The following is a 72,089-nucleotide window of genomic DNA, read 5'->3' as shown; positions in this document are numbered from 1 at the left end:
GTGATATTCTTTGACCTTCGGTAAGTACTAGGGATTAGATAAATTGTTTTTATCTTCAAACTATACAAGGAGAAGCTGGTGCATTCTCTGTTATATTATATGACATTTGATCCTTTCCATTCAATAAATGTTAAGAAATTATTTGGTTCGATCGTTCGGTTGCCGAATCAGGCAAGGTTCAGTATTTTCGAACAGAAATCCTTTGCTTTGGGAATAATTCTCTTTTTCGACGGTCTGAAACTGCTTTTGACATCTTGAGATAAGGTAAATTTCCTTACTAGTCTCTTTCTTTTTCTTTCTTCTGCTGTGAAAGTGAAGCTAAGTATGTACTTTGCAGGATCTCAGGTTCAGTAAGGACACATTCGACCACCTGAAACTTCCCTTGGCATCTTCAAATAGGGTGATTTTTCTTATTGGACTCTTACTTTTACATTTTTCTGCTGTGAAAGCTAATCAAAGAAATTATTTTTCTCGAGGCAAATTAACTATGTAGCATGTATTTTGTAGGTTCACTATATATTACAAATTTAAAGCAGGTTTTTCGTGTTCACGATATAGACTGTAAATAATATCAAAAAGGTTTTACAATTAGTATTTTACTTGGTTCGTTAAGAAATAGAGTGGGAATGAGAAGGGAAATGAGTGATTCTCATTCTTGGTGTTTAGTTCAGCAAAATTATTCCGAAATTATGATGAAATTACCCCAATGAAAAGTTCATTCTTATAGGAATTAAATCAAATCAATTATAAATGGTCAAATAAATAAAAAATAATTTTATCATTCATTTATTCATTATTTTTATATATTTATTACATATAATAATTATAAATTAAATATTGTTACTTTTTTTAACTATAATTAAGTATTATTATCAGTATCAACCATAAATGAATTTGATTTTTCATTCCTTACTCAATCAAATAATATATAAACCATAATCATTTCTATTCCTATTCCTCTCCATTCTCATTCCCATTGTTATTCCAACTTTGAATCAAACGCATCCTTAGTTCCTAAATAAGGGTTTAATTGTTGTTGACTAGAATTCTTGCCTTTCAGGAGGATAATTTCTTGGTTTGGTTTTCGTGTGCTTGTACTTTACCAATACGATATGGGACTTGGGTGAGGCAATTTATAAGCACCTCGATTTTTAATTAAAGAATTTAAATAACGAAATCCTTAAAATTTGTTAATTTTACTAATTATGAATTTAAAATTTACAAATTTTGATTAAATTCATAGAACTTAGAATTCTTTAGTCGAAATGAAGCACTAAATTTAAACATTCTTTTTATATCAAAACTAATTGTCCAAAAGGATGAGGAACGCATGGACTCGGATTTATATTGTTACTCTATCTTTAAATTTTTCGAAAGATAAATTATACAATTTGTTGTAAAATAAAGAATAAGAACAAGGAGTATTGTAGAATAAAAAACAAGAACAAAGAAAATCAAGAATAATAAGAAGAATAAAGAGAAAAGAGAGAGTGATTTTTCTGTATATTTTTTTTATGTATGTATATGTCATTCCATTGATTGTAATACCTATTTATAGGTGTAAAGAGTTACAGAGATAGAATTCTATTAAGATAAGAAAATCTATCTGTAGATATAATGATAGACATCCAGTATAATCCAAACACTTTAATATTATCATAACACTCTCATTGGATGTCTATTATAATGAATATGCCTCGTTAAAACCTTACTAAGAAAAACCATGTAGAAAAAAAATCTTAATAAAGGAAAAAGAGTACATTATTCATGTAGAAGTTTGCACCATAACACTGCCTCATTAAAAACCTTGCTAGGAAAACCCAATAGGACAAAACCTAAGCTAAGGGAAAAAAGAGTACAGTGCATCAAAATCTCTCCCTTGTTGAAACATGAATTCTAACAAAGATCTCTTAGTCGGCGCATGGCAATTTTGTTCACCAACTTCTCAAATGTTGTTGTAGGGAGTGCTTTTGTAAATAAATATATGCCAAATTATCAATAGATTGAATTTGATTAACATCTAAAACACCTTATTTTTTAAGCTCGTGAGTGAAAAAGAACTTTGGCAAAATGTGTTTGGTTTTATCTCCTTTAATATATCCTCCTTTAAGTTGGGCAATACAAGCAGCATTATCTTCATATAGCACTGTTGGGCTTTTCTATCAAATGGGAGATCATATATTTGTATGATATGTTGGATCATAGATCTCAACCATATGCATTCTCTACTAACCTCGTACATTTCAATATGATTAGATGATATGGCAATTAGAGTTTGCTTAGTAGAACGCCATATGTAAACAAGTAACTAGTTTGTGATTGAGCTTTATATGGATCAGATAAATGTCCAACATCTGCATATCAAATTAATTATGACTTCGAGTTTTGTGGACAAAATAAGCTCATATCTGATGTACCACAAAAATAACGGAAAACTTATTTCACACCATTCTAATATTTTTGAGTCGGTGAGGAACTATATCTTGCTAGCAAATTCATAGAAAATATTATATCAAATCTTGTACAATTAGCAAGATATATTAATGCTCCAATAGCACTAAGATATGCTACCTCCGGAGTAAGTATTTCTTTACCATCTTTCCGAGAACGGAAAGAGTTCTTTTTCACATCCAGGTTTCTAATAATCATAGGAGAACTCATTGGATGAGATTTATCTATATTAAAATATTTTAATATCTTTTCAATATAAGTTGGCTGATGAATAAAAGTTCCTTCAAATAAATGTTCGATTTGTAGGTCGAGACAAAATTTTGTTCTCCCAAATCTTTCATTTTAAATTTATTTTTTAAATAATTTATTGTTTCTGTCAACTCTTCAAGAGTCTTTTAAATCATCAATATAAACTGCGATTATAGCAAAACCAGAATTTGTTTTCTTAATGAAAACACATGGACAAATTGAATCGTTAGTATATCCTTCCTTCAAAAGATATTCACTTAGACAGTTATACTACATTTGTCCAGATTGCTTTAATCCACACAAGAATTTTTGTAGCTTAATTGAATACATTTCTCGAGGTTTTGAGCTATATGCTTCATGCATTTTTAGTCTTTTAGGAACTTTCGTATAAATGTCATTATCAAGTAATTCATATAAATAAGTTGTAATAACATCCATAAGATACATATGAAATCTTTCTATACTTGCCGGACTAATTAAAAATCTAAATGTAATTGCATCCACAACTAGAAATAAGTTTCTTCATAATCAATGCTAGGTCTTTGTAAGAACTCATGTGCTATAAGTCGTGCTTTGTATCTCAAAACTTTATTTTTCTCATTGCATTTATGCAAAAAAATCCTTTTATAGTCTACTAGTTTAATTTCTTCAAGTAATAAAATAATAGGCCCAAAGACTTAGTGTTTTTCTAATGAGTTTAGGCCAATCATTTCTTTGTGGATATTCAATGACGAACTTAGATTTAATGTCCTCACTTTCTTTTGCAATATCAATTGTCACTGCATATGCAAATACATTGTTGACAATAGTTTCACTTTGGTTTCATCTCTTACATGAAGTGACATAATTGATTGATATCTCATTGCTTTCATCATCTTCATGTACTTGAACTTCTTCCAAGGTTACTTGTTCATCTTTGTCTTATGTTATAGGCTCTTCAAGAACATTAATTTTGGAATTGTCACTTGGTTTATTTTGTTCCCCTTTTTTTTGAATTTTTATTCTTTGAACCAGGTGGCCTACCACGCTTCTGGAATATCATCGCTTCATTTACTATAATATTAAATGTTGTCCTACCGGGATATGAATTCTAGCTGGTATATAAGATTTAGTAACTCGTTTTAGATCACGAAATGCATCTAGCAATTAGTTTGCTATATTTTGCAAATGGATGATCTTTTGAACTTCTGGTTCATATTGTTTGAATAAGAATAAATATGATTAAATTATGGCTTATTCCAAAAATTTATTTCTCTAATTGCTTGTTCTTTATCCCCCAAACTTAGAAAATAAAGCCTCATTAAAATAGCAATTATTAAATCTCGTAATAAAAATATCTCCCGTTAATGGCTCAAAATATTTAATTATGGATGAAGATTCATATCTAATATATATTCTCAATCTCCTCTGAAGTTTCATTTTTGTGCAATATGGGGGTTAATTGTGACATTAATAGCACATCCAATAATTCTCAATTGGGAAATATTTGGCTCTTGGGCAGAAACCAGTTGTAATGGTGAAAATTTATGATAATTAGTTGGCATGATACAAATAATAGTTTCCTTATGTAAAATTACATGTCCCCAAACAATTATTAGGAGATATTTTTTCATAAGCAATGGTCTAGCTATTAATTGGAGACGTTTAATAAAAGATTCTGCTAAACCATTTTGAGTATGAACATGAGCTAATGGATGTTCAACAGTTATTCCAGTTGACATACAATAATCATTAAAGGCCTTAGATATAAATTCACCGGTATTATCAAGACGAATTGTTTTAATAGCATATTCAAGAAACTGTGCTCTTAACTGAATTATTTGAACAAGTAATCTCGCAATTGCTAGATTTTGAAATGATAATAAATATACATGTGACCATCTTGTTAATGTATCTATTAACACTATAAAATATTTAAATGATTTATATGATGGATAAATTAGTCCATAAATATTACATTCTATACATTCCAGAAATCTAAGTGATTCATTTTAAATTTTATTCGGTAAAAGTCTAATAATCAGCTTTCTTTGAGAGCAAGCCGAACATGAGAATTTATTAGATTGAAGAATTTTATGGTTCTTCAATGAATGGCCATAAGAGCTTTCAATAATTTTTCACATCATTGTTGATCCAGGATGACCTAATCGATTATGTCAAATAAGAAAAATATTTGGATCAACAAACTTCTGGTTTATTACCATATTTGTTTCAATAGTACATATATATATGTAATATAAGCTAGAGGAAAAAGCAAGTAATTTCTCCAATACATATTTCTTTCCCATTGTGAGGATTGTAATATAAAGATATTCAATATTTTTCAAATTTGTAGTTTTAATATGATATCTAATCCGACGAATATCTTTAAAGCTCAAAAAATTTCTACAAAATTTTGGAGAAGATAATGAATTTTTAATAAAGAAATATATATCTCCAGAGAGTAATATATTTGCTCTTTCAGAGCTTTTAATTATTCTTTTACTACTAGATATTGTATTGACATGATTTTCTCCCATTTTTAATTGAGAAAAATATTTCTTATCTTGTAATATTGGTATGTGTAGTAGCACTGTTTGCAAGACATAAATCTACATCATTTGTTCTTAATCCTACTAATGATTGAGTAGGGTCCATAATATTTTACCTTTCTATATAAAATAAATAAATAACACGTCAATTATTATCAATCTTTTAGAGACTAATATATTTAGTTCTTCAGGAATATAAAATATTAATTTCTTAATAAATTGTGATACTAAATTTCAAGATACTTAATTCTTGAGAAACTTATGGTCAAAATTCTTCAGAAATTTATATTTTTAATTAATTATTTAATTAATTCTTCAAAAACTAAAACTAATTTTAGTTCTTTAGAAACTAAAATCTATAATACAAGTCCTTCATGAACTAAGATTTATATTTATAATACAAATTCTTCAGGAGCTAAAATCTACAATCCAAGTTCTTCGGGAACTAAAATTTATAAAACAAGTTCTTTAGGAACTAAAATTTATAATACAAGTTCTTCAAAAACTATATGTAACACTAGTTTTTCGAGAACTAAAATTTATAATACAAGTTCTTCAAAAACTATATATAACACTAGTTCTTCAAGAACTATAACTAATATCAGATAATATATCTACAATAATAAATAAAATAAAACTATAATTCTACAAAGTATGCAAATAAAATTATAATTGCAACATAAACTGGTATTTAGTTAAAATAAAGGAATTTAATAGAGATTTAAAAGCCATTGTTGATCTAAGAGACAATTGATCTCTATTTTGATCTTAACAACTAAATTAAATATTGCTAACGTCATATTTGAGTGACTATGTGGTAGTGCATTAAAAGATTTTAGATTGGCCAAAGTTTTCTTAAAGTTTCAAGAAAATCTTGTAAAAAGATCCAAAAAGTGTGAGGGCGCTCTTAGAGCGCAGAGGCGCTTTTCACATGGTCAAAATCATATAAGTCGTTAAAAATTCCATCTGACATCTTACCAATGACAAAGCGACATATGGTAGTCAATAAGTCAAAGTCTCAAGAAGTGAGATAGTGCTCTATCATGAAGCTTTAAGACTCAAAAAGGCAGTTGATACCGTGATGAAAAGCGCGAACAAGACAGGTATGAGGGCATTACACAAGCGCGAGGGCGATTTTTGCAATTAATGCGAAGTTAGTAACCATTGAGATGTCAGCCACCAAGTCAGAGCCATGTGTCTAGAGCCGTTGGAGCTCCAACGTCTCTTTTTAGAAAGCGTGAGGAGACTTGAAAGGCATAGGAGCGCTTTTCATGACTTCATGCAACTTTTTGCCAAGTCACCAAATTTTCATTAAATGAGTTTTGGACACCTTGTAACGTCTCTAAGAGGTAGATATGAGTATAAATACCCCTCATAAAGACTTAGAAAATATGTGTGTGATTATATCTTGTCCAAACTCTTGCAAATTTATTTCTCAACTTTTTACATTCAATTTTTTCCTTTGTATAGTGTATTGAGTTAATTCCATTGTTCAATTAAAACTCTAAAGGATTGTTATGTGAACTTAGATATTAAAAACACAGAGAATTAGTTGTTGATAACTATTAATATTCAAGGGTTAAGGAACTTAGTGAGAGATTGGTTCACTAAGGGAAGATGTTTAGTGTTAGTCTTAGGAAACACCCAAGTTGTTAGGTGGACTTGTAAAATCTAAAGGTTGTAATCTTAAAGATTATAGTGGAATACTCAAGTGTGATCTTGAGGAGTAGATGTAGGGAGGATTGTTCCGGAACCACTATAAACCTTTGTATCAACCTTTCTAACCCCAACTCTCTTCCAATTCCTTTTACTCTTTTCTGAATCTTTGTGTGAGACCTAAAACTATTAAATTCTGCAATTTGAAGTCACCAATTCAATCCTCGTTCTTGGTTCCAAGGAACAACCGCCACAAATAAAAATAAAAAATAGGTGCTATATACTCATTAAAACTATCAAAATAGGTCTATGTGAATTCAATAATAAATTCAATAAAAATAGAGTATAGCCTCGTGTTGATAACTTATTATAAAATAAAAAATAAGAATAAAAAGTATTGTAAAATAAAAAAATAAAAAAGTCAAGAATAATAAGAAAAATAAAGAGAAAAAAGAGTTTTTCTATATAAGTATATATGTCCGTATAAATCATTTTATTTGTTGTAACACCTATTTATAGATATAAAGAGTTACAGAAATAGAATTTTATTTATATAAAAAAATCTATCTATAAATATAAATATTTAATATAATCTAAACACTTTAATATTATCATAATACAACTATTCTTTTTTTTATTGAATTCTTAATATTAGCTTTTTAATTACTTAGCTAGATGAAGAGAAACTCTTAAATATAAAGAAATAATCTTTTATCTCCTTCACTTTTTTTATTCAACTGCTTATGTTGCAGATTTGGATTAATGATTACGTCCACAGCTTATATCATAGGCCAATAAAACTCAAAACATTTACAAGATAATAAAATAAATATTTTAAGTAATAGCAAGTAAACAATTATATGTCTAAATCTCTTGGAAAAAGAAATATGAATTAAAATTAATAAAAATAATTACGTAAATGCTAACACTTTTGCTTTATTTGCATGGTAAATTCGTATTAAAAGGAGAATTTAGGATAAACTTATATATACATGGCTTGAAAGATGAGGAAATTTAGTTATGCAAGAATTCTTTTTAGCTAGACATGTTGAATGCGGCTATTATTGTTATTTTAATTATAAATAATATGTATAATAAACTAATAATAAAATATAATAAGATTTTTAATATATGAAATTTATGTTTCCAACACCATTTAGATATAAAATCTTCAACATTCACAAGCTCATTCCTCAGAAAAATCGCCAAGTATTCTTTTGCTCCTGGTAACAATTCTAGAGAGAAGGAGAAGGTTCATAAAAGGAAACTTCAACACCTTGAACACCAACTTTATGAAACCATGTGATAATTGTACAATAAGAAACAAAAGAACATGCAGGAAAGTGTACCCCTTCCAAGAGTATCCCTTTCGAAAATCAACCGGTTCCAACCCAGATTGTTAGCCCAGACCTATTGTCTCGCAAAGCAAGGCTTTCCAAAAAGAAAGGATGAGAAATGCCCATAGAAAACTTCGAATTTTTTGCAATAACTAAACATTCCGAATTACTAGCTACAAAGTGTTGATTCCCCAGAGGTGGAGAGGAAGAAGTTGCTGCATCAAAGTTGATTTTAATCCACCCTAGAAGGCAGGTAAGAGGAAGTGACTTATGAGAGATAGACCTCATGTGGGCCTCCTGAATAGTAGAGGGAACGGTTGCTCGCTTGAAATCCTAGAGGTGCGGAAGAGCGTTTTGGATGACATCTTCCGTTGAAAGAGTTGTCGAAATGAAGATTAAATCAATTTGCCCCGTCCAAATCTACCACAAGATAAATGAGATTACTTCCATATGTTCCAGAATATGTAGCTGATCATGTAGTGTATTCACTAGATAATTCCGGCAATCAGAGAACCTGAGCGAGGAACTGAAACACAAAGTAAAGAGAAACCATTTTTGCTGGGCTGTTGGGCAAAGGAAGAGAAAAAATGCAGTCTTCGAAGGCTCCACACTGCGGGCAGGACGGATTCATGCGTAGCTGATAAAACAAAAGAGCGCCTATTGGAAGATTATTCGAGAGCACTTTCTAAAGAAAAGCCCAGAATTTATTTGGAAGTCACATTTTTCATAAATGTTTCCAACAAGGAGCAAAAGTGCCGGATACTTGGCAAAAAACATGCTGTTTTGAGGTCCCGGAGTAAAACTATAGGACTCCCAAGCATAGTATCAGAGCCCACTGTGTACTTCTCGAACCGGTGAAAATGCCAAATAATGGTGTCAGGATATTCGCTGATGCTAATTAAAATACGAAGAATGGTCTTGACTAAATACCTTGTGTTATTTTTCTCTTTTCTTCTTATTCATTAAGATTTTAATTTGTCACTATTTTCTCATCCCCCAATTCAACCTCATTTTCTTACTTCATAGGAGCAAACAATATATTATAATTCATAAATTCATAAATTAAAAATAAATTTATATATTAACAGATAAATTTACAATTCACAATGATAAATCTACACTTTATATTTGATGAACCTATAAATATTTAATAACCTATGTTTATAATTATATTTAATAATGAATTTTCAGTGAACCTATACTGTATAATCTACAATTTATGTTTACTGAATCTACAAGTTATCATATATAAACATGCGTAATAATAAAAATTCAAGGGTAAATAGTCTTAGTTTAATATTTTTACACTTGAAGAACATAGGTATTTTTTTGTATCAAATCAATAACATATGTTTTATTTTTAAGTATTTTTTAGGTACATTTAATATTTTTTATATTTTTTAAATTATAAATATTAATAGAAATATAATTTTTAATAATATAAATATTTTTAAGTAATTTAGCATCCGATTATATATTTTATAATCATAATAAATTGTTAAAATATAAATTTTTAATTTTAATCAGATTTAATAAATAATTTTTTATATAAAATTTTAATATATTTATGAATTCTATGATATAATATTATATACCATATTATTTATAAAATTATAATTTAGTAATTGATCATATTAAATATATATAAAGCTATATAAAAAATAATAAAAATATAAATTTGTACCTAAAAATGCAAAGAAAATAAATCATGTGGTACGTATTTGATACGAAAATATTTTCATCCCTTGGTAAGAAAACACCAAACTATATGATAATTTAATAAACTTTATCCAAAATTTAATATCATATAAAAGATAGTGTATAAAAATATAAGCTTATCTTACAAGCTATTTTAAAAAATTATCCATAAAAATATAAAATCTTTAATTAAGAATTACATTGAAAACTTTATTAAATAATTTAATTCTTTATTTCTTTTTAATATTCATGATACTAAAATTATAATTAGAAAAATTTAAAACATACAAAAATTGAACCATCAATGTAGTTTCTTTTCTTTAGGAAATAAATTGAATTTTAATTAGAAAAAAAAAACTGAATCATTAATGTGATTTTTTCTTAGAGAAATTAATATAATTATAATTATTTCTTAAACCCTAAATATGATTTATTGCAAATAATAGAGAAGGGCAAAAAGAAAATGGTCCATCCCTTTTGTATTTTTGTTAAGTTTGGTTCCACTTCAATCTTCTCAAACCAAGTGGCACATCTTTCTTTTCTTTTCTTTCTTTTGGGTAGATTTGGTCCCTACTTCAATGTCTTCAGACTCACCTACCACAATTTTTTTATTCTGAAGTTGTCTTTTTTACTAAACTCGGTTCCCACTCTACTCTTTTCAAACCCATGGGACTCAGTTTTTCTTTTTTCGAGTTCATGATACTAGACTCACGTAGCACTTCTTCATTTTTTTATTCTAAAATTGTCTGGTTTACTAAACTTTTTTTTTTATAATAATAATATTTTTATTAATATAAAACAGTAAAAATTTGCAATCGAGGAGAACTAATCTAAATTAATAGGCTTCCAGAATACAAATTTAAACAAAATTTTTATTTTCTAATTACAAGTACGAATTCCAAATAACATTTTAGTCATTATATATAATTATTATGATTTATTTTAAGAGTTATTTATGGGATAATATTTAGTGGAGATTAAGATACTTAAAGTCTTATTTATTAGATAGACTTATATTAAGTATATATCTCTAGGGAGATTTATTTAGAGGAGGACTTTATATATATTTCTGCAAAACCTAATTCTAAAGAGGAGGAAAATTTTCTCCTATCTGCTCTCTGCATCTGGCCACCATTATTTTCTCTATAGTTTCTCCATAAACACTTTAGTTTAGTTTTCATTATTTTTTTTAAGATCTAAGGAGCTTTTCAAGAAATAGAGAGTGAGGACCAATCATCTTCCTACTTGAAGAAATTCTAGATCTAGAGAGAGTTTTAATTTTCAGTCTTGTTTTATATCTTTTTATTTAATACCATGATCATTGGATTAAATATGTTAGACTAGTTTTGATAAGTGTTTAGTTTAGCCTTTTTACTTTTGCATGAACCTTGTTATTTATTTATTTAATAAATCATTTCTTTACCTTCATATCTTTATTAGTTTCAATTATTATTGTTAGTTAACTATCATATTAATTTAGCAATAGTAATTGTTATGAACATATTTAGGTTAAAAGTATTAGAAATATCATCTTTACTTTAATCTATATTGGTATAAGAAACCTAGGTTGTATCATTAGCTTGAGTAACTTAGGAAAAATGCACATCGACATCTCATTCATTAGATCTAAGCTTAAAGTAAAACAAGGAGATTACTAAGTAAATGGCTAGACTAAATACTGTTTTTAGCATATAGTTTTAAATTATAAACATTTGCATTTGAATTGCATATTTATCTATTGTTTAGTTACTTTACTTTATGAATATTATTCTCTCAAAATACTGATTTATAGTGTTTAGATTTAATTTTATTGTTTTGTGTTGATAATTAGTCTTTTTAATAAGTGGCCTCATAGTTTCTTGAGAGATCAACCTCGTGGTGAACTTACCTTGCTATAGAAACGGTTCATGCATTTGCGAGTACTAAAAAAAGACACATCAAGATTTGGCGCCGTACAGGGGAAATTTGTCTAAATTTATTATATTGATTGATTATCAAAAGTATCCTGTGTTTGTTAGTTTATTTTTTATTTTATGATTTATTTTGTTTATGTATTTTTATTTTGTTTTAAATTTTGTTTTAATTTTTTTTTAATCTGAAACTTCCTTTTGTTTTGTATGCCTAGCAGGAAACAACTAGAAAAAGAATAATCAAAAGAATAAGTTGATATCATGGCAAACCCACCAAGAGAAATATGAGCTGAAAGACGAATGGCTATGAAAGATTATATACGATCTATAATTGGTAACACTACTTCATGCATAGTTCTAGGTGATGTATCTAGAAATTATGAACTAAAGAACATTCAATTTAATATATTTCCTTCATTTTATGGTATGCCTAGTGAGGATGCAACATTCATTATAGAGTTTTATGTCATAGTTCATACTTTTCTATTATCTGTATTAAATGAAAATCAACTAAGAATGAAGTGTTTTCTTTATTCATTGAAAGAAATAGCAAAGGCTTGGTTAATGATCTTGCCTCCTAATTCTTTGAGAACTTGGAATAAAGTTTATCAAAAGTTTATGAGTAGGTTTTACTCACATCAAAAGACCAAAGAATTAAAAGCTGAAATTTCTAATTTTTATCAAAAGAATGCTGAATCTTTTCATGAAGCATGGGATCACTTCAAATCACTTTTATTGCAATGCTCACCTCATGGATTTCCACTCCCAATAAATTAATGCAGTTGGAGGTGCTATGTTAGAAAGGACAGTTGATGAGGTTTATGACATCTTTGAGATATTATGAGCCAATTCTCGACAAAAGAGTGTGAGGACAAAAAGAGTAGGAGTAAGTGAAGTAGTAGCTAGTAGTGAGATGGCCATGCAATTGGCTGCATTGACTAAGCGAGTTAAGATGCTTACTTCAATAAAAAAACTCACCAAACAATTAGGTATGTGGTATTTGTAGTATTTATGGTCATGGTGCTAATGTTTATTCAGCTTTCGATAATTATAGAGGAAATATGTATGACCAAATAAATTTAATGGATTCTTACCAATCCATGCATCCTATGAATGACCCTTATTCCAACACATATAACACAGGTTTGAGAAAGCATCCAAATCTTTTTTGGAATTAAAATTACCAAAATCCATCATAATTATTGAGAAATCAAAATCAACCTCATTACCAAGACCAATATTCTCAATTCCAAAGGGACTCCAATCTTTTCTTTCAAAATCAAGAATAAACTCTTCGATATAATGAACAAAGGAAGTCAAGTTTGGAAGAAACACTTCAATCATTTATGATGGCTTCTCATGATAGGATGGAGAGGAATGAGAAAAAGACAGATTCCATTAAGGATTCAATGAGACCTTTAGAATCTCAAATGGGACAAATTGTTGAAGTTGTTCAAGAGCTCAATAAAGAGGAACTATAAAGTCAACCTGAACAAGCCAATTCCATTACTACTATTTGGAAAAGTGAGGTAGTTGATGATAATATTACTATAGAAACTGAAAGAAATTCTTCTTCTTATGTATGTACATCTAAAAATGATGGATTAGTACAAATCAACAAGGAGAGCATACAAAAGGAGAAAAAGTAGAGCCTAATCTTAGGCTTGAAAAGAAAGAAAATGAAGCATTTTCTGGACTTGGATTTCATAAGGTAGCTCAGCCTTATACGCCACCTATTCCTTTTCTAAACCAACCCAAAGAGAGCAAAAAGGATAAAAAAAATTTAAAAATATTGAGATGCTCTCTAAAGTTAATACTAGTTTACCTTTGTTGGATGTTATCAGGAATAAGCTAGCTTATACAAAATTCTTTAAAGAATCGAACACCAATAAAGGCCGACATACGAATAATGAAAAAGTATAAGTAGAAAGTGTAATACTTCAATATCAGTTGCCCCTTAAGATGAAGGATCCTGGTAGCTTCACCATAGATATTACAATAGGTGACAGAAAGGATACAAAAACCATATTAGATTTGGGAGCAAGCATCAACTTGATGCCTTATGTTATGTATGAAAAATTTGGCTTGGGAGAGTTAAAGCCTACTACTATATCTCTACAATTTGCTGATAGATCGATAAAATATCCTAGAGGTATAATATAAGACTTGCTAGTACAAGTAGGTAAGTTAATAATTCCAGTTGATTTTGTAGTGCTTGACATGGAAAACACAACCAGCAAGAGATAAAGAGCAAACTATATTCTTTGGTAGACCTTTAATGGCAACTATTAGAACTATAATTGATGTGCATGATAGAAAACTTACCATGACAGTTTTAGGAGAAACTGTGGAATTTAAAGTGTTTAATTCTCTAACTTTATCTCCTAAATCTACTATTGATAAGTGTTCATATAATTATTTAGATTCTCTTGTTTATGAACAATTATATAATGATATTCCATTCTTAATTGAAAAGAGCTTCTGTGATACTTTAGATATTCGCATTAAAAGTATGAAGCCACACTTGAAAGGAATGGCTTATGACCAATAGGTGGAGTGCGCGGATGAACGCCTACCATGAGCATAATCAGGAATGTCTAGCTATATATAATAAACTTAGCACTTGTATTTTTATTTTTATGCATTTAAGTTATTTTTATTTTTATTTTCTTTTATTTTTAAATTTTAGTATTTTATGTTTACTTTGTAGGCCTATAAAGGAAAATTAAGCATTCTTATCTTCTTTGACTCCCAAAGGGCAATATTTCTCCTTATGGAACAATTAAACTCCTTTAAAAAAAATTATTTTTAAGCGAGCCACGTTGCAGCAGCGAATTTTCACACGAGCCTGTAGTAGAGGCATGACAAGGACGACACGGGACCGTAACAGTCAAGTAGCAGCAGGCAGCAGCATGGCCAACCGTGGGTCGCGGGACTCTCTGTGAGGGAGGTAGCCATGGTAGCTCTAGTCGTGAGGTCGCGGGCCACACGCAGTGGACAAGGCCACGAGGCACGAACGAGGCTGTGAAAGAGACAGCCGCAGCACCCCAACTGCGAGGCCGCGGGCTAGCCACACGCTACAGATAAGGCCCTTGGGCGCGTACAAGGCTGCGAGGTGCGCGGTAGCGGCACTAGCAAGCCGGGGAGCCAGTGCGAAAGGCAGTGCATGCACAGGCCCGCAACATAGGCGAGGCAGCAGTCAGGCGTTGAGAATTCCGCAGGCCACTGAAAAATATTTGGATGGTGGAGATTCGAATTCAAGTTCATGGCTTACTATGCATTGCAAACTCCAAGGGAGTGTTCTATCTTTTTCATCTCTTCTTATTCTTTATTTTTATATATGCAATGACATTGAGGACAATATCAAATTTAAGTGTGAGGGAGGGAAATAGAATATTTCTTCAATTAACTTTGCATACCATGATATGAGAATTAGCAACTTTGATGAATATTAGTAACTTTGATGAATCTATGCAAAAAATTTAAAATTTTCTACTCAGGTTTTTCTTATTGAAAGAATGCTATGATGTCGAGTTTCTTGAACTCTTGAGTTTTTCTAACATGTATAAATGTGAACTCAGTTATTTGCACTTAAATGATCAAGTATCTATTCTTTGCATATGGACATGATGAATAGTTTGGCAAATTTGAGTTAGGTATAATTAGAAGTGTATGATTTAGATTATGATTTCATTGTTATTAAATTGGTTTGCCTAAGTTTGTGAGATATGATATGGGAAAATTTAAAGCTCTGAGTTTAATAATTCTACTCCGCTAATTTTAGTTGCTTAGTAACCAGGAATCTTCATGACCAATGTCTGTTTTTACATAAAAAGGCAATTAAGATTATGAGTATGCAAAGTATCTTGATGTATGTTTTGTTGAGTAACCAGGTGCATTCGTCACCCATTTTTGCATTTGCATAAAAAGAGATAACATCTCAAAAAATAAAGAAATACCCCTAGTATCAAGTAATAATTCCAGAGGTATAAAGAAAAGAAAAAAAAAGTATAAGAGCTTCAAAAGCAGGTCATAAATGCCTATTAATCTCTTGTTTGTGAATGAAGATTTTACCTCTTGAATAGAGTTATGATAATTTGGATTATGCATCATAGTTATATCCTTTGAAGATGAATTAGGCTATTTATTGTGAAACATATGTGAAGAATTGGATGCTTGAATCTTTTGATTAACAATGATTGAGTTTACCTTTTTAAGAAAATTATTATGATTCAAGTGTTCTTGGGTTGGCATGATCTTCGCATTAGTGAGATTCTTTTGAATAATATCTTTAAGCCGAGTATGAATGTTCTTCATAATTTTTGCAAAAGTTAATTCTCAGTTACTATTTACTTGAGGACAAGTAAAGGTTTAAGTGTGGGATATTTGATCGGTCCAATTATATGTAGATATTAAAGGGTATTTTAGAGCTTTAATGATATATTTCTATATAAAAAAGGTGAAAATATGTGTTTTTACCTCACTTAAGCTTAATTGTCTATTTTAAGGTAATATTAGCCAAAAGAGGAAAATATGGAGCTAAATACTCGAAAAGAAGCTTAATTGGACATGTTCGTGTCAAAGCCCAAGATTAAGATGCATGGGCTGCTAATTACAAGGCCCAAGGAACATTTTAGTCATTTTGTATAATTATTAAGATTTACATTAAGAGTTATTCATGGGATAATATTTGGTGGAGATTAAGATACTTAAAGTTTTATATATTAGGTAGACATATTAGGTATATATCTCTAGGTAGATTTATTTAGAGGAGGATTCTCCTTTATCTATATCTCTGTAAAACCTAATTCTAAGGAGGATGAGAGTTTTCTCTTATCTGCTCTCTGCATCTGTCCACTATTATTTTCTCTACAGTTCTTCCATAAACACTTTAGTTTAGTTTTTATTACTTTTTTTAAGATCTAAGGAGCTTTTCAAGAAGTGGAGAGCGATGACCAATTATTTTTATATTTGAAGAAATTCTGAATCTAGAGGGAGTTTTAATTTTCAGTCTTGTTTTATGTCTTTCTATTTAATACCATGATTATTAGTTTAAATATGTTAGCCTAGTTTTGATAAGTGTTTAGTTTAGTATTTTTTTACTTTTGTATGGACCTTGTTATTTATTTATTTAATGAATGATTTCTTTACCTTCATATCTTTATTAGTTTCAATTATTATTGTTAGTTAACTATTATATTAATTTAGCAATAGTAATTGTTATGAACATATTTAGGTTAAAAATATTAGAATTATCATATTTACTTTAATCTATATTGGTATAAGGAACTTAGGTTGTATCATTAGCTTGAGTAACTTAGGGAAAAGGCACATAGACATCTCATTCATTAGATTTAAGCTTAAAGTAAAACAAGGAGATTACTAAGTAAATGGCTAGACTAAATACTGCTTTTAGCATATAGTTTTAAATTATAAGCATTTGCATTTAGTTTTAAATTATAAGCATTTGCATTTGCATTGCATATTTATTTATAGTCAAATTTATTTATAGTTTAGTTACTTTACTTTATGAATATTATTCTCTCAAAATACTGATTTAGAGTGATTAGATTTACTTTTATTATTTTATATTGATAATTAATCTTTATAATAAGTGGCCTCATAAAAATCAACCTCGTAATAAACTTACACTTATTATAAAAACGGTTCGTACACTTACACATATTGCAAACCACTAATCTATCATATGAGATGACCCTGCACTAGAAATACTCGTTGTTTTAATTTATCTTTGATTATTTTATTAATTTGGTCCTTGTTTTAATTTATCTTTGTAACTAGTTGCAGGACAAATTATAAGAAAGTTTAAAAAAATGATTGTGCAATTTAGATGTATATGTTGCCAATTTCTATCTATATTTTAATTCAATAAATACTTTATACATATTAATTAATTTTAAATAATTTTTATATAAAAATTAATTTAAATAATTAAATTTTTTTATCTATTTATTAATTTATATGATTTATAAATATTTATTAATTCTAAACTAGTTAAAAAAAATGTGTTAATGATTTGATGTTAAATTGTAAAACTATACTTCTATACTTCTATATGTTGTGATATATTCTCTAGTAAGACTATTATATTTATGTTTTATTTTCTATCACTTATCACATTCTCTATTAAAACTATATATACAGACTAGTAACGGACCGAAAAACATGCTTAATCATCAAAGCTTAAGAAACTAGAATTAACAGCAGTCATACTGGATTTAGATTTAGATGGAATCTTTTTTTCTCTTTGTGCTATAGCAAGACTTGCATTTATATATATGACTTAACCGCACATGATAATGTGCTTATTCTGAAATGACTGGTAGCTATGCATCATCTAATCTCCAACCAAAAGTGCAGAGCTAGTGATGTCTTTATTAACTGCTGCCCATATCATGTGCAAGCATGTAGATGGCTTTCTCCACCTTCCCTTCAGAACCCCCATCGTGTTCCGAACCTACATTTCTGTGGTGAGACACCGCACGTGTATGGCAAGTCCTGAGCGATGTTGTAAGCCTGGCGAGAGTCCTGTCCCAGAATTTGTCCCTTGCTCTTCTGCTGATCAATGGCCATCCTCAGACCCTCGCATCGGCACTGGGTCTGCATACTTTGAATTCGTTCGCAACAATCACGAAGACGTGGGTTGTACCCATGGCTCAAACCGAGTCCGGCAACCTGTTGCCTGATATATTCCTGGCAAGGAGAGAGATACTGCCGCATGACAACCTGCTCGCGACAGCTTTGATAACTTGGGTTCGCATCCTCCTCGTCGACGATGACAGTTGTTCGATAGATGGAAGCATCAACCAAGAAGAGAAGAGCAATGAAACTGGCTAAAAGAATGGCGAACTTTGCCATCGTAGATGACGCTTGGCTCCTTGCTGTAGAGAGGAATAGATAAGAGTTTGATCGGTGAGTATTGGAGTGAAGATGATGAAGGTTATTTATAGTATGATAAAGCTTTTGCATGGAGAGAACGTGTTGCGATGAATGTAATGATGGGAGCTATATGTTTTGGAAGAAGGTGACCTTGAGGTTACACGCAGGTTCCAGTGCTACACGTAGAACTATGCCATTAACCTACTTTTGTTTTGTACGCATATGGGCAACAGAAATTATATCGAATTTCAGGAGGATGATGCATGTAGCGCCCCACTACATAAATGGTGTAGTAGCAGGTTAATATGAAAATAGGGAGTGGGTGCCAGTACTTTGTTTATCTAATATCTAGTCTCATTCTTAAGAGCATATGGGGAGAGTAGAGTATTTATGAGAGGTAAAGAGTTTTAATAGTTTTAATATATAGTTATATTTTAATTTTAATTTTAATTAAATTAAAAAATATATATTTCATCTATAACATTATTAGATATTAAATTTAAAATTCTGTAAATGTGTGACAATAGTTTTATGATGTTATTAAAGAAGAAGGCTCAACTTTAACCCCTACATTCGTTGCATAAGATTAATTCAATTTTTATTTACCTTTTAAACTAATTTAGTTCAAAAATCTATTTCTGTTAATTCAAATTATCCTTTTCTCTTACTCAAGAAATAGAACAACATGTTCTTTAGTTAAAATATAAAAACCTTGCACATCGTTTAACATCATCGTGTAATCTAAAACAATTTATATATAAATAATTTTTAAGCCGCTCAACTTTTGATAAATTTTGTTAGAGAGATTAATTTATTTCAGTTCTCTTTTCATGACTAGAAAGTATTAGAATAATTATGCTAATATAAATTAATAATTGTTTATGATTAAGCTCTCTAATTAAAAACTCAATTAAGCGGTCTAATTAATTACTTGAGTCATTAATAAGTTATATTTATTAGAAAAAATATAAAAAAGTAATTATATCAAACAATTGAAAACAATTAAAAAACAGTCGAAATTAGTGAAAAATAATAAAAAATAATTGAGAAACAACAGAAAAGAAAATCAAAAAACAACCTAATGGGTATGGTTCCTACAACATAGGAGGTTAACAAAAGGAAAACAATATTGTAACTCTCGGGGCAACCAAGAGAGGAGGGGGTGAATTGATTGAAATTAAAAGCTAAAACCCAAACTCAAGCAAGAAGAAAATGAAGCATAATTAAATAATACAAGGATTTTATAGTGATTCGATCAACATTTGTCTACATTTTATCCTCAAAATGGGAGTCCTTTTGAAATTTTCACTATCAAATAAAATTACAACATAACTCTATTTAAATTCTTTTTATAAGGTTAAAAACTAACTCAAGTATTTTTCCAAGGCTCACACTCTTACTCAGTTAAGATTTTCAATCTTAGTTATAAGAGTAATTAATCCCTTACTAAAATAATTAACCTAACTCTTTTTCAGCTTTCAGTATAAGAATTAATCACTCAACCATCTAAAGATTCAGATTTTATACAAAAATTTAAGTTTGTTGAAAGTTAATATAAATAGTGGCTTAAAATAAATGATCTTACTTACTTTATAACTATTAAAAATAGAGTTTATATAAGGTAAATAGAGATGTTAGAGCTTCAATTAATGTGAAAATAGCTATTTCAATAATTTTTATAAATGCAACTTCAAAGATGTGAATCTTTCTTCACTAGTGTGAAGCTTCAATGTGAGATTTTGATTCAAAAATATGGACCTCGTCACGAGTGTAAATCCTAGTTTATGGTTGTGAAAGCCTGACTTCATGGCTGGAAACTTTGATCATGAACCCTTATGTGGTTTCTACAATTTCAAATAGAAGAAAATATTCATGGGCATGAATCCTAATTCATGGCCATGAATACTGTCCTTCATGGGCATGAAGCTTTGTTTATGGTCTTGAATCTTTACATTCATGGCTGTGAGTATTGGCCATGAAATCTTCTGTGATTTTTCTTACTTTTTCAAGCTAGACAAACTTCATAGGCCTGAAGATTAGTTCGCAAACATGAAGGCTAGTTACAAAACTTCTATGACTTTTGCCTTTGAGCTGGAAGGACTTTCATGAGTAAGAACTTTATTTCATAGCTATGAAATAGACAATTCAGACACATGAAAAAGTTAATGGGCGTGAAAATGTCCTATTCTATAAAGATGAAGGATTTCAATCCTTCTTGCCTTGTATATAAATACTTAAATAAATTTGTTAGATATTCTTAATTGTTTGCGACTATCAAAATATATATTTAAAAACCTTCAAAATTCAATAATCTCTCTCTCTCTCTTTTATAGTAAAAAATAACCAATTTAACAAGACAAATCAAGAGAGAATCTCTCTTTAAATAATACACTTCAAGCCAAAACAATAATAATAAAAAAAGTAACCACAAAGCATACTTAAAGCATAACACTTGAAACCACAAACTATTCATCCATTTAATTCAAAAAAGTGCATTACATAACAAGTAAATTGCTTATACTTCTCTCCTTTTTGGCACCAACAAAAAGAACCACAAGCCAAAGGAAGCGATGAGAAAAGCATAAAAAAGATAGACAATAACATATAAATTATTTTCAAAAGCACTAAAAGCCACAAACATGAAATGTTTGAAGTCTAGCTATATAAGAATAAAAGCTAGTTAAAGAAAGAGAACTTATTTTATTTTTCAAGACGAGTCATTATGATGTTAAATTGTAGAAATCGCAGCGTTCACGCTCATGAAAACAAGTTCACGATCATAAAGGCTGGAATTCATGAGTGGAACACCAACTTGTAAACAGTACAATCGAAAAATAGGTTTTACTTTAAAGTTATCTTCACAACTGTGAAGATCCCAACTTCACAGGCAGGAAGAAATGTTCCCAAATGTGAACCAGAGAAAAAATAAAAAATTTTGAAAAAAGCTTTTAGAATATATTTCAGACAAGTTCAAGCTTAAATTATTTTTCACTAAAAATAGATCATACAAGAGTGCCCTATATTTATGGTAAATACATGAATACTCAAAGTTCACAATATTTAAAGCAATCGATCAAGGGAAAGCATGAATGTATCACAATAAACTACCATCAAGAATATCAATTTCCTTTTAATGAAATTCATCCGCTCTTCACTGAAAGGTTTGGTAAGAATGTGCACAAGTTGATGAGTTCCATCAATAAATTCTAATACAACACCGTCATTATGCACATGATCACGCAAGAAATGATACATAATATCTATATGTTTAGTCCTAGAGTGTTGGATAAGATTCTTATAAATGTTAATGACATTAGTATTGTCACATTTGATGGGAATATGATCAACTGAGAATCTAAAATTGAAGAATTGTTGTTTGATTAAAAGCACTTAAGTGCAACAATAATCGATGACCACATATTTAGGTTCGGTCGTGGGTAAGGCAACTAGTTTTTGTTTCTTGCTAAACTGAAAAACAAGATAATTTTCTAAGAATTGGCAAGTACCAGAGGTACTTTTCCTATCTAGGATGCATCCCCCACAGTTCGCATCTGAATAATTAACAAACTTAAATGTATTACCCTTAGGATACTAAAAATCTAAATGCAATTTGCCAACAAGATACTTTAAAATCATTTTCATAGCATGCAAATAAGATTTTTTAAAATAAAATTAAAAGTGAGAACTTAAACACACGACAAAAATGATATATGGTCTACTAGTGATAAGATAAAGAAAAACTACCAGTCATACATTGATATTTCTTCTCACAAATTGGCTTTACCATTTTCATCCTTGTCAAGTTTAGATTTCAAAATCCTAGAGTTCTTATTAGATTCAAAACTCAATAATCATGTATATTCACAAAAAACTCTAATCGAACCATATTGATAATAAATCATAATCCTAGTCATGTTTCTAAAAACAAATAACAAAAGAAAAATAAAAAGAAATGGAGGAACCCATTTTATGAAGATGGTGAATGCATGATTGAAGGAACCCTCAGGTTATTACTGTAGTTAGTAGATCTGCGAGTCTCAAGCGATGAGGATGCAGTTGAGTCAAAGATCGGATAGAAATTCAGTGCTGGATCTAATGTAGAAAAATCTTCTGCCGATTTAAACACAGGTTTTCAAAAATTATTCTTTTTTCTGTGACTTGTTTTCAAAAATTATTTCTTTAGTGGCTTGAGTCTTACATTGTCAAATAAGAACGACAATTTTTTTCTTTCTTTTCTCTCTAGTTTTTCTCTATGTACTTTCTTTCTTAGTTTTTTTCAAGTATCGATATCACTTGTTGCCAAATTCAGTTCTTAATTGCTCACCCTAAACCTAATAATCTCTTTCTATTTATAGATATAGGATTCAAGGAAAACCCTAAGGGAGGCGATATATTTTAAAATATTATCGATAAATATCCAATTTTTATTTTTAAAATTTAAATAATTATCAATAAAAATAATGATTATCATTAAGAAAACCTTCTAGAATTTATATCTAGATATAAGATCGTCGAGAAAAACAATGTCAGAGTACAAAACCCAAGCGGCTCTGTGCAAAGCCGATTGGCTCTATGTAGAGGAAGTTAGAAACTTTTCCAATTAGGTCCTTGAACTTATAAAAATTGTTGTTTTGACCCAAACTTTATTTTTCTTAACAATTGATTCTAAATTGATTTTAAAAAGGTAATCCCAGTTGGATTAACCTGGACCTTAGCCTCGAATTTGCCCGTCCTTCATCTCTCGAGACCCGAGAAGGCAATAACTTTCATCATAGGATTTTTCATTTTTTTTTCTTGATATCTAAATCCGGAAAGAGGTGTTGACAACATGGGTGTAAGTGTTAACTCTATAATTGAACCAATCATATTTGTTCTTGATAATTACATATAATATCTTGAATAAGATCTATGAAGTATTTTTCATAATCTCATTCATATAACCTTAGCCAAGGATTTTCATATTAAAGCATGTCAAGAATCATCAAGATAAGGTCCCATGACATATTACCTTGGGCAATGAATTTTTTATTGATAACTTATTATCTTCATATGATTCTTATTATACCCAATGACTATCCCTTGAGCACTCCATGGATAGGAGAACATAAGATAGTATCAAAGTATAATAATTCTCATATAAGATAATACATTGTTATCTCAAGTCTAAGGATCACATCTTACATGATTGTTACAAGAGTATTGTCCATAAACACTTTGGGTAAATTCCATATGGACTACTCAATGGGGTCATGTTCAATAAACTTGTTCTTGTAACAAGCACCCATATGCTTATCTCAGAATCTCTATTCCTCAACCTTATAAGACAGATTTCTTACTTTCAAAGCGGTAACACATTATAGTAGTCTCAAGCGTCTAATCAATATTTAATTCTTGATCAAATATTGCTATGAATAAAGTTTAGGAATATATGTAATGAGAACTTTATCATTATAAACTCGCTTTATAATTTCTCTTACATCTATGTTTACATTCTATAGTGTTCATCTCTAACGGTTTAGATTATTCCTTGATAATACCCAACTATTCATACCATTAGATTCGAACAATGCTTTTAGTATATGATTGTATGCCATCAATTGTAATGTATCAATTAACATATATTATTTGACAACTCTTTGTCTTTAGTACATATCTAACAAGTACTCGCAAATTCATGAACCATTTTTGTAGTAAGAGCAATAAATACTACGAGGTTGATCTCTCAAAGAACTATAAGGCCACTTATTATGAAGAATAATTATCAACACAAAATGCTAAAAGTAAATCTAAACACTCTAAACCAGTATTTTGAGAGAATAATATTCATAAAGTAAAGTAACCAAACAATAAATAAACATACAATATAAATACTTATGATTTAAAACTATATGTTAAAGACAGTATTTAGCCTAGCTATTTTACTTAGTAATCCCCTTGTTTTAATCTTAAGTATAGATCTAATGAATGGAATAATGATATTCCTTTTCCATTAATTACTTAATCTAATGATGCAACTAAAGTTTCTTATACCAATATAGATTGAAGCAAAGATGGTGTCTCTAGTACATTCAACTTAAATATTTTCATAATAATTACTAATGTTAAATTAATATGATGGTTAACTAATAATAATATCTGAAACTAATAAAAATATGAAGGCAACGAAATCACCCATTAAATAAATAAATAACAATATTCATACATAAGTAAAAATGACTAAACTAAACACTTAGAAAAGCTAGCCTAACATATTTAACCCAACAATCATGGTATTAAATAGAAAGACATAAAAATAAAGCAGAGAATAAAAGCTCCCTTGAAATTAAGAACCCTTCAAATAAGAAAATGATTTGTCCTTACTCGACACTTCTTGAAAAGATCCTTAAATTTTAAAAGAACAAAATATTTGGAAAAGGATGAACTATAAAGAAAATTACAGATAAAATAGTGGTGGTGATGAGCTAATGATGCAGCTACAATCTAAGACAGTGAACCTATCGATGCAGACTAACACTAATGGCGAGTATTAAGATCGTATTTTTTAGAAAGGGTGAGCCTAGAACTACTCCAGCGTCTTATGTTATCTAACCTTAAACTAATGATGAAGAAGTTACTAATCTATGACTAGGTGCAAGCTAAATGATTAACTAAATATCAAGCAATCTGCAAAGTTTTAATGAAACAATCAAGGAAAGAAGGCAAATCCAAGGGGGACCTAAGCTAGTTGGATTTTAACAAAGGTAGAAATTAGATTGATTACCAATTTATGATTACCCGTGAATGGATTCTAAATTGAATTCGAGTTTCCTCTCGAGAACACCGAATTCCTAAGCCTAAGAACCTAAACGACAGAATCTCTTCCTAATGATTGATTTTAGGTTATCCTTAAGATTAATTCACTGCTATTAAGAGTTATTAATTCTTAATCTGGCTAGTTAATTACCCTTATCTCTAAGTGATTATTAACCAGTTCTTGCTATTCAAAATTCCAATTACTTAATGAATTTCTCAATTATAGAAAGCAATCTAAAGAACACAATTCACAACATCTCACGAATAATGCGATATCTTATTAATACTGAAAGCAAGAAGAATACAAGAATTGATAATCAAAATCTCATAAACACGAAGTACAATCCAACAAACAAAGGAGCCCCAATGAGTTCAGCAGCTCTAGCTACTCATGCTAATGAATAAAAAAAATAAAGAATAGATACAGAAGAAAAAATTGAAAACATGTATACTCTTCTTCTTCAAATCAGATGAACAGTCTTCAATCTCCAAGTCTGAATAATGAACCTCGAATTGCCTCTTGAATGCCTCAAAATCCACTCTTGATCTTCAATATGATACTTGAACCACTGATTTCTGTCCTTCAATGCGTGAAATGGTCTCCCAAAGTCAAACGTCGAAGTCTGAAAAGAGATGGCTTGTGTGCGTATATGAGATCCGAGATCAGGAATGTCGAACCCCTCAAAACAAAGTGAAATAACCTATATAATTAATTCAGCACGGCCGTGGTCAAGCCCGTGATGGTCAGCACGGGCCCAGTTCAGGACGTACTGAGCCTCCGAGTCCAAAATCAACTCCTTACTCCCTGGTCGTGCCCTTGTCGGTGCTAAGCCACCACGGGCCATGTTGGAGGCCGTGGTGGCCTCGAAAACCGTGCTAAAAAGCCAAATTTAAAGATCAAAGGCTAATGGTTCAGCATGGCCAGAGTCCAGGCCGTGCCGATTAGCACTGCCTTGACATAGGCCGTGCTCAACCTTGAAGTGCGAGCCTTTGTCCAATCTTGATGAATTCTAGTCCATTTTCGCACATATCGTCCTCAAGCACTGATAATGTTCATTAATGATCACTTGAAACATAAAAGGAATAAAAAACATGTGATTTTTGACATAAAACAAGATAAATATGTACAAAACACACAAGTAATTAGGCATAGAAAATAGTGGTGGGATGCAAATGGGAGATGTATCATAGACCATATAGGAGAGACCTCTCCTCTTCTTTTAGAATTAGATCTGCATAAATATATATAAAGAAGAGTCATCTACCAAGATAAGTCTCTCTAAAAATAAGTATACCAATATAAATATATTTAATAGATAAAATTATAGATATTTTTATCTCCATCAAATATTATCTCATAATAACTTTTAATATAAATTCTAATAATAATAAATGACTAAAATGCCCCATGTGAGTAGTGATTTTCGGCTAGCCCAGAAAATAATAGTCCGTACGTCTTAATCTTGAATTTTTGACATAAATACATTCAATTAAACTCTTTTTTGAGTATATTTCTCCATATTTTTCCTCTCTAACTAATAGTACCTGAAATAAACAATTAAGTTTAAATGAGATAAGAACACATATTTCAATCATACTATATATAAAAAATATATCATTAAAGTTCTAAAATATTCTAAATAATTATATATAATTTAAATTTATCAATATACTATTTTTTAAGAGAATAAAAATATATTAATAATACATTAAAGTAGAATCGAGAAAAGAATTTAATTAAAAATTACTTCTTTATATTAATTTATAATTTGTTATAAAGTAAAACTCAACTTTTATTGATTCGTGTCTAAAATGAAAAATATCATGGTAATTATACCGTAATAAACAATACCTAAGTAAATATTATTTGAAATTACATTAATTTATAATAAGAATTAAGTTATGACTCATTCAATCTTATGGTAAAAATTAATTTAAGAGTGATACAAAGAATAAATATATCAATTCATTAATAGTAAAAATAAATATTTAAAAATAATATCACAATGTATTTAAAATCATTTATGATAGATAAAAGAATAGTTCTTATTTTACTTTCATATATCCTTTTAATCCATATAATATTATGAACCAATTTGATCCTTATAGCAGGGATCGTATAGTAATTAACCATAGCTACTAAAATTTAAGAATAATTTATTAAGTAAACTAGTAAGTAATTAACTAAACTGAAAACCCTACTAATATCCCCGAAACTCATATATAATTAGTCTTAGGACCCCAACCACCGTCAAAATCACAAATTAGAATCACTCTCAAAATACCCAAATGGCTCCAAGGCGTCTCTCTGAAAATCCCCCACCCGCTGCTTCCGATGAAGAAGAAGAAGAAGAATCAGATTCAGAATCCGATGAAGGAAATACTGAGCAAAACGGCGCCGTTGACAAACACGACGACGAGAACGACAACGGCAATCCAGATGACGATGAAGAAGAGGAAGAGGAAGAGGAAGACAAAGAATCTCCTGTTTCGAAGAAATCGGTAGTCCCTGCAACTCCACAGAAGTCAGACTCGGCAACTGAATCGGATGACTCCGAGTCAACTCAGCCATCCCCTTCATTATCCGCCTTCACAATCAAACTCTACAACCGCTCTCCTAAACCCAACAAAACCGCCTCCTCGAAACGACCTGCTGAATCTGACTCCATGGGACCCACTAACAAAAAGAAGAAGCCTACCGCCGGCGTCGGAGAGGATGAAGTAGTGAAAAGGGGTGCAGTCCAACGGCTGTGGAGCGAGGACGACGAGATAGTCGTTCTAAATGGCCTTTCTCAATACAAGTCCGAGAAGGGCGCGGACCCATATTCTGAAATGGGCGCGTTTTATGAATATATCAAGAAATCACTCCATGTTGATGTTTCAAGGAATCAACTTATAGATAAAATTAGAAGGCTGAAGAAGAAATATGGAAACAATATGAAAAGAGGTCAAGACCCCGTTTTTACTAAATCACACGATGAAAAATCTTTTCAGCTTTCTAAGAAACTTTGGGGGAAAAATGATCAAAATGTTAATAATGATAATGATGATAATATTGCTGGTGGTGGTGTTACTTTGGGATTATTAGCAAACCAATTGAGCTCGAAAAAGCCAATTCGAGCCCCTAATGTGGAAGAAAAGGATCAAATCAAGAGTAAAGAGAAAATTGAAACGAAGAGCGCAGTAGTAAAGGGTGAGGGTGTTTGGGAAAAGTACCCATCTTTAAGTGAGGCTTTGGAGAGTGAAGAAGGATTATCCGACGGAGTGAAAGTATCATTGAGAAAGCATTTGGGGATGATTGAGAAAGGGAAGTTGAAGGAATTGGATGACAAGTGGAAGAAATTGAGACAAGCTGAATTGGAGTTGTTTGTGCAGAGAATGGAGTTGGTTCACGACCAGGTTCAGTTGGCGCTCCATTCTATCAAATCATCAGATATATGAATTTCGCTCAAAAGTTTTGGTTCTAATTTTCTCAGTAAAAAGGAAAGAAGGTAACTCATGTTCTATTGGTTCTGTTTTCTTGGGTATCAGAGATCTGAATTTTGCTAAGTTGTATGTTATACGCTAGATCATAATATTTTGGTTATGGACAGGAGAGATTATGGTTTCGGAATTCTTTTTTGTTCTCATGTTTATAGACCTGATATTATCTAACACCTGCATACTTGCTATGCTCCTGCATATTATGTTCCATTTATTTGTAACCAGCATGAGCGTAGAGATTACTTTGTTAACAGAATTGCAATTGTAGTTTCTACTTTTGTATGATAATTATCCTAGTCCTCTATCTAATGTTGTGGAGTTAAATACATGATATATGGAGGATCTGATAAAGCAATGATTATTGATTTCTATAGGCTAGCAATGTGTTACATAACACCGAAGAACATGACATATTTGAGTAAAAGGTGCTGCTTTCTTCTTTTTCTTTTTTCCTTTTCATTTTATCATATGTAGAAAAGGGTTTTAACATTGAAATGTCTGCAACTTTGGTACCATGAGAAATCCCAGTCTTAAGACCATATGTTGAACTGATATTTTCATCCGGTTACATTTATTCTCTCTATTTAAATCCCCTTGTAGGCTATATTGTTCTAAGCTTCCTGCGGCAAACATGTATATGTATGATAAAGATCGTGGCTTTTGGTCTGATCTCCTTTACAAATATCTGAAGTTTTATACGTAGTTTGCATATTCTTTAGTGCAGCAAGTATGTGCATATTTGGTAATTAATAGGCTGCCAAACCAACAAAGTCTTTAGTGTTGCCATTTAGTCCGAGTCATACTCTTTACAGCTTATGTTTTCATTTTTCTGCCTGTAATGGATTTTCTGTTCTGCGCACATCTCACCATCAGCATATATGTTTTGATAACATAACATAAATCTCCAGAGTCATCGGCTGTGAGCTTATTCAGGCTCCATCCAGTTTCCAATTATCAAACTACCTCAATGCTTCCTTCCCAAACCCATTCATAACAGTTCTGGGAATCATCACTTTCCAAACAAACCTTGTTTTTCTTCGACTTGCAATTGAATATCCTGCATACCTCATTTAGAATCCCACATTTCATGTAATGAACATATCAGCTATGGTTGTTTTAGCAATCAAGTTCATTGTAAGTTTGTGTTTCTCCAAGTAAATGTGTACCCATTACCCTTGGTCAGGTGCATCAATTGCCCCCAATCTTATATTAACCACACTCAGATGCTTGATCAAGTATAAGATAGTAATGCTTGTAATTATCCCCAAAAATCCATTTTCGTCTAATATCTCACGTAAAGCTGAAGATTTTCTACTAATAGTATATAAAACTGAAGGCATTTTGCGGGTCTGAGAAGTATGGCCTTTGATCATGGTGTTAAACCTTCATATATGTTTTAGGAAATAAGAGATGCATATTATTGTGATTGTTATAGGAATAAGGTTCAAAATAGCTCTTATGTAATCGACTCTTTTAATAGACACTGCCGATTAAATCATGATATGTTATTGCATTTATGCATTGTTTGTCTGATTATAGAAATTAACTAGTTGAATCATATCTAATGGGTTGAATCATATTTAGGCACAAGTGTAGATCTTATTCCATTTTCTGTTAGATTTGTACAGTGTTAGGGTTAGCTAATGGTTTTGCTGTTGGAACTAATATTATATCTTGCTTTTTTGGGTCCTCTTTATTTAAGCTTGTATTAAGCTCTCCCTGTATTGGGCTCTTGATTTGAAATGAATTATCATTTCTATTGGTGAAAAAAAAAAAAAAAAAGAAAACTAGTTGAATCATGACTTTATTAATTGCGTCTAAATTAAGATTATATAATAATTTTTCCTTAATATTTATAAATAAAATAACTTTTTTTTTTTGTTTTAAATGCTCTGTTTTTTTTTTTTTTCGGAAAGAGAATTATATAGGCACAAGGTACAAAAAAAGCACTTGAACTAATTAGGGTACAATTAAATCCTTATTCTTCAAATTGGCTCAATGTTGCCTTTTAATTTTTTTAAAGGATTCAATTAAACTTAATCTGTTAGCTCCATTAACTCTTTTGTTAGTAAGCTTGGTAAAATTTATGGCCAATAGGATATAATTTCTTCTAATTATATATTTAATATAAATAAATATGAATAATTTAAATTAAAAATATTGGTTTTAAAAAAAAAATTACGCCAACAATAATTGGTAATATCCCCATCACTATTGATGTCTCCACCGCCTCGCCACCCCCATTTTGCCAGTCGAACCTAAAATTTAGTGTCATCACCACTGTTGACTCTATCAAATTCGTCAAACCCCTAGCCTCCATCAAACCAATATTTAGCGTCAACCACTATAACCACCATCTTCTCTATTTGAAACTATAATCTCCATTAAATCAATTGAGACCCACCAAAAAGAGGAAAAAAGAAAAAGAAAAAATTACAACCACGATCTTCCATATTTGAAACCATAACTTCCATTAAATCAATTTAGACCCACCAAGAGGAAGAAAGAAAAAGAAAAAAAAAATCACATCTAACACTCATCACTTATCACTCTTCATTTGCTTGATGTTTATCGCCTGCAGCATGCTCGTTGCTCTCGTCACCTCTAACCATCATTCCCTTCACTGATAACAGTTTATGATCAAATAAAAAGTGGTGATGCAGCAGCGGGTGGTGGGTGTTTGATGGAGAAGATGGCCCATTGGGTTGTGTAGTTGGTAGTTATGATTACATTAGATTTATAGTTTGACGGAGAAGATGGCGGAGGTGATTGGGTTGTGTAGTTGGTAGTTGTGATTACATTAAATTTATACTTTACTCTGTTTTATTATTTGATTTCGTTTAACTTTTTTTCTTTTTTCATTTTAACCATTGATAATCAAGAGATTCATTGTTAAACAATAACTACCCATTTTTAAAAATAAAAACAAATCTAGTAGTTTTTAAATTTTCAAATTTCAACATTATATTTTAACATTGATTTCAAGTTTAGCATTTAATAAAATTATATATCAAATCTGCTAGTATGACGTAAACTCTGGCAACAATAAAAAGAATCGAATCAACATTAGAATTGTTAATTCGTTCCATTATTAAAATATTATTATCTAAGTACATAAATTAATTTATTTTCTTACTTTTGGAGTTTCATTAATTTTATGTGCTTAAATGATAATATTTTAATAATGAAGGTGCTGACTCAATTGCTCATTTTTATTGTTGTTGCTATACCACGTCAATAAATTTTGTTGATAATTTCACCGGAAATTAAAATCGAAATCAATTGTAAAGTTTGATGTTTAAATTGAAAATTTAAATAATACATACTAGATTTGATAAGAAGTGCAAAGTATAGAATTTCTTTTAGTAATTAAGCCTTTAAATAAAAGGTACAGTTTGTAAACATCAACTAATCATATTCTCGTTGAACATGAGAGGATTTTGATTTTCATCCATAACTATATTTATTTAAATAAATAGACTATTTATCATTTAAATTCTTTTAATATAATAAACTTGATTAATAAGCTAAAAAACCTAAGATAACTCGTAAAAATAACTAAATAAAAATAGATTTGATTTGATTTGTTTTAGAAAGATGATGAAAGAGTAATAAATTCACATTTTTAACATAATTCATATATTTATTGTATTAATAGTATTTTAAAATATTAAAATTTTGTTAAGTAAGATAAATAAATTAAATTGTTATTATTGTTTATTTTTTTATTAATTTACTTTACATTATTATTTATAATAAAATAACGACAAAAACTACAGCTAAATTACTTTTATTGCTCCTGAATTTTGACGTTAGTATCACTAAAGTCCTGCAAGTTTTAATTTGTGACATTAAATCCCCTCAATTTTAATTTTAATATCACAAAATCTTTCACGTTATTGTCCGTTAAGAATATAAACTGAAAGCTCACATAGCAGAACCCATGGCAAAATTTTAAGAGAAAATTACGTTGTTTACAGTGTCTTTTGAAAAATTTTCTTTTTTACAGTATTTTTTTGTTTCTTTCATTCATACTCTATCATTATTTCATTTTTACCTTTTTTATCTATTTTTTTATTTCTTTTCTATTATATTCTACTCCTTTCTCTCTTTTTTCAAATACATTTTCTTTTTACTTTTTTCTTCTTTTCTTCAAATTGTTTTCTTTATGCAAGTTTACTGTTTTTGCAATTGTAAAATATGGGTTAAGGTGGTGGTGGTTTTGTCACTCACCTCGAAGGTGGCTGATAGTTTGTGGGTTACTTTTTCCTTTTTTTTTTTTTTTTCTTTTGTGGGATGTTCGACTTATCATATGCCAAACAATTTTCCATGGTAAAACTTCGAAAATATTACCAATGAACATTTCAATCTGCCATATTTCTTTTATGGGAGCGTTGAATGCTTGATCATTGATCATGCACACAAACTATTTGGTAAAATGCCTACTTAACCAGTCGGGTCTATTAGCGTAATCCACTTGCTTTCTTTCTTTTCAATTCCCTTGTTTGTGGAGTTTGTGCATGGTATTTTGGAATCTAATTCTTCCACTAAAATTATTGTGTCTCCTTGGCAAGTATTGACCCCTTTATGACGTTTATTTCTTAATTACTTTCTGTTTCTTGATTATTGATCTTTGATGCTAATGGACTCCTTATTTTCTCCATGAACAACAAAAGAATCTACTTAATTGCTATTACCTATAAAATCAAGTGGACCAGCATGTTGTGCATATGTATTATTACTCATAACGTTCATAAAGGTTTGTGTGTGAATCAATTTACTCTATTTATTTTGTTTAAGAATTTATAAATACTAATATACGTTTTGAGTATTTTAGAAAACTAAATATGAAATAAACAAATGGCTATTTAAATTGGCTAATAATTTGAATTAAATGAAATTATATTTTGCTATGATAGTTCTTGATAATATGTTTATCCTAAGAAATTGGCTTAACCTTTTGAATAGGGATCAAGCTTATATGTGCATAAATACCAAAGATACAAAGTAGAAATAAAAAATAATTTTAAATATCATGTATATATATATATAATATATACCGAAATTTTGACATTAACTAAAATTTTATATTCTACAATTTTGTATCATGTCAAGTTTTGTGTCAATTTTTATATGAAAGAAATATAAAAGAAAAACAATTTAAAATCTCAAATTAACATGTTAAATATCCAAAAAAAGAATGTGAATCTATTAATTTATTGATTTTGAGTTTTGTCATATAAAAGAATTAAGTTTAAAAATATATATCCTATCATATATTATTATAGATAATTTAAATTATAAATAATAAATCTAAAAGCTCATAACTATGCCGAGCCGAATTTTTGTCTTCTCAAACTCGGCTTAAATATTAATCAGTTTAAGAATAAGATCAAATTTGGATTGTTATACTTTCTGAATAAGTTTGAATGAGTTAAAAAATGAGTCAAATTCGATCACACTCCAACTTTTCATTTCATTTTGGAGCCCTAATTGCTATCTTAAAACTCATCATTCCCGTCTCTCTCTCCCCTGTTTATTTTCTTTCAGACGATCTTGAATAAATCTTGTAAAGTACATAATTCATGACAAAATATGAATTAAATCACCAAATTTCATCAACAGCATGACTCTTATAAAAATTTATATTGTAAAATTTCAAGCTCTAATGTGACGGTGGCGTCAACAATAATGACGGACGACATACAAACGACCAACTTTTAGGGACAGTGAAAACACACTTGCCTAACTCAGTATCTTCCATAGAGTTCTTCTCATGACTCAGTAGCTTTGCCTACTCAGCCTCTGACAAACTAATTTAATGATTCTTATTTGTTATGTCTTTGACAAACTTTCAGTTTTTGTTCAGTAATGTGTATTTTATTATTATAAAGAAAATAGAGAAATTGATAAAAATAAAATCAAATTAACTAGTTGTTTTTTTGGTTTGGGATGAAGATAACCAATTTTTGCAAGTTGGCTATGGCCTTGATAGAAAATCCGGTGATATGCAAGAAATACATTTCCATTATAGATTTAAATTAATTTAATTAGTAAACGTGTAGGATGGGTGTTGATAATTATAGCAAAAGCATATTTGGTTCTCAACTGTTGGAGGAGCTGAGTTGCAGCCTAAGTTTTGAAAAGTTTGAGAAGAGAACATAAAGAGGAGAGAGAACGAGAGAGTGAAAAGAAGACGAGAGATGAAAGAGAGAGAGAGACTGGACAAAATCATTAGTAAATAACGTGTATTGGTTTTTAAAAGTAAAAAGTAAATTTTGGCATGAGTGCTCCCATATCAGCTTTTTAGATCTGTTATTAACTGACAATAACATTAGAGGGTTTTGTAATATTAAATACACGGTGTATTCAATTAAATTTTTTAATAAAGTTTAAAAATTATGGTATTATTTAATATAAATTTTTAAAAATAAAGAGATACTCAATTATGATTTTTATAAAAATTTTAAAAATAAATTAGTATTTAAAAAATTACTAATTTTTATATATATATGAAATATTTTATATTTTTAATGACTTTTTATGCATTGTTGTGTATGAAAATTTTTAAATTTTTTTCTTTTGCTTTTCTTTAGGATCTCAATAGATTTTTTTTGAAAGCTCATTTTTCTTCTTTTTAAATTCTCCTGCATTATTGTCTTAATTTATCTTTACTATATTCTCTATTTTAAAAAATACAGAAATTAGATGAAATTTTAGAAGTTTAAAATTATTTACTAATAATTTTCTTTACTCACACATACAAATAATTAATTAAAAAATTTTAATTTAATTTTAAAAGAATCCTCATAAAAAATATGAATTTAAATGAAGCATTCGATGAATTATTTTGAGCAAATAACCCAACCATATATAAATTTTTAGATTTTATTAGAAAGATTATTTGGATAATTTTTTTCTGTTAGTAAGCATTACTATTATTTTAATACTATTATTTTAAGTATTTATCAAATAAGTAATAAACAAAATATAACGAATATGATATGAATTTAGTGGTTTAATTGGAGATAAATTGTAATATGATAATTTTTTTTAAAGAATTATTCTCTTAGCAAAAAAATAGTACTCATATTGTAAGATAAAAAATTTAAAGATGATATGAATTTAATACAATAATAAAAAAAATCGTTACTTATATATGAGTTGCATATAATATAATATTATGTGGAATAATGTTTAAAGTAAACGTAAAAGAAGAAAAAAATAATAAAATAAAAATAATTAAATTTATTTTTAAATAATTAGATAATAGATAAATAATAAAAATCTATTAATGTCTATAAAAATATTTTTAGGTAAAGTTTGTGAAAGTAATTCATAAAATCATGAATTTTATAAAAGTGAAAAACTCTTTAAAAGTAATTTATTTAAAAAAAATATAAAAATCTTTAAAAATATTAATTAAATAAAAAGAAATTTGGTGATATATTAATTTCAAAATTTAGAAACTATCAAAGTAATTTAGCCCAAAAACAACCCACACATAAACTACTAATATAAACTTGGTGAGAGTTAAATGCTCGTGGCCAACTAATTAATTAACTTTTGTTACTACCAAAATAAAATAAATTAATTTTTGTTTTTATTTTTCACTTCTTTTAATCAGATAATGAATATATAAACTGATCGTATCATCGTCCAGGAAAACTCTTATAAACTATAAAGCTCTTTCAATGCTCTATCAATATTATCACTACTTTATATTTCATTGAAATTTAAAAAATTTATTTATAAATTTAAAATTTATGTCTTTTGAATAGAGTGAAAATTAAGTTAAAATTTTACATAATTAAATTTAAAAAAATTAGTTATAGTGAAACTAAATTCTAATAGAAGGTAGAATTTTCAAATAAATACTATATTAGTATGTTAATATATTTTATAACACCAAAATATTTCTTTCAACTTTATCACTTCCATTTTATTTTTTCTCTTATATTATCTTCTTAAGTGAAATGAACCTTTTTATTAGATGATGTGTCTAATTTAGTACTCGCAAATGCACAAACCGTTCTTATAATAAAGGTAAGTTCACCACGAGGCCGATCTCTCAAGAAACTATGATGCCACTTATTATAAAAACTAATTATCAACACAAAACAATAAAAGTAAATCTAAACACTCTAAATCAATATTTTGAGAGAATAATATTCATAAATAAAGTAACTAAACAATAAATAAAAATGCAATACAAATATAAATGCTTATAATTTAAAACTATATGTTAAATATAGTATTTAGCCTAACCATTTACTTAGTAATCTTCTTGTTTTACTTTAAGTCTATATCTAATGAAAGATGGTGATGTGCCTTTTCCTTCAGTCACTCAAATTAATGATGTAACTAAAGTTCCTTAGACATACATAGATTGAAACAAAGTTGGTGTCGTTAATACATTCAATCTAGATATGTTCATAACAATTACTATTGCTAAATTAATATGATAGTTAATTAACAATAACAATTGAAACTACTAGAAATATAAAGGTAAAAAATTATTTATTAAATAAATAAATAATAAAGTTTGTACAAAAGTAAAAAGGCTAAACTAAACACTTATGAAAACTAGTCTAATATATTTAACCCAATGACAATATGGTATTAAATAGAAAGACATAAAACAATAAAGTAAAAACTCCCTCTAGATCAAGAATTTCTTCAAGTAGGAAGATGATTGGTCCTCGTTCTCCACTTCTTGAAAAACTCCTTAAATCTTAAAAAGAGTAATAAAAAACTAAACTAAAGTATTTATGGAAAAAATGTAGAAAAAATAATGGTGGACGGATGCAGAGAGCAAATATGAGAAAACTCTCCTCCTCCTTCATAATTAGGTTTGCAGAGATATATATAGAGAAGAGTCCTCCTCTAAAATAAGTCGTCCTAGAGATGTATACCTAATATACGTCTATCTAATAGATAAGACTTTAAGTATCTTTATTTTCACCAAATACTATTTCATAAATAACTCTTAATATAAATCCTAATAATTATACAAGATGACTAAAATATCCTTTGGACATTGTAATCTTTGTCCATGCCTTGCAAGTAACAGTCCATGAGACTTAATCTTGAGCCTTGACACGAACATGCCCAATTAATCTTCTTTTTTAGTATTTAGCTCCATATTTTTCTCTATTAGCCAATATTACCTGAAAATAGACAATTAAGTTTAAATAAGGTAAAAACATATATTTTCACTATATTAAATATAAAAATATTCATTAAAGCTCTAACATACCCTTAAATATCTATATATAATTTGGACCGATCAAATACCCCCACACTTAAACCTTTACTTATCCTCAAGTAAATAGCAACTGAGAATCAACTTTTGCAAAAATCATGAAGAATATTGATACTCAGTTTCAAGACATTATTCAAAAAGATTTCACTAATGCTGAGATCAATGTCAACCCAAGAACACTTGAATCATAATAATTTTCTTAAAAAGGTAAACTCAATAATTGTTAATCAAAAGACTCAAGCATCCAATATTTCACACATGTTTCAAAACAGATAGCCTAACTCATCTTCAAAGGATACAACTATGATGCATAATACAAATTATCATAACCCTATTCAAAAAGGTAAAACCTTCATTCATAACAAAAGATCAATAGACATTTATACATTTTTTATATCACTTGCTCTTGAAGCTCTTATACTTTTTTTTTCTTTTCTTTATACTCCTTGGACTTTTACTTGATACTTGAAAAATTTCTTTCTTTCTTGAGATGTTATGTCTTTTTATGCAAATATAAACATGGGTAATGGATGCAACTGGTTACTCGATAAAACATACATCAAGATGCTTTACATACTCATAATCTTAATTGTCTTTTTACACGAAAATCGATATTGGTCATGAAGATTTCCGGTTACTAAGCAACTAAAATTAGTGGAGTAGAATATATTACTTAGAGCTTTAACTTGCCCATATTATATCTCACAAACTTAGGCAAGCCAATTTTCATCGACTCTTAAATATAATAATAAGAAAAAACTGAGTAAAAAAATTTAAAATTTTATAAAGATTCATCAAAATTGCTAATTCTCATAGCATGGTATGTAAAGTTTAACCAAAGAAATATTTTATTTCCCTCTCCCACACTTAAATTTGACATTGTCATCAATGCCGTTGTATATATAAAAATAAAGATCAAGAACAGAGAAAAAAGATAGAATACTCCCCTAGAGTTTTGCAACGCATAGTAAGCTATGAACTTGAATTCTAATCTTCACTATCCAAAACTTAGAAGCACACTTGAACACACATCATTGATAATTAAAAAAAAATAAAGAATTAATAATAATAAACTATCCTAAATATACTAGAAAGATGAAATTCTAAGATCAATAAAATTAAGGTATTAAAAAATAAATACAAATCCTATAATAAAATTTAAAATAAAGTCCTAAATCAATAATACGACTATTTAGGCGGAGGAGATGGATATATAAGTAATTTTACAAAGAGTATTTTAACTTAAAAATAACTATATTTTTATTATAATTAATCTCTAATTTTTTAGATTTAATTATTATAATCTTCGTCCAAAAATAGCCAAGAATTCAAAATTTTCTCATTTTTTAGCGGCTCGTGGAATTTTCAGTGCCCTACGCACTACGTGATCAAGCTGCTGCTGCGTCTGGCTACACCGTAGGCCCGTTTGTGCGCGCTGCTCAAATTATGCGCATGAAGGCTCCTCCGCGAGCTCGCGGCATGCTTGGTGGTGCCGCTGCTGCGCACCTCATAGCCTTGTTCGCACCTCGTAGGTGGTTTCGTCGCGTGTGCCCACGACCTCGCTGCTGGCGACCTTGTGATGCTGTCGCGATTGTCTTCTTCGCAGCCTCGTCCACTGCGTGTGGCTTGTGACTCATGGCCACCCCGCAACCACGTGGTGCTTGCGCGTTGCTGGGGCTGCCATAGCTACCTCTCTTGCGGAGAGTCTCGCGACCTGCAGTTGGCTCTGTTGCTGATTGCTGTTGCTTGACTGCTTTAGGCCCGTGTCATCCCTTCCGTGCATTTACCACGGGCCCGTGTGAAAATTCGCTGCCGCAACGTGGCTCGCTCAAAAATACTTTTTTTTTAAAAGGGAGTTTAATTGCTTCACATGGAGAAATATTGTCTTTTAGAAATCAAAAAAGGTAGGAATGCTTACTTTCCATCATAGGTCTATAAGGTAAATATAAAACATAAAATTTAAAAATAAAAGAAAATAAAAAATAAATTAAATGCATAAAAATTAAAATATAATTGCTAAGTTTATTGTCTATAGCTAGACATTCCTGATTATGCTCATGGTGGGCGTTCATCTACGCACTCCACCTCTTGGTCATAAACCATTCCTTTCAAGTATGGCTTCATACTTTTAATGCGAATATCCATAGTGTCACGAAAGCTCTATCAATTAAGAATAGAATATCATCATATAATTTTTTATAAACAAGAGAATCTAAATAATTATATGAACACTTATCAATAGTAGATTTAGGAGATAAAGTTAGAGAATCAAACACTTTAAATTCCACAGTTTCTCCTAAAATTATCATAGTAACTTTTCCATCAAGCATATCAATCATAGTTCTAATAGTTGCCATGAAAGGTCTACCAAGGAGTATAATTTGCTCTTTATCATTTGCTGGTGTGTTTTTCATGTCAAGCACTAAAAAATCAATAGGAATTTATTTTATTAACACTAGATTATTTTGTAATAGTAATTTAGTACATATTATATTCGCTGACGTTAATAGAATTAAATGATTTTGAGTTTCTCTATTAGAATTTTTTTAAATTTGATTTTTAAATATCGAGTCATTTAGTAATATCGGCTCCTCTAAATTTCTATTAAAAACTAAATTACTAATAAATTATAGAAATATCTTGTCACAACCGATTTTTTTAATTAATAATTAATATTTATTAGCATGTCATTAAACATGTCATTTACATCATAATTATGTATGACCTATTTTATTATATTATGTGGTAGACAAATCAATTATTTAGTTACATATTGATTTAATTGAAAAGTAATGATTTAGGACTAAATTGGAAAGTTAGAAAGAAAGAGAATTAAATTGTAAAATTTTTTATTTTTACACCGATTTACCACCTCTTAATTTCTTAATTTCTACTTATACTTCCCATAGCCTCTTCTTCTTTGTCCCTCTCATTCTTCTCCTTTTTCTTCTTCAAATCTTTCATTTAAATTTTGATTTCCTAATCAAATTCTACAAACTTTTAGTAAGTGAAAATCTATTTCTTCTTATAAGTTTGAAGGTTTTGGGCTTTCATAATTAAGGGAAACAAAGGTGAGTAATTTTAATTTCTTTGTTTTGCTATAAATTGGGATTAATGATATGAAATTATTGATGATTATGTGTTTTAGAATTTTTTTAATCAAGAGTGAACATGCTATTACTTGTGATCTTGAAGCTGAAATTTCTGGACAAAACATTTCACCTCTGATTCTGTGACCTTAGAGGCTTAATTTTAAAAATTTCTAAACATGAAAGTTGTAGGTATATGTCTCAGAAATATTTTTTTTAAAATGGTTTTGCAAAATGTTGAGTGAGTATGAACTTATAAGGTGACGAATTGCTGCTACTCTGTTTGTGGTTCAACAGGTGACCTAGTTTTTGTAATGAATTTTTGAGGCATTTAGAGGATGAACCAGACAAAGATTTAAACATGAAAGTTGTTCATTTATGTATCTAGTATATGTTTGTGAAATTTCATAATTTTTGGTTGAGTATAACGTGAGATATATTGAACTTAATATGGCCCACTCGAAACTGTTTTAAGCAGAAATCGGACTTAGGATTCAGAAATTTGTTACTAATTGTGTGTTTTACAACTTGAACTAGAGAAGTCCAAATTGAGTAAACTTAGTGTCTATAGAAACTTTAGGATGTTAACTTTATATCTGCAGAGTTTCATCAGAAAATTAATTCATTTTGCTGGTCATTTAATAGGAAACTGTTTACTGTTCCATTTAAATAGAAATTGGAGCAGCTGTATTGAAAATGCTATAACTATTTTTATAAAAATGATTTTGAAGTGATTCTTTCTGCTATGGTTTTTATAGAAATGGAAGTGTAATTCTGAGAAATATGTACATAATGTTTGGTGTAATTTCTAAGTTAGTACCTACAAACTGCCTACATCAACAAATATGTTGATTTATTGTCATTCATCTCATACATCATATTAACATCAAGAATAGATATTATTTTATTGAAATGTGATGTTTTATGGATATTAAAGATATGTATATTTATGCCTTATGATTCAATTGTATTTGTATTGAATATGTGAATAGGTTTGTCCAAAGGCAAGGAAGTGGTAAGAGAAAAAGAATAGGATTACTTTGTTATCCTATAAGTTTTGGTAAGTATTTAATAGACTAAACTTTGTGTATATTGAGTAGGAATTGCTATGTTTTATTACTTGATAATATTTTGGTGGACTGAGTTGGTATTGGTTATATTCTTGGACTGTTGTGAAGTGAATTGATTGTGATGTGTTGTGAAGTGAATTGATTGTGATTAAGGATTGATGACTCTTGAATTGATATTATGTGATCGGGAAAGCTGAGTCAGATGGATAGCCACCTGGGTATGTGAGATGGCAAGACAAAGCCGGACGGATAGTCTTGTCAAGTGGTCACTGAAATGTGAAAAATGTGAGAAAATGTGAGGATGAGTCATCTGATCCTAATTTGATGGAAATAATGTGGAATTGAATTATTTGACTTGGTTGAGTTTGAGATTATTTACATTATGTGAGATGAAATTATTTGTTTATGAGAATAATTGAAATGGTTAATTTTGTGATTGTCAGTTAAGTATTGGTATAATTTTATATATTTGATAAAGGCTTAATAATTCTTGCCTAATATTCTATAGTTTAGTAAATTAAATGCTTATTGAGTCGCCAACTCATTTCTTAGCAATTTTTTCCAAGTTAGTGTAGTTGTAGATAGCCTTAGTTGTGCATTGCTCTCTTTGCATTAGTCAATATTATCAGGTGTATCAGAGAATTTATCTCAAGCATTGGAGCATTTTGGGTACTTGTGTGAATTAAACTAATGTATAAATATTCCTTATATATATTAAGTATGTTATGCCACTTATATTGTATGAACGTATATTGTAACTAAATAATAAATTATGTTTATAAAATTAATTGTATATATTGCTATATAATTGGATGTTTTGAGTTTGGGTGTTACATATCTATTACAATCTTATTTAACTTATTGTTCTAACCAACAGTATATATAAAATTTGTCAAATGCTAAACCTATCAATAAAACATACATATGCTAATAACCAATTAAAATAAATATATTTCTTGCGCCCGCACATGCACACATATATATATAAAGATAACCATTTAGTTTTACGTACTTTTTTAGTTTTTATATTTAATAATTTAATTGATAATTTATATATTACAATTTACAAATTAAAGTGCTCTTAGATATTCCAAGTTTATAAATTTAATCAATCTTTCAAATATTGACTCAATTCAGGTAACATTTTGATTATTTTTTTCATTTGGTCGCAAGGTTATCATAGTGGTAATAAATTGTGTCTTGTCTCAAGCTAGCTATGGTTTTGCGAATATTGCAGCGGAGGAGAGTTTGTTCCGTAATGTCCAACAAAAAATGTTATTATGGATAGCTCTTTTTCTCCTTGCTTAATTGTTTAAAAAATATTTTAATTTTATTATTAATTATTTTTAAGGCATTACTATCAAATTTCAAATAATGAAGAACGTAATTAGTTAAAAATTTGAAATTTAAGGATTTACTTGATAAATTTTAAAATTATAGAGATTAAATAAGATATTTTACTCACTAGATATATCGGTTTGTATACTTTTTGTTAGACAAATGACTTAATATTAACAAATAAAGACTTAATATTAACAAATAAAGACTTAATATTAATTAAAATAAAAACGAAAAGACAATGTGTACAAATAAAAATACAGACAGAAAAAGGTTAAAAACAAAAGAAATGCAAGGGGGGCAAAATATGTGTCTTTCATAGTTTTGAAAGAAATATGTGTTTTCCATAGTTTTGCATACAAGGAAAGAAAAGGAACTTAGAACATTAAATAGATTGTCGATCGCTCCCTTTTGGACTATGGCAATGGAGTCTTTTGTTAAAATGGAAAGTAGATATTCTTTTCATTTATTTCATAATTTAACACAATTGTCGTCACAATAACTCATTCTTTATTCATCGGTGTTGCCAGTGGTTCATTGCCACCTATATAGCATAGAAACAGAAACATGAAGATAAATACACAATAATGAAAAAGAATTTAAAATATGTTTAGTCTATTATATTATTTGTAGATAAATAATTATATGGTAAATAGTTTTATTTATTAATTTTTAATTATAATTTACTAATGATAATAAATAAACTAACCAATAAATCATATGTTATTATATAATTAATTTAATCTACATATGTGTGGTATCTATCTAAAAGTTTCTCCTTATTATGAATGGATTGAGAGTAATATGAGAGGAAGGGAAGTGAATAGATAAAAAATTAGTTTTAATCTCTTAGTTGATAAACAAAATCTTTTAGAAGGAAAAAGGAATTAAAAGGGAATGATTTTCCTTTATTCCCTTATAGAAATTGAAATTAATTACATTCTAATTTAAAATTTAAAAAATTTTAATTTATAAAAGAAATTAAAATATAATTAATTATTTTTATTTCTATAATTATAATAAAAATTCTAATTAATTAATTAATTCCTCTCATTTCTCTTTAATAAAGTTTTTATATAACCAAACACACTAAAAGAAACATTTTCAACTCATTTTTCTTTCCTTTAAAATACTTTCCCTTCCCCTCTTTTCTATTGCCATGCATAATATTTATGACACATAAGAAATAGAAATGCAAAGTTAAATAAATGTTTACGGATGTTATTCATAATATTAGTTTTATTTGACAATTTAAATCATCATTTATTTACATAAATTTATTATAAGATAATAAATGAAAAATGTAAATCAATTTTCAACTATTAAGTAAAAAGATAATATTCCTATGATTCTTTTTATAAAATATATGATAAATCAATTTGGATAAAACTCATATCTAAAAGCTATTCACATATTTATACAACAATTTAGTAATTTAGCCACATTGAATAGATATAACTTCTAACTTAGCAACGATGTAGAATAAGGATAATGTCTAACACTCTTTCAGTAACTCATAAATTCACTAATGTGAAAAAAAAAAAAATCCTTTTTGAAATAAATATAACTTTTTAATACTTTCTCTCATACTTAGCGCAATATACAAATGGACCAAACTTCAAACCCATCATTGAAAATAAAAATTAAATTTTAATTTAAATACCATAAATAACATCTCAGCAATTTAGAAATTTAGAATAACTTTTATTCCATCAATTCTATATTAACTGTTTTTCTTAATATTTTTTATTCCACTAATTAAATTTATTAAATATTTTTTAATTCAAATGAATTATTAGAAAAACATAACAGCGAATATGGAATAAAAGATAACGAAATATATTTTCAATTTTAGAAATTATATATGCAGGCTTTAGCCTAGTTCAAACTATATCCAGTATTGAGTACTGGCCAACCAAAGGAGAGAAAGAGAAGGAAATGGTTTGTCTCAATCAATAGAAGCACAATTAATTAAGGTATTCATTATTGGTCAACAATGTTAGGCTATCTACTGGAATTTTCTTCTTACACAGACTACCACATTTCTAAAATAATATAACACTCAAATAACACGTTTTTTAATATTTTAATTTAATACTCAAAATAATTTGATTAATTTAGAAGTGTTATGTAAATACAACGTTTTTCAAGCATTCTTCGTAAAAACGCAAGTATAAATGCATTCATTTGATCACTCCCACCCACTATTAGCTACCATCTTACGAGTTGCCTTTATTTCTATATGCTATCACAGTCCAGAAAAGGGCCGTCCAATGACATCAAAAATTAGAATTGAAATGGATTAGAAAGTAACTAATAAACAAAGATATACATACAAATTATGCAATAAACTTGGACATAATATTAAGACTTATTCGCATAGTAAGAGTCCTATTGCTAATGCACGACAAAAATGATTCTCCTATTTTAGTTTGTATATTTTGTTGCTACTATGTTTATATTATTATTATTTTATAATTAACGTGACACATTTTTTTTATGGCATTTGTCTGTCTATTCGAATTCTTTTTCAAAAATTTCAGGTATAATCAAATTACAATTATTATGAGAAGAGCATAAAGAAAAGGAATCAGCCAAGGAGGGGATATAGAAAAATATATATTAATATATTAGTAGGACTCATATTTTAACTTATATGAGTCCTAATAATTAATAATTTATTTTATTAGTTAAAAGTTTCATTTTAAAATATAAATTAAGCATCTTTTCTTCTTCTTTTTTTCCACTGCCACCGGCAATCATTATTCTCACAACTCCCTTCTCTTTCTCACTAATTTATAATACCATTATTTACTTTACTGATTGAATCGCCACAACAATTGTCACCTCACTATCAAGATAGATTTTCGTCTTCTACTTCCAATAGGTATATTCGGACTTATCAAAGAATGGTCCAAGTGATGTACTCTTTCGTTGGTCATATTGATCTTTGACTCACACAATTAAATTGAAGAAGTAAGTCTTTACTTTGATATCGTTTATTATCCCTTGATGCACTAAGAAAGAGAGATTAAATTGGTGTTTAGAAGATTAATGAAAATTAAAAATTTAATACTAAGAATAAAAAGTAAGGATAAGAAAAAGAACACATGCGATTTATAGTGGTTCAGGTGTTAACAAATCTACGTCCATTTCCCAAGTCTCTAATTAGGTATTCCACTAACTTAATTCACTTACAATGGAGTTTTTTTAAGCTCAATTCCAACTAGTGTTTAAGGTTCGTATTAAACCTCATAATTTGTGTTTCTAGCTAATAAAAAACCTTATAATTTTTTTTTATATAGGCTAATTCTCGAACCCCAAAATCCAAGTGTTTAGGCTAACACTCAAACCTCACAAGAGCTTTCAATGTTCTTACAACAATATAACATGGTTAAAACACAAGAATTTGAATACAAAATAATGAAAAACTAAAGTTCAATAATTTTGCTTTCAAAAGGTTGTTAATCAACCATAAATATCCTTTGGAGGGAATATTTATATCCTGAATCATCAAACAGACGTTAAATATAGATTATAGATAGAATCTTTGCTTTCAGCTCTTAATAGTGCATTAAATGCATTATTAGAGTCCTGATGTAGTCGCTAAACCAAATAGCACTCGCTCTTGATGAATCGCGGTCGCAAAGCTTGAATAGCGGTTGCAATTCTTATAGTTGCAATGGCTCTATTCCATAAGTCACTGAAGCATTGGTTTTTGCAAGAAAATAGTTGGTCATCTTCCTAACAAGTATGAATGCACTTTCATCTTGCCTAAGGAATCCCTCGTAGTGCCTTTTATTGAGGTTGTGATCAAGGGCTCGATATGCACTATGCTTAAATATCCATTTCTCGCGGTCGCAATATGCTTATGGTGATCGTGATTTTTGCCGTGCTTCAACAGCTAAAAGAAATAAGAACTTTGTGCTCGCGACAAGATTAGTCTTTTTTCCTCTTATTGGATGATCATGATAGCAATTGATCCCTCTTCTTTTTTCTTATCCAAGAAAAAAATTATAGCAATTGATAAGATCAGATAAGTCTTATAGTATAAAGTATAAACTCTTAATTCAAATATTGAAGTTATTATATAAATATAAACTATAAACGCGAGAATTCTATAAACGCGAGAATTTTGGATCACCCCATTTTTTTTCATTCTAAACTTTTTTTCCATTGCAGATCCTATTAGAATCCTTTTTGTAGTTATGAAAAAATATCTAATTTTCGGTATGAAACAAATTTTTTGGCAATTAAAGACTCGACTTTTATTACAAATGAATTTTGAATTTAGAAAAATTATTTTCTATTTCTAGAAACCGTTCCATATCTTGGTGTTAAAATAGAATATGTGGTATAAAAATAGAGAATCTATTTTTTTTTTCCAAACCAAAAAAAGATCTTGGAGATTGTATAATGCTTACTCTCAAACTCTTTGTTTACACAGTAGTGATATTCTTTATTTCTCTATTCATCTTTGGATTTTTATCTAATGATCCAGGACGTAATCCCGGACGTGTAGAATAAAAAAATAAAATAAAATATATAAAATTAAAATAAAAAAATAAGGATTTTTCTTGATTTTTCAATGTTCTTAGTATTTTACTATTCTACATTTTTAAATATTAAATAAAACAAAAAAGTTCGCTAAATTTAAAAGAAAAGAAAAAAATTCCAAGTCATCACCGGAACCGGAAAGAGAGGGATTCGAACCCTCGGTACAGATAACTCGTACAACGGATTAGCAATCCGACGCTTTAGTCCACTCAGCCATCTCTCTCGATTGAAAAAGGATACTTACTATGTTACATTACACAATAGGTAAGGCTTGAAAAAAAAAAAAAGCCTTTTTTCCCTCTTTTCTTTATTTTATTACTTTTATTACTTAATTTAAAATTTTTGAATAGTTTTTTAATAGTCTAATTAAATTGGACTCCATATACGTATTTTCTATTTTTCTATTATTATAATTATATTATAACTATTAATATTATTATTATAATTATTAATATTATTATTATTATATTATAATATTATTATTATTATATTATAATATTATATAATTTTTTAATATTATATTATATAAATTTTTTAATTTTATATTTTATATTTTATATTATATAAATAGCTAACTATATATTAACAATATATAATAACCCTCTATTCTATATAGTTAGTTATTATAGAAGTTATTAAGTTTTTATATATTTCTATTATAACTAGTTAATATCTATTATAACTATATAATATAAAGTTATAGTATATAGTTATAATTTGTTCTATATAAATAGACTCTAGATAGTGTATATACTATCGTTATATTAATATACTATCTTTATATTATTAGAATATAAATTAATAAGAAACTAGAATAATGTTAGAAAAAGAACCCGATTCCGTAAACAACATAGAGGAAGAATGAAAGGAATAGCTTTTCGAGGTTATCATATTTGTTTCGGTAAATATGCTCTTCAGGCACTTGAACCCGCTTGGATTACATCTAGACAAATAGAAGCGGGACGACGGGGAATGACACGAAATGCACGCCGCGGTGGAAAAATATGGGTACGCATATTTTCCGACAAACCAGTTACTTTAAGACCTACGGAAACACGTATGGGTTCGGGGAAAGGATCTCCCCGAATATTGGGTGGCCGTTAAACCAGGGTAGAATACTTTATGAAATGAGTGGAGTAGCAGAAAATATAGCAAAAAGGGCTATTTCAATAGCAGCATCAAAAATGCCTATATGAACTCAATTCATTATTTCGGGATAGGAATATAGAACTAAAGGAAAAAGACTTTTGTTTTGGGGTGAATTGTAATTACAAGATGACGATCGCAATTTGGAAGGCAGAAAAGCTTCTAAGTAATTTGAACTTCAATTGATGAGTCCTTTCAAATCTACAAGTAAGACACTTAGAAATAATATTAGTACTACTCAATTTGATTCTCAAGATAAAAAATCAAGGATCGCTAAGTTAGTGTAATAACTTAGACTAATAGTGTTACGACCCCACCCGTAGACCCGTGACCGGCACTAGGGAATATGTAGGCTTAAGGCCACCGAATCCCGTAGTAAGCCTGAAACTCACCAACTCAATCAAATCTCATCTCAAATTAATATTATTAAAGCCATAAATTATCTTAACATTAAATGTTACACAATTGAATCGGTCTGCCGGAACAATTAGGCGAGACCCGACTACAAAAAATTTACAGCTGATACATCTATTATTATTACCGCGGAGAATCTAAGATTTATCAATTTACATACCAAATCAAATACATCACCCGATGATGAAGGAGTCAAGATTCTTGAATAAGAGTCGCGGAAGACTAATCACGAATCGAAAAAGCGAGTAAATGGAGTATCGGTCTCGAGTGAGCTAAAATCATATATCTAAAACAGTTTCAAACATTTCAATATCACATTCATTTAATTTTAAAATAATTAATAAATCATGTGAACTATACGTGTCATGTTAAGACATATGTGTCATGCCATGCTTAAATAAAAATTATTCCACATGCAACGGGACGGAGTACTTCAGTATAACCCTAATCCCAACTCTAACATCTCGATTTATTTCAACACTTATGTCTCAACTAACCTCAACTCTAACATCTCAAACCTCTCATTCCAACAGGACTGGCGCCCAGAGAGCAAAGCTCGACCAGGGACCTTACCTCCAGTCCGGTCACTTAACTCTCAGCCTTAGCCTTTCGGCTCTCTTATCCAATAAGACTGGCGCCCAGAGAGCATAGCTCGACCAGGGACCTTACCTCCAGTCTGGTCACTTAAATTTCCAAATAAGCTGGCGCCCAGAGAGCAATGCTCGACCAGGGACCTTTACTCCGGCAACCATACTCTACTAAGCCCAGAGAGCGATGCTCGACCAGGGCAGGTCCTAATCTTTCTTTCTCAAATTTTTTACCTCTTTACCCTTTTCCTATCTCTCTCAGATTATATTGGAACACTCATCCAACTCCTATGTTCTACTGTCGTCCCATCCTGAGTCATCATGCAATATTAAAATTGGTGATAAAGGAAAAACATATTTAGATAGTAATTAAAAGCATCATGAAAATAATGATAATAATTAAATGAAAAATTAAAATTGCAAATGAATAATCACAGTAGCAAATCAAATTTTATGCATGACACGTGCATAAGCGATATATGACTTTAACTCACAGAATTAGGCGACCTCCTAGCTCTGCTCCGGTGCCTCGGTTGGAGCGAGCCGAACAAACGGACAATCTAGTCACGGAAAACAATTTATCAAAACGCTGAAACAATCGATTATTAATCCTAGGTTTAGACTCCTAGGACTCACTGACTAAGAATCTCGACTCGGGAGAATTCTACCGAAAATCCGGCAGAACCTCCCCTACAACACGGACATTACCCCCTGTAGAAACGGGTCCAAGACCTGCCAGAAAAATACTTCAAATACTTAACAATTCAAACAACAGGAGTCGGGTCCCCAAACTTCACTATTTCCCGACTCCGCCACACAGCACAAAAACACGACTATGGCAGGCAAACTGACAATTATTTATGACTTACAAATATCATCAAATACTCAATACAATCAATAGACACACAAAATAAATCAAAGAATTTCTAAAATTAACGGGCCGGAGAAAATTGTCAACTCGCCTCAGAGTCCGATCGACGATCTGAACACACCATCGGACTCACAACGACGCGCTGATGACGATCGCCGCTACTAATTTTCCGATCCGACACCCGATCATCCGGAGAGATTTGAGAACGATCTCGGCCGTCGATTTGTAAACGAAGCCCGATCGCCACGAAACCGGTCCCAATGCAAAGCTTGAGCTGATGAGAGTCGGGATACGTCCTCCGATCGTCCATCCTCCGCCGGAGCTCGCCGGAAAAGCTGAAAACGGCTGCCCCTACTTTCTCTCTCCAATTTGGATCTTCCGTCTCCGGCCACCACAGGCGTTCTTGCCAAGAGAGAGCCGATCGCCACTCGACTCGGCCAACACCGGAACGGCCCCTCCCTGGCGATTCCATTGCCAGACTATCGTTCTCCGCTTCGCCCTACTACTCCCGGCCCGCGACTGGCCGCCACCGACGACGCACGCCGCCGCCTTCCTCCTTTTCTTCTTCGGCCATCACCCTCTCTCTCTCTCTCCTGATCTACTTTCTCTCTCCCCGATCCCATTCCTTTCAATATCGACATTAGGCCCCCGAACTTTTTCTTATTACAATTTGGTCCCTCAACTTCCTTAATTACTTACAATTTCATCCTGCAGAATTCCAATTTAACCCCTAGACTTTCCTTTATCCTTTCAATTAAGCCCTTAACTAATTAATTTGGGCCAAAACCGAATTATTGAAAATACACAACTACAAAAATACCCCTGACCGACATATTTATTTACAAAAATACCAAACTCACAAATTTCCATTAAACCCTCACAAAAATAAAATTATACTTTTAATCCTTATTCCAAAATAATCCTCCAATTAAATCATATACACAATTAAATTAAATAATCAATTTCCAACTCAAAATTTAATACTACTAATCAATTATAATACCAATTTTCCCCAAAATTCTTTTATAAACATCCCTCACAATTTCTACCATAATTTTTTTTCAATATATAATTTTATTTATTTATATATATATACATTTGGGAAAATTTTGAATAACCAAATAAAAATATAATTTATTCCTCAAATAATTTATTTAATTAACTCCTTAAAAATCAAACTAATTGGATATGAAAAAATAACTCATTTATTTATCTAACATGAACATTCAAAATTTGTATTTAAATCATTCCAATTAAACCGAATAAAAAGAAAGCTAAAATTAACTTAAATAAAAACTCATTATTAAATATATAAAATTTTCGGGTGTTACAAATAGACTAGAAATAGCAATAATATAACTTTAAATTTAAATTTATTAATTCTATCAAAATAATTAAATTTATTAAAAAGTTTAAATTTACTATTATATCCATTCTCAATTTGATAAGTGCTAGTGAATACTTAACTCGATAAATACCCATGTTTAAAAAATGAATGCAGGTGGTACTAGCTTAATTTACCCATTTGTAACTATTATATTCTAAACTAATTTATAAATAATAAGGAAATAAAATAAAAATTAAAGTAGTAAAACAAAGAACAATCAGAAGTAGTAATTAGATAAAAAAACTTATAAAATTTAAACCAATCATATAAAAGTTAATATACAAGTAAAAATATTAGTAAATAGATTGGACTTAAAAGATACAATTAAAAGTTAGTACCTATATATGGTTAGTAAGAATTAATTTAGGGTGATAAAAATAGTTTAGTAGGTGGTGGCATTAAGAGAGGAATATTGGAAATTGGAACCATGAGCAAGCTCATTTTACCTCTTCATTTCTCTAAAATTCGTACATGGCCAAAAACACAAAATTTGGAATAAGAGAGAGGAGTGGAATACCTAGAAAAACTTAAGATTAAGATAGGATTTTGCCAACTATTGAAGGAGCCAAGCTAAAGCTAAAGGATTTAAGCATATTAGCAACCCAAAAGCTGAAATTGGTAAGTTGTTACTTGAGTGTTATTAATTTGTCATTAGGGTTCTTGATTACAAATTGGAAAAACTTCATTTGATGCTCTCATTGATTAATTAAAGGTCTGATTATCATGAATTAGTAGAGTATTGAATGATTGCATAAAGATTAAGCTTAATTTAAGTTTAAGTATGTTAAGATAGAAAACTGTCAAAATTCCAGCAACCTTGATGTTTTGTGTTTTAGGCATAACATGGGTTATATGAGTCCAATATTAAATAGATATTTGCTATCTATAGATAAAAAATTTAAATCCTATCAAACTCGTCGCATATAAACCTGGTTAAGGAGATTAATTGGTCATAAACTACTGGTTCATGGTTAATTTAGAGATTGAACCTTGAGTCAGCCGTACATACAGTTTAAGTTCATTACGTTTTCGACTTGATCCCAGTTGAACTAAAAATTTAAATAAAAAATATGAAAACCATAATTTTAAAAAATTAAATTACTCACACCCTCTGATTTATTTATTTTATATTTTTCATAATATTTATTATAATAACTATACATTTCATGAGTTAATTTAGTTATCTTTTTTTAAGTGCAAGCTAAATTTGAATTACCTAAATATTAAATTATATCAAGTCATATATTTATATATATTTAATTCTTTTATATGAATCTTTTTTTACCTTTTTTCTATATCAATAATATCAAATAATTTATTGTAATTTAAAAAAATTCTTAGAGGTTGGACCAATTCGAACCGGTTGTTCCAATTCATGATCGCTTCAAGCTCAACATGATATTGAACATTAAACGACCACTACCTTTTAAAAGTTTTGATCAGTTCATGAATCAAACTATTGTAAAAGTCAGTTCTGAGTTTGATCAGTCAAGTTCGACGTTCAAATAACCCTTTAGCTAGTTTTAGTCACAAGTATCAAAAACTTTAAACTCGGTGAAATATGATCATACACTTCATATACCTCTTTTATTTAAGGTCAGACACATAAAAGTATTTGATTAATTACTATTTATAAACGAGAGTCTGCAATACAGTCTTGCATGCGAATATCTATTAGATTTGAGCATGAATAAGCACATGCTTATTTTACCATAAAAATTAAGTATTTAATTAGTCATAGGAATATGGTTAAAATTCAACTAAATATTTTAGTAACCAGATTTTTAAAATACATATCCAAAAATTATTCAACCTAAAAATGTTAAGTAATTTAAGGACAAGACAAAAAGATGAAACGTAGGAACATGTGGCTATAATTTGGTGAAAGTCTTCCATCCGTTTTCTATATAAATTAATGCATGGTCTCTAGTTTTCCTACAATTTTCTCTATCTCCATTTTTATATATCTTCATCTGATATAGAAATGGAGCTAGTATTTTCCTCCTCTCTCTCATCAACTCTCACTGTCACTAAAATATTACGTTCACCGCGCCATGCAACGACAGGAAACATGCAAGGCTATTCAAGATTCCCCCTTTTCTTTACTATTGCTTCAAGATCCAATGCCTCGCAGGCGAAGCACCGAAGATCAGCCAATTATCATCCCACCATTTGGGACCCTAAAGCTATCGAGTGCTTGAGAACTCCTTATACAGTAAAATCGCAACATCTATCGATTTGATATGCATATATTTTATTTGAGCAAGATGATTTCAGAGACTAACTTTGTAGAAGCTTGTAAATTTGCAGTATGATGGTGTTCATGGTGCTCGTTTGCAGAAGTTAAAGGATGAGGTCAGAAGCCTACTTACTACATTCACTAAAGAACCTTGTGGTCAGCTCAAATTAATCGATTCAATGCAGCGATTAGGGGTTTCTTACCATTTCCGGGAGGAGATCAAAGAAATTTTGAATCTTGTTGAATTAGATTCCGATAGTGATCTTTATACAACTGCTTTGCACTTTCGGCTTCTTCGACAACATGGCTTTACTATAAGCAAAGGTGACTTGTATGACTTAAATTCATAATTTATATAGTTATAGACACCCTTTTGATTAATTGTTCTCATAGAGAAAAGCTTTTTAGATGCAAGTATAACTAAAAAATGTTTATAGATAACAAATATTAGAGAGCGCTAGGTTGCAAAAACTTTTGAAAGAGTTATTTCTTTGTGTTGGATACGGACATCAAATTCTTTAAAAAATGATTAGAAAAATTTTGAGAACTTCTGGATGAGTTTTCTATTATCTTTATCTTTAACAATTGTATGAAAACTTTGAATAACTTTTTTATAATATTTAGAAAATTTTGTGCATTTTTTGAAAATTTATCCTATTTATATTTGATTTCCCGATATATTAGTTAAATTCTTCTTTTAGTTATTTTGTCTAGTTTAGATATATGTTCTTACTTATATACTAAATTAGCAAGTAATTAAGATATATTTATCAGTTTTAAAAATTAAATATATTTTAATAATTTAATGCTAAAATGTAATTTATTGTTCTCATTATTATTGTGATGTATATAGTGTGATGGATTTTTATAAAGTCCTAAAAGTCTCTCCGTATATTCTTAAATTGCGACTGATCTCTTTTGTATCAAGCAGAAGTATTTGAGAAGTTCAGAAATGAAGATGGGAAATTCAAGGACAGTCTAAAGGAGGATATTTTGGGGCTTTTGAGTTTATATGATGCTTCATACCTTGGAATGCATGGAGAACACATTTTAGAAGAAGCGAAAGATTTCAGTACTGAACAGCTCAAGTCTTTACCAGGGAGATCACAAGGAGACATTGTAACATATCAAGTCAAACAAGCTCTGGATGTCCCACTGCACTGGCGGATGCAAAGGATTGAGAATCGAAATTATATTAATATCTATCAGAAAGAAGATACAAACAACTTGGCTTTACTTGAGCTAGCCAAGTTGGATTATAATTTGGTACAATCAGTATATCAGACTGAGCTGAAGGAGCTGGCAAGGTATATTTATATATATTTAACTGATATTATAAGTCTTATTATGAGAGTCATGCTATTTTATCCATCAAATAATAGAGTCATATCAGAATAGTATTTTTCCTCAATAAAAAAAAAAAAAAAAGAAGCTTCCCCATGGTCAATATTCATATCAGATTAGTTTATTATACAACTAAAATTTCGTGTCTTGTTTACGATAATGATGGTCAATATATATATATATAACATATTTTCAAGTCTGTATGTCTACCAAATTCATATCTCTTTGATTCCTATTAATGAGCTATATTTACTTGAATCTTAAAATAAAGAATTAATTTGCTCTCTTAATTATATATTTGGAAAGAATGAGATTAAGACAGGGTAAGATTTTATAAAGTAAATGAAGGTAAAATTTTAGGAGATAAGATGTAATTTTTGATATTGAGTAATAAAATTATTTAAATATATAATATGGGATATGAAACATGATTTGGTAGGTGGTGGATAGCCTTGGGTTTCAGGGAGAAGTTGCATTTCTCACGGGATCGATTGATGGAGAATTATTTATGGTCGATGGGTATGATTTTTGAGCCACACTTCTCCAAATGCAGGATTTACCTCACAAAATTTATATGCATTTTATCTTCAATTGATGATATGTATGATATATATGGGTCACTGGATGAGCTCGAACTCTTTACGAGTGCACTAAAAAGGTAAGCTTTATATTAGAATTTTGTAGAATATCTCTGATTTCATATAAGGATCTCAAGCAATCTATCATCTCCTTATCTAACTCTTTTGTGTTTTTCCTAACATTAACTTCAACAATGTTCTTCAATAATAATGCAGATGGGATCCCATGGCCTTAGAGGAACTTCCAGATTACATGAAGATATGCTATTTGGCTATACTTAATTTTGCTTCTGAATTAGTATATGATGTCTTAAAAGAAGAAGGGTTGTATACTCTGCCTTTTATTAGGGATGAGGTAAATAATTGCTAGCTATACTCTCAGTTTGTTGTACTAAACTGTTGGACGAATCATGCAAGTTATAAGAGAATGATATATATTTTAAGATCTATATCTAGATAACTTGCTTCGTCAATACTGAATTTTTAGACTTAATATCCTATCCATACTAAAATTTAATTTAATTTTTTAGTACTAATATTTCTATTTATGTTTCAATTTATGATACCTACCATTTCTTCAACCTATTTCTTGTTTATATGATTATTAGAAATATAATATTCTTATTTAGCTTATTATATTAGCAATACAAACACATTAATAACTTATCTTACTAAGTATTAATAACTTACTTTTAAATTTTCTGCACATTATACTGTTTAGAAGTGGTCCCTGTGTGCATATATGATAAGTTATTAGTGAGTTGATATTGTTAATGCAGTAAATCAATTAAGAATATTTCAATTGATGCCAGCAAAAATAAGCCAAATAAAATTATAGGTAGTCTAAATTGAAACAGAAATAAAAAGACTAATATCAAAATACTAATTAGATGCAAGTTATATGCTCATATGTTACGTGGTTATTGCTTTTACTTTAATTTAAAAGAAAAATATCTATATTATAAAATTTAATTAATAGTAAATTGAATATATATAATAACAATTTAATAAAAGATGTGATTGATAATATATAAAATGGGAAAATATTTAAGATGTTAATTACATATATATAAACTATACTAAAAGATATAATTAATATATTATTTTTTTAAATTGAGAACTGTTATTTAATTAGAAAAATTAGTTATCAACTCATATATTAATGATATAATATTTTTAAGAATTAGTTTTATTATTTAACTAAAAAAATAACATATTAGTTAATATATTAATCATAATATAATAATTCAAGAAGATACGTAAATTATATTTCAATGTGATATCTATTCATAAAAAATAAATATATATATCAAAAAAATTTATGTATCAAAAATAAAAAGAAAAATTAGATAGACTCAGCCTACAAACATCATCCGTAGATAAATTGAGTTAAATATTAACATATGATATTATTTATTAAATATTGTATTTATATTGATTGATTTTTAATTATGTCTAATATATGTCAAAAAAATTTATTCTCAGCTTTTCTATATATAGATTCTATATTTATCACTCATCCACCTATAGGACGTAATACACTCAAAATGGCAAAAGATATCATATATAATTGTCAATGCTCTGAAATAAGTTACATGCATGTGTCATCACCATCACCAAACATCTAATTATTAATCATTACATATGTTTACTGCAGTGGGTAAAACTTTGTCAAGCATATTTAGTGGAAGCGCGATGGTTTAACAGTGGATATACTCCGACTTTCGATGAGTACCTGGAAAATGCATGGATCTCCGTTGGAGGTCATGAGGCCATTGTCCATGCTTGTGCTTTACTGGGGCATACTTCAACCGAAGATTTTCAGAATTTCTTGAAGCATGGGTTTGAGCTAATTTATTGGTCATCCTTGCTTGTTCGACTCAATGATGATTTAGGAACATCCCCGGTATGAATTAATACATAGACCATATTATATTTTCTAAAAATTCAATCTAACATATATATATATATATATATATATATATATATATATATATATATATATATATATATATATATAAAAGATCCGTCTATACAATAAGAATATTTAATTATGAAGATTTTCTAATTAGTTGACTCTGTTAGTCCGTTCTCACAAGAGTAGGAGTATAATTTTTGGCATTTTAATTTAAATAAGATTAATAAAATTTCCTCCGCTTAAAGGATAATCATTTGTTACTAATAGAAAACTCTTTCTCGTTTTAAATTGAAAATTGAGGTTGCAGCAATGAAACTATAAATTTGATACACAATAAACGAATATGATAGATTTTTTTTTTAGATAATAAAGGAGATTTTTCTATTCTATCTTATTCATCCATACTGATAATAGATATTGGAAAAAATTCTCTTTTGTCTAAGTTTACGATCTGAATAAGTCGTATATATATATATATATATATATGTAATTTTGCTCAGTTATCATACTAATATTATTCTTTTAATATTTTTTTTAATCTAAAGGCTGAAATCAAAAGAGGTGATGTAGTAAAATCTATTCAGTGCTATATGATTGAGAAAGGTGTGTCCGAAAGAGAAGCGAAAGATCATATTGGAGGTTTGATAAGTCATGCTTGGAAGATATTGAATGAGGAGAGTGTCAAGCATTCTCTTTCTAGATCTCTTGTAAATATGTGCTTAAATATGACACGAACTGCTCAATGCATTTTTCAATATGGAGATGGTATCGGAACATCAACCGGAGTGACCAAAGATTGTTTAGAATCTTTGATCATAGAACCTATCCCATAGAATAATTTCACTTACAATATTGTTCCACACCCATAATCTTTTAGGAGAAATTTTTTTTAAAAAAAAATATCAATTGTACATTCTACCATTTATAATTTTAAATATGTGATTTCTTTCTTAATAAATCTTGAAGGATTCCCACAAAGAAAAGAACTTATATATTGAAATTTAAACTCTGACCACATCCACCTCATTAACCAAGTGGATGGTGATACAGAAAACGTATTTTTTCACAAAATAATGTGTGAAAATTATTTAATAGCCGGTAAGTTAACGACCTAATGAATATAAAAATAAAATCTAGGAACTACTTAAGACACAATAAATTATAAAAGAGCGACGAAACAAACACGAAAAGTCCAGGACTAAACTATGGACTTAATCAATGAGAATCAACTCATGGCTACTAGGATATCGAATAACATCATTAAAGCTGAACAAGATTTCAAAATATTGACATGCCCCAGGTAATGGAAGTGGAGCCTGAAAATCATTGCTCCTGTACAAATTTGTAATAGACCTAAGGCAAAGAAAGAGATACAGACAAAATGGCCCAAGTACCTACCCACTAGGTGAAATGTAGTAAAAAGAAATATGCATTTAGCAGTAACAAGACCATCCATTGAAAAAGATCAGTCCCAGATAAGGAATGTGCATGAGAAGCTTTAATTTCAATAGGAAATCTACAGTTTCCAACTGATGGATCAATGGTTGTGACCAATCCCAACCCCCCAAAATCACAGCTCTCTGCCCTTTGATCATGCTGCTGATAATAGCTATTAAATGCATATGATATATTTCCAGGCCAGCTGATATTGAAGCAGGATCCACCAGGAGAAAGTGCAGTGCAATCAGCAACTGAGCATGCATCCAAGGCACTTGCAGTTGCATTAGACAAATCTTGGTTATTGTTTACAACACACCACTTAGAAGGAAGATATTCCACATTTTGTGCATTCATAGGATTCTTTAAACCCTGGCCAAAATCAATATGGTATTTGGCTTGGCCATCAAAAGTAAACACTCCCCAGTGTCTCTCAAAATTCCCTGTGGCTATGCTCCTCTGATTCTCATCTAAAAGGCTAAATATGTACGTTTCTATTGGTGGATTCTGGGGTCTAAGTGGTGTTCCCAGTCTGCTACGAAGATGATACATTAGGCCTTTCATAAAGGTCTCAGCTAAGGGTGAAGTGGCATTGGCTGCTCCATCCGTAGGCCACCCAATCTTTGAAATAACAATGTTCATATCAGGAAATCCAACCATTGATAATGCAGTAGCCAGAGTATCATAGCTTAGGTCAAAGCTGTTTTTATAAGTTCTGTGGCTATCATTGTGAGGGCGTGCATGTTCTTTGAAGAGAGTAAAATCAAGCGAAATGTTCTTGTTTTGAAGGAAGGTAATAAATGGTGAGATGGTCACAAAGAAAGGCGACTGATGCTTTCTGAGAAATGTGAGGAGTTCAATCATAGTTTTATTAAGGTCAGGCCTGAAGTGCCCTTTGGAGGGCAGGCTGGATTCTGACTGGAAGGTGTCATAACTGCATGGAATCACAACTTTAATCTGGCCAGCCAAGCTCGCTCTGGTCAAAGCTGATTGTATGTTGATGGCTGTGCCGATGACAAAGGGATGGAACTGCTCACCATAGCTTTGGTGAAATGGCTCATCTCCAACAGCAACATACCTAAGAATGGTCCATTGTCAAGACAGTTAAATCTCCTACAAGAACTTTAAAACTTGCCTCACAACAAACAGTGACACAGATAATGAATAAATAATAAAAAGAAAAAGAAGATCAACTGCGCCACTGTAAAGCGTAATTGCTGAAAAGCAACTTGCTGCTTACTGCCCATTCTTAATGCTAAATACCACAACTTCTGTCCACTATGAAGTATGAAGCACGCTCACAGATACAGAAGGCATTACACAGTCAAAACAGAACACTCACAGCAGAGATTTGTCTCACACAAACTGTTAATTTTGACTGTACTTATGCGGAGTTATATAAAAGGAAATTAAGCATGGAACACAATCAATAATGTTCTACAAAATGCAAAACTCATGAACTGTTTATAAACCTTTTATTTTGGAGTCCATTCATTCAGTTGTTAAAATAGTATTATTATTTCAGTATCATAGATTATAGCCATTCAACAAATTCAGGGAAATACAAAGGAAGCATATCAATTTACAATGTCTATGCATGACGCATTGTTTTATAATCATCCATTTATCCTCTTTTTCTCCCCACAACAATGGCAAATAGAAAATGAATAAAACAGCTGTACTACCTACTGATGAAAATAGAAAGTTTCCTCTGAAATATCAAAATATTAACATATTCCCGATGTTACGCTCATCAGTGATTAAAAGTAATTGGACAAGACACCCTCTAACAACAGCTCATTACGTAAAGACACACATGTTCTCTCTGTGTCCTGCTGTGTATGAAATTTCAAACATTATAATAATAACAAAAATGACAATAATCGAGAAATGCCTCAGTTCCTAACCCATGTTCAAGCAAAATACATGATTCATGTCAGACATGAAAACAGCAGCAGTATGAGCTTGTTCATGCTTCCTAGTCTGGATTGTACAACATGTTATACAGTGATGATTGTGAAACCAGCATAGACTCATATACAAAGGGGGAGCATATACTCAAAGCTCAGTTTATATAGGCATGTTCCCCAAAGGAACAACCACATAAACATGATCTTGGAATGAAATAATTGGAGTATTTTATTGCTCTCTGTAATACTCTTTTGCAATGTAAATTTCAATATCTGAGTTGAAAGATGTTACGGAATTCACAGCAATAGCACGCTTAGTTTTTGCAGAATAAAGAGCGTGCCATGCCCTTTAAAACAAAGATTCACAAATGCCACACCTGGTAAAACCAAGAGGCAATATGATTGCAATTATATTACCTTCTAACCTCCCAGCAATACAGTGAGAAAGTAATAACATAGAGCAGTAGCACATATAGCAGAGTATAAAAAGCTTCTGTTTTCCACAGTTACGTGCTATAAATTTGGTAAAATAGACTCACCTAACCTCAAAAATAAAAGAATTTCATCAGAACCTGTGAAAAGCCGTCTGTTTATTATTAATTTTTGTTCATCTACTGGTGCATGTATGCAATTTTGAAAACAAAAATAATGACTGATAAAAAAGACCACTAATTTTCATAGCATCTCAGAATGCTAAAAAGCTTTATATTGTCATGATAATTAAACTTAATATTGAACAAAAAATTTCTACCTGTCTATTTTTATTGTACCCATGCTAAGAGTTATACTTTAACACAGTACGGATGATTGTCAAAAACCCACTTAATCTAAATGCTCAAGGTTTAAGACACAGTAACTAAAAAGCATGATTCAGACATAAGAAAGTAAAACATACTGGATACGGACACCAGTAGTGCCGGCAGAGAAGTAGCGAGTGACATTGTCATGGACCCAGCTATCAGCAGCTTTCTTTGAAGAGTTTAAGGTTTTAAGCATGGAATTGGGAATGCCCACAGTGACACCAATGTTAGACCCAGAAAGAGCTTGTAGCACAAGTGGGTCTGCATCGAAGAGTTTCACTTTTGATATGTTGTTTGTTTTCAAAAGCTCAACTGCCTTTGGCGGTGGAAGTGGATGCGACGCTGTGGTTCCCCAGTTCACACCAATACCTTTAGCAGTCCAACACATGGTTGCCCAGCAGAGAAAATGGAGACAATAACTTTGGGGCATTTTGCATTTGGCTTTGGAGAAATTGAATTTGAATATGCAAACCGGAACCTAAAGCACAGTATGAGAGAGAGAGAGAGAGAGAGAGAGAGAGAGAGAGAGAGAGAGTTTGGGGTTTAATGCTGTGACCTGACGCATAAATGAGTGCAAAGTTACGCCCTCCAACTTTTTTTAAAAAGAATTATATTTGGCACAAATTTGAGTTCATTTTTATTAATCCCCCATCTTCAATTAAAGTTAACTCCTTTTATATATATATAATCATTCATTCGTAAGCTCTGCAAGGTGGATATTATTTATTAATTAATATTTATTTATAAAATATACTTAAAAATAATATAAAATAAAATATTCTTTTAATCTTTTTATATTTTAAATTTTATTAATATAATAATATAAAAATTACTTTAAAAATATCTATCGATTGATTTTTAGTATTATAGAAAATAATAGTATAAATATTATTGATATTTTTATTTTTTAGAATTAGAAATTATTATATAATTCAAAATTAATCTATTAGTGAATATATATTAAAAATATTATTAAAAATATTATTTTTATTATTATCTATTAGAAAATTAATATATTAATTAATATAAATTAAAATATATTTAATATATTTTTTAAATTAAAATCATAATTTAATTAGAAATATAATTTATTAATCAATAAATTAATAAAATAACTATATAATTAAATATAAACTTAAACTTTATATGTCAAAAATAATTATATATGTTAAAATAAAATTCTAAAGGTTAAAATATAGATACAAATATCAAAAATAATTTAATTTAAATATTAAAATATAATTAATATATTATTTCTTAGGATTAGAATTATTGTTTGATTAGAAATTTAATTTATTAATCAATAAATTAATAAAAATTTATAAAATTACATATAAACTTAAATTTTATATATAAAAATAAATATATATATTAATAAAAGTTTTATATGTTAAAATATAGATACACATATCAAATTTTATGTCTTAGAAATTAATATGTATTTTTTAAGAAATTAAAAATTTATTAATTAATAAATTATGAAAAACCAATTTCATTTCACATTACATAATAAATAATCCTATTTATTCAATAATTAATAAAACTAATCTTTTTAATTATTAATTATAAATGAGATATTGGAAAAGCTACAACATGAAGCAAAAGTAATCATATTATTATTCATGTAGTTGGTTTAGACTTTATATGTTGAATTGAACATAAATCTTTAGTTAGAATATAAATTTATTTTTATATAATAATTTATTAATTTTAAACTTACATAATGCAACATGTTTTGATTATATTTATATCGGTCAATACCATCTTCAATTCTTAATTACTATAATTTAACAATTTTTAATTTATTAAAATATATTAATGATTAGGGAGTTATTTATTTTATTAATTTAATCAATATACTTAAATAAAAAGTTCGTAAGAAACGTATTTTAGACCATTTTTATATTATTTATTTTTCATTTGTCTTTAAAACTAATAAATATGGAGCGATTATCTATCAGTTTGATATATAGGTGAGGATATATACTAAGCTTAGACAAGAAATTTTCTTTATTTTATGAAGCTCTTAATCTAAGTTGTGATCTGTTAAAATTTTTATATTTTTAATTTTATGTACAGAAATAATTTATTTCATTAGACTAACAATATTAAAATACATAGGTGGTAAAAAGATGTTTTGGTATAAAAGAGAAGGTTAAATTTATTATTTTTATGAGATTTAGTCTAATATATGACTTACATTTTTTTATTATATTAAAATTCTATTGAGTTTTAATAAAACTAACTACTATCTCTTTCTGTATTAGACGAATGACTAAACTGGCAATTTAAGGTTATAATTTAATCCTTAACTTATTATGAAGTATTAAACTCATCCAAAATTAATTTTATTATCAAATTAGAGTAAAATTTATTTTTAACACATGTTATTTTTAGTGTCTAATTAAAATAATAAATTTAATATTTCTTTACTTATTTATATCTGTTATTTTTTTAGTATAATTTAATTCTAAAAAAATAAACGTATTAAAAATATTTATTTTTTATTTCATATTATTAAATTACTATGTAATTCAATTTTAAATTTTTAAATAAAGTAAATAGTTAAAATTTATTATTTTTATTAGACACTAAAATTAAACTATATTAAAAATAAAAAATTTACTTGTATTAATCTCATTTGAATGGTTGATAAAAAATTTTATTTTTAACATACAAGATTATCATGATTTTTTTCATTGATAGCGAACTTGTCAACTTACTCTTTAGATTATTTCACTAGACTAAAACATAATTATAAATTTTTATTTTTATTTTTTATATAATTTAACTATAATATATAATAAAAATAACAGTAAAATAATACTTTTTAACTAAAAATATTTATTTTATATTAATAATTAAAATTAAATTATATAATAATTTAATAATAAAACTAAATGGTTTTAAAATATTTAAGCTTGTTTGAATTAAATTATATTAAAAGTAAAAAAAATTAGAGTAAAATAAAAAAATATCAAGTTTATTATTTTAGTTAGACACCAAAATTAATTTGTGTTATAAAATAAAATTTTATTTTAATATAATAATAAAATTAATTTTAGACGAGCTTGATATTTAATAATAAGTTTAAGAATCAAATTATAATTCCAAATTATAATTTTCAAATATCATGAAAAAATTAATTTTAAAAATAAAAGTAATTCAGCCACTAAACTTTGGGAGCAAAATCAAATAAGCTTTTTCCACCTTTTTTTTACCATTTAAGTCTAAATTTTAGTATTTTTGTGTAGTCAACCTCTTTTTTTTTTGTTAAAAATAAGAGAGTTAAATATACTTCCTTTGTAAAGAGCTTCAGTTGAAAAATATAGAATTAAATTTAATGGTTATTTATTTATTTATAAATTAATAAATAATTGAAATAATCTAGACACCATTCAATAACACAGTTGCCCTCATCAACAACATTACTACCGTCATTGTTAACAACACCGCCGTTAATACCGCCTCTGCCAATAAATCCACCATCGACGATGACACCTCTAGCAACAAAGCTGATGTCAATGTTGCTTCCAGCAACAAAGCCACCATAATTTCGCCTCCAACAATAAAATTACCGTTAACGTTGCCTGCTTCAATAAAACCATCGTAAACAGCTCCTTCAGAAGAAATTGAGATATATAGAAAAAGGAGGCGAAGATGATAAAAACAGATGGACAATTGGAAGAATGCCTCTCAAATTTCCTTTCATATTTTATAAACGAATTGAGAGATTCCTTTCTATATTTGTGAAAGAATTCTGGGAATTTCTTGATTCTTGCATGGGTATTTTGTGAAAAAATTCTGAGAATTTCTTATCCAATTCATCTTTCGCTTTAACTACGCTTGTTGACTTCACCGGTATGACTTTGCATTTTCTCCGATTGTGGATTTGCTGGATTCAGTGGTTGTAGAGGAGTTGAGTGACTGAAGAGGGAAGAGGAGCAGAGAAAATGTGGTATTCTCTCTTTTTCTTATTGATTTTTTTTTTTTAATTTAGTAGATAGAGATATAAAGAGAAAGCAAAAATATTATGCTTAATTATTTTTCATTGATAAATAAGAAATATATTATGTTTATTTTTTTATTAATAAATAAAGGACGTGGAGTCCACGATCTTTGTCCATCTCAAAAAAGGTTAAGGTAATCCAAAAATATTAAGTTTTGGGTTTAAATGACAAATAAAAATTAAAAAAATTTATTTAGTTTCGTATGGAAAGTTAAGGGGCCTATTTAAATTTTATTTTTTAATTTTATTAAAATTCAGATAAATGCTAATATAATGGAAAAAATTATTGATGTATTAGATCAAATTACAGAAATACAATAATATTTAACTCTATAAAAAACATTGATTAGTATACATATTTTTTACAATAAGAAAATCATTTGGAATTTAATTATTTTAGTATTTTAATAACAAGTATTTTTTAGGGGGATTAGACGGAAGTCTAGTAATTCTAGGGCAACTTAATCTTAGGAAACGTGTCCTTGGCTTCTTAGTTAAAAATAACATATTCAATCCTTTCTTCAAGGTGTTTCAAGACCCACAATCAAAGTGAGATCTGAAAATTTGATACCCATCAAAACTTTTGATTTTCAATTTTATACCATCTTTATGAGTGGTTTCATTTGTTATTTGTTTGACTTTGATCAAAAGATTAAAAATGTGATTCCATCAAGATTCTATTCATTAAAATAAAAATTAATATTGATTTAAGTATGGTGAGCAACTCTTATTTATTTGATCACATCCTTTATTAAGTAAAGAAATTGTACAACTATAAATATATATTTTAATTTAAATAAGATTCTAAATTCAGATTATGTGTATCATTTAATTGAGGTATAGCAATGAAGGATGCAAAAAATATATGTGTTATCCACTTTTCTTTCCAAATTCTTTTTCTTTATGGTTTCTTCTTCTAGCGAATAAAGTGGTTTACTTTCATACATCCTCTAATTTTTATACTTTAATCATTTTATCTTCTAATTTAGTGATTTTTTTTTTGTAATTCTTTAGTTTGCTTTTTTCTAAAAAGTCTCATGACATATTTTTTTGTGATCTATCTTCTTTATTGTAGAAAGATGTGAGGATTATTCCATATTAGGAATATAAAAATAGAAGAAATTTTACCATTTACTCGCTTTTTAAAAATAATTATACAAATATTTTTTTAAATTTTTTTTTCAAAAATTACTCACAATTATTTTCAAAAATACTCGTTTTTTAATTTTTTTTTTCTTTTTTCATTGGGTTTTCGGTCAAATAGTGACATCAAGTGCTATTGTGACTCACCTAAAGGTTTTTGGGAGATGGGGAGTTCATTTCCGGCGTCAAATTCGGTAAAGGAGACCAGCAAGTGGCTGCACTGACGACGCCAATGAGAGAGAAATAAAACTTTAAATCTTTGCATCGCCGATTCGCTAGATCTAGGCCATTTCTGGCGAAGCAAAAGGTGAAAGCGAGTTGACGACATTGGAAAGACCTTATGGTCAGAGTTAGGGAGGTTAAGGTGGCTGTAGGAGGGAGAAATGGCTACAGGAGAAATAAAATCAAAAAGAGAGAACAAGAGCTGTATATATGGATCAAAATTAATTTTTTTGCATAAAATGAAAGTTTTAGATATTTTATAGATACCTAACGTATACTTTAGTAAACATATATTTTTTGCTATTGACTATTTTTTGAATTGTCTTCTGATTTATTTTAGAAAATTCTAGATATCTAAAATATACTATTATTTGGCAAACGTATACTGTTTGAGTTTGTATTTCATTTCGAAAAGGTTGAGATACTTAACATATATTTAATGTATAATATTTTTTGTTAGATTTATACCTTTTACTGCTACTTTGTTTTATTTCATAAATGTTTCACATTATTTTTAACTTTTTAAAATACTTGCAAATACTATAAATTTTGATTAAATTATTCATTTAAAATTTTAATATTGAAAGAAATTGGCATTTCATATCATTAGTATTTAAACATAAATAAAATTAAAAATCAACATATATTTTATTTGGTGTATGTCAAAAGTATACGAGACATATACTTTTTTCTTCAATATGTATCCAATATATACTATTTTCACCTTGTAGCAATTTGTCTCCTTTTTCAGATATGATATTCTTAATACACCTCCAAATTCTTAAATCAGCAAAATATCGTTTAGATCTTTTTATTTATTTATTCATTACTAATATCACAAAATCAAACAAAATACAACAATATTTCATAGAAATTAATATTTTTCAGATTTTGTATCTATCAAAAATATATGAATATATACATTTCCTTTTAAAATATATCCAACATGTATCTTCTTTTCATTTTATCGGATTTCTTTTCAGATCTGATTTTGAAAACACATTTCTAAATTCTTAAATTTATATTTATTCACTTCTGGTATCACAAAATCAACCAGAATGCAACAATATTTATAAAAACTAATTTTACATTGATGAATTTAGAAATTTAAAAAAAATTCAAAATTTACTTTTTTATATATTTATTTGTTAACAATGATGTTTTTGATGTTGAATCACTTCTGAAATCAGTCTTATTGGTCGATTTCTTGTGTTAATTGATATACATAAATTATTTTTGGTATATAACCTTAGAAACTTGGAATTTCTTACTTAAATTTTTGAAGTTTTTGTGTGTTGTTCTTGGTTATCTTTGAAGAAAGTAAAATGGAGTATTTTTATAAATAAAATTCTGTGTTAGGACATTTTTTTGTTAGAACTTTTTGCGGGTATTGTCACGACCCGATTTTTGGGCCCGTGACCGATACTAGAGAAATGATAGGTTTAAGGCCACAAAGACCCGTAATAAGCTTTACTAATCGAAATTTCAAATATGCATATAAGAACATAATATCAAACTAGACCGATATGCCATTCAAAAATCTCTAACTGGACATTAATAACGCTACACAATTTGTTATAGACCATATAACATAACATATCAAGTATATTACTGCAGAGAGTCTATAATTTAAAATAATTAAAAATATGAAAGCATAAATTATTTACAATAGGCCCGACGGAGAAGAAAGTCGGGCTGTCAAACGCAAGATGGTGGAGAACCCTAACTGTTACTTGAAAAATTAAATTTGAGACTGTCAGCCTCGAGAGTGAGTTAAAATCATATAATCTTAAAACAATTACAGTCTCCTCATTATAACATTTATTAAATCAGGATATCATGTCATGCTCTACTAAAATACGTATCATGCCATAATTTAGAAAGAAAATACACTTGAAAAACTTATGAAATGAGTGTCTCAGCAGAACCCTAACCCCCAATACTAGTAGCCTTTCGGCTCTTTTATTCCAATAGGCCTGGTGCCTAGAGAGCGAAGCTCAACCGGATCCTTCATCCAGCATGGACACTTGATTTCCAAATAAGCCAACGCCCAAAGTGCAATGCTCGACCAGGGACCTCCCTCCGGCAGTCAACTTCCACAGCCCCAAGAGTTATACTCGATCAGGGAAAAATCCAAAAATAACCGTTACTACCTGTCTCGAATTATTACCGGTGCGCACACGGTTCTGATGCAACCCATCAAGTGGCATATTCTACTGTCGCCTCATCCAAATGTCACATTCATAACATATATAATAATTATAAATAGTATAACTATAGGCAAACATAATTTATTTAATAACATATTGAGAATTAAAATTTAGTAGTACCGAGTGAAGCAAACATGCAAATTATGTACAATAATAATAATAATAATAATCAAATGACATTAAATATGATATTAATAACAACCAAAATATAATTACTAACGACAATACTAATAATATTGTGATAATTATAAATCAATGAAATTACTAATAATAACGATGATAATAATTATAATAAGTACTAATCAATTAACATCATATTTAACTTAGATATGACAAAGGCACAATTGACTATATTACTTTAACTCACTGTTCAGCCGCGCTTTGAAGTCTACTCCTATGTCTCGGGTGAAGTTGGCTGGATGGATGGATTATCTATTCACGAAAATACTCAGTTAATAAGATAATCTTAATATTTCCTAGGCCTAGACTCCTAGATCAGACTACCTAAGAAAATTCAGACTCGGAAATTCTACCGAAAATTCGATAGAACCTCCTCTAAAATATGAATATTACCCCCCGTATAACGGGTATAGAACCTGCTAAAAACACTTCAAATATTCTGCAAGTAATTAACGGGAATCGAGCCACCAAAACTACATTATTTTTTCCGACTCTACAACACAGCACAGATCACAATTATTTTACAGACGGTTCGACGGAATTTTTATTTTGACAACCAACCCACACATAATTTTTTGGTATTTAAACTAATTCAACACAATCACATCTACCACAAATCAACACAATAATTAATCCTACCCGTTAATTGTAGCATTTATATTTAAGTCACAATTAATTAAATTTAATTAAATTAATTTATCCGAAATTAATAATTAAGCAACAATATTTTCTAACATTATAAAATAATTTTTTAGGGTCTAAATAAACTTATACCAAGTCAAAAATCTAAAATTTTGCGCGTCCGGAAAACACTAGGGTCCGAAAGCTGGTACTGCCAACAGTGTTGGAATTCGAATTCAGAAGCACCTACACGAAACATGAGTTGCGGGCAGTCCGAAAATGCAAGAGTTTTGGCCGAAAACTTGCCGGAAGACACCAGATCGAGGCTGAAAAGTCTCGGCTCCGACGAGCTCTCACACAGCTATTAGCGGGGAAACCACGGCTGGGAAGCTCGGCTCGGGGTTTCTGGTGTCAGGGAGTTCGGTTTTAGCGTCGGACGAGCGAATGAACGACGGCAACGAGGGAGGGAGGAAGAGGAAAGTGGCGCGGAGGCGAGAATGGGAAGGAAGAGAAGTGACTGCAGCAGTGGTAGCTTGATCGGCGTAGGCGGGGGAAAGGGAAGAAGAAGGAAGGAAAGAGAAGGAGGGAGAGGGAAGAAAAATAGGAGAAATTTTTATTTATTTATTTATATTTTATTATTATTATTATTATTATTATTTATTACTTATTCTTTTCGGGTATTATATTCTACCTCCTTAGAGAAACTCGTCCTCAAATTTTAAAAGAAACACGACTTACCTCAGGATT

The 72,089-nt window shown here is 29.2% G+C and overlaps 4 protein-coding genes and 1 non-coding gene across 5 annotated transcripts; 2 read left to right on the top strand and 3 right to left on the bottom strand.

Annotated features, from left to right (window-relative positions):
• Nucleotides 1-12,482: 12,482 nt before the first annotated feature.
• Nucleotides 12,483-12,590, bottom strand: LOC112534263. The gene has a single exon (XR_003078560.1). It is a non-coding gene; the product is annotated as a small nucleolar RNA R71 (small nucleolar RNA).
• A 5,455-nt stretch (nt 12,591-18,045) lies between these two features.
• Nucleotides 18,046-18,783, bottom strand: LOC8277690 (2S seed storage albumin protein-like). The gene has a single exon (XM_002515662.3). It carries the CDS (start codon nt 18,709-18,711, stop codon nt 18,286-18,288), a length of 426 nt encoding a protein of 141 aa, XP_002515708.2. The 5' UTR covers nt 18,712-18,783; the 3' UTR covers nt 18,046-18,285.
• An 8,953-nt stretch (nt 18,784-27,736) lies between these two features.
• Nucleotides 27,737-29,205, top strand: LOC8277733 (STOREKEEPER protein). Its single transcript, XM_002515661.4, has one exon. The coding sequence runs from the start codon at nt 27,814-27,816 to the stop codon at nt 28,963-28,965; it is 1,152 nt and encodes a 383-aa protein (XP_002515707.1). The 5' UTR covers nt 27,737-27,813; the 3' UTR covers nt 28,966-29,205.
• A 25,469-nt stretch (nt 29,206-54,674) lies between these two features.
• On the top strand, nt 54,675-59,658 carry LOC8277686 (probable terpene synthase 9). Its single transcript, XM_048376288.1, has 7 exons — nt 54,675-54,946; nt 55,042-55,294; nt 55,902-56,277; nt 56,754-56,972; nt 57,109-57,247; nt 58,550-58,798; nt 59,356-59,658. The coding sequence occupies exons 1-7, from the start codon at nt 54,716-54,718 to the stop codon at nt 59,641-59,643; spliced, it is 1,755 nt and encodes a 584-aa protein (XP_048232245.1). The 5' UTR covers nt 54,675-54,715; the 3' UTR covers nt 59,644-59,658.
• A 332-nt stretch (nt 59,659-59,990) lies between these two features.
• Nucleotides 59,991-63,478, bottom strand: LOC8277685 (glucan endo-1,3-beta-glucosidase 9). Its single transcript, XM_015717194.2, has 2 exons — nt 63,053-63,478; nt 59,991-61,325 (listed from the first exon to the last, which is right to left on the bottom strand). Exons 1-2 carry the CDS (start codon nt 63,385-63,387, stop codon nt 60,212-60,214), a joined length of 1,449 nt encoding a protein of 482 aa, XP_015572680.2. The 5' UTR covers nt 63,388-63,478; the 3' UTR covers nt 59,991-60,211.
• Nucleotides 63,479-72,089: the final 8,611 nt, after the last annotated feature.

Source organism: Ricinus communis, chromosome 7, assembly GCF_019578655.1.
Source record: "Ricinus communis isolate WT05 ecotype wild-type chromosome 7, ASM1957865v1, whole genome shotgun sequence".
Classification (NCBI taxonomy): Eukaryota; Viridiplantae; Streptophyta; class Magnoliopsida; order Malpighiales; family Euphorbiaceae; genus Ricinus; species Ricinus communis.
This window is presented reverse-complemented; position numbering and strand designations above follow the sequence as displayed.

Bases quoted from the DNA above. Each gene is read 5' to 3' on its own strand.
- LOC8277690 (XM_002515662.3), bottom strand. From the start codon at position 18,711: ATGGCAAAGTTCGCCATTCTTTTAGCCAGTTTCATTGCTCTTCTCTTC.
- LOC8277733 (XM_002515661.4), top strand. From the start codon at position 27,814: ATGGCTCCAAGGCGTCTCTCTGAAAATCCCCCACCCGCTGCTTCCGAT.
- LOC8277686 (XM_048376288.1), top strand. From the start codon at position 54,716: ATGGAGCTAGTATTTTCCTCCTCTCTCTCATCAACTCTCACTGTCACT. The intron at 54,947-55,041 runs GTAAAATCGCAA...GTAAATTTGCAG, and splicing joins GCTTGAGAACTCCTTATACA to TATGATGGTGTTCATGGTGC. The intron at 56,973-57,108 runs GTAAGCTTTATA...ATAATAATGCAG, and splicing joins TTTACGAGTGCACTAAAAAG to ATGGGATCCCATGGCCTTAG.
- LOC8277685 (XM_015717194.2), bottom strand. From the start codon at position 63,387: ATGCCCCAAAGTTATTGTCTCCATTTTCTCTGCTGGGCAACCATGTGT. The intron at 61,326-63,052 runs GTATGTTTTACT...GACCATTCTTAG, and splicing joins ACTACTGGTGTCCGTATCCA to GTATGTTGCTGTTGGAGATG.